Source organism: Nyctereutes procyonoides, unplaced genomic scaffold, assembly GCF_905146905.1.
Source record: "Nyctereutes procyonoides isolate TBG_1078 unplaced genomic scaffold, NYPRO_anot_genome, whole genome shotgun sequence".
Lineage (NCBI taxonomy): Eukaryota > Metazoa > Chordata > Mammalia > Carnivora > Canidae > Nyctereutes > Nyctereutes procyonoides.
In genome coordinates, this window is record NW_026575029.1 from 4,139,620 (window position 1) to 4,210,602 (window position 70,983).

Genomic DNA, 70,983 nt, shown 5'->3' on the forward strand with positions numbered 1-70,983 from the left:
AATTCTGCTCCTCCCCCCACAAAAAAACTTGAAAAGAGCAAAAGACCCAAAGATTGCACCTGATGTTCTGTGAATGACCAGTGTGTCATATGAAAGATGACATTAAAGAGGTTATCTGACAGTATCTATAGGGTCAGTGAAATGCCCTTGAAAGATGGGAAAGAAGCTGTCAGTCAGCATATTTATTGAGCACCTACTGAATGCTAGACACTTTTCTAAGTGCTGCAGACCCAGTGGTAAGGCAGAGAGATTCTTCTCCTCTTATATAGTGGGAGTAGGACAATGAAGATGTAAGTAAATGATTCACTATCATACAATATAGTGAATCAGTTAGATCATGAACTACACCATTTCCTAGTGTGACCTTTATTAAGGTACTTGACCTGTGTCTCTGTTCTATATCTGTAAATGGGGATTAGTGATTATATTTGTCTAGTTGTGTTGTTCTGAGGATATAACTGGTAAGTGTATGTAAAAGGTTCAGATAGGTGCCTAACACATAAAAGTGCTACATATAAATGTTGTTATTATCAGACACTATTAGGTACTAGATGAGAGAGGGGATAAGAGCAAAAAATGCATAGAAAAGAGAATAGTGGTTATGAGCATAATGGCAGCCATGAGATAGGGAGCAGGAGGGCTGCTGAGCAGCATCGCTGACATGGGAAAGAGCCAGAGGTCCCGGGGAGAGGGCAGAGAACAGCCACCTGCCCCTCCAGAATGGTGGCAGGTTTCAGGGACAAGGTAAGTGACACTGAAGAAAGCACAGTCATGGCCTGGTTAATGATAAATAGGAGACTGAGTTTTTAATGAAAATCAATAACTTTCAGCATTAAGGACCAAACAAATGGAAAAGATGCTTAATAGAAGTATAATCATAGTACCTAAAATCTCAGGCTCTGGAATCAGACTGGCGCAAGTTCAAATCCAGCTCTGCATGTAAATGCTATTACCTGACCTGGGGCTTAACCTTGTTGATGACCAGTTCCCCCTTTTGGAAAATGGAAATAATCATACCTACCTCAAGGATTATTTTGAGTGTGAAATGAAATCATCTATGGTAATTGCTTAGCACAACGCCTAGAACATTCTAAGGCATCTAACCAGCATGCATTGCCATTGCTTATGGCTGTTGTAAAAAGAGGGAATGAATACCTATGTATGACCTGAAAAGAGTGAGCGCGGTAAGATTTTTTTTTTTTTTTTTTTTTGCTTTAGTTGCTCTGTGTGATGTCAGGGTTTAAAAAGGACAATATTTAAATTTCTTAGCCAACCCCAAATCATCCTAGGGAGCAGCTATCCTATGATGCCCTCATCAAACCAGAACATCTGCTCATTTTCTGCATAAGCAGTTACCAACAAAAAGATCTCTAAGCACTCAATGGAAAAACAAAATATTGTAATGATAAAATTCAGGACTCAATCTGTGTTTATTTCTGAATGATTATTTTGACATTTCAGGCTTGAAATTTCAGCTGAAGAACAGTACTTAGAAAAATTACTGAGGAAAATTTATTGAATTCCTATGCAGAGGGGCACCTGGGTAGCTCAGTCAGTTAAGTACCTGCCTTCTGCACAGGTCATGATCTCTGGGTCCTGAGATTGAGCCCCTGCTCAGCAGGGAGTCAGCTTTTCCCTCTCCCTCTGCCTGCTACTCCCCTTGTTGTAGTCTCTTTCTCTGTCAAAAAATAAAAAATAAAATCTTTCCAAAAAATTCCTATTCAGAACAGGCATATATTAAATTGGGATGTGCCACAAACCAATTAGAACTTTAACATATGAACATGAATTATGGGATTCAGAAGTTGAAAATCCATCTTAAGGAATACATAACTTTATGAGACTTTGAATTATAACCTTTACTGGTTTTAGGTTGACTTTCCTTTATTTTCAGGTAAGTCCAAGAAGTTTATGAGGGAAGAAATTATTTTGAAATTTTTATTCTTGAGGTAGTTGGGCATTTAGCATTAAAATGCCTACAACTGGGCAGCCCTGGTAGCTCAGCGGTTTAGCACCGCCTTCAGCCCAGGGCGTGATGCTGGAGACCCAGGATCGAGTCCCATGTCGGGCTCCCTGCATGGAGCCTGCTTCTCCCTCTGCCTGTGTCTCTGCCTCTCTCTCTCTCTCTCTCTCTCTCTCTCTCTCTCTCTCTCTGTCTCTCATGAATAAATAAATAAAATCTTGAACAAAAAATGCCTACAACTTTTGCAAAACTGTGGAGAATAAATTAACAATGCCTGACAAAGTGGAAAAGTCTTCTGTAATGTTCCTTTTCTCTTTGAGAGCTTAATAGTTGATTTACCATCGGGGTACTAATCTGTTACATTTTAGGAACTAAGAACAACTGAATATGTAAAACAAAATCTGTATTTAAGGGCATTTCTGGGGCTGCGGGGTGGCTCAGTTCAGTTGTTTGAGTGTCTATCTGCCTTTGGCTCAGGTCATGATCTCAGGGTCCTGTTCACTGGGGAGCCTGTTTTTCTGCCAACCCACCCCCCTCACTTGTGCTTGAGTGTGCTCTCTTTCTCTCTCAAATTAATAAATGAAATATATATTTTTTTAAATAGAGATATTTCCTTTGGTTTTTCTTTTCTTTCTTTTTTTCTGTTTTTCTTCCCCCCCCCCCCTCTGGGGAAAGCTTACCTTTTTATAGTTAAAAAGCCATGTCTAATTCACCTTGAGAGGCAGCTATATATTCTGAAAAGCAGTGTTTCCAGAGTCAGATCATTTGTGTAGTGTCCCTTGCTGATCTAGTAGCGAGCCTCCCTCAGGGGACTTTGGCTGTCATATATATCTCTTTTGCAAAGTAGGCAGGCCTTTCTCCTTAAGGAAGACTCACTGGTGTGAGGTTGCTGGCTTCAATATGTGTGGCTTCTTGTCTGAGTCCCCCACGCTGAGTTCTTGTATGCTCTTCCTCCAAAGGTCATGCCTGACACAGTGTCCCCACTGTGCTGGGTCAGCAGGAACACAGGATGACCATTTTCGTTCATCATTATTTGCCTAAACTTAGAGAAAATAACACCCCTATTGATTTTATCCTCTGCTTTCCCCTACAAACTGTCGCTGTACTTACAGAGTAATTATTTGTTTTCATGCCAGAGGCATGTGTAAGAGGTGAAGATGGATTCTCTGCTTTTCAGTTTGGGCAGGACATTATTGGATAATGGACATGGTGCAAAGAATGGCTGATAAAATCTCCTTATTTCTTCCACTAGTCACATTGAGACTATTTCAAGCATGTACAAGATCAAGCATCCCCTAGACCTTTTTTTAATTTTTTTGTGACTTCTGTGGGTTTCCATAGAACTCCAGAAGTGCTGTGCCCTCTTTTAAAAATTAAATTAACTAAAAAGGGAAAGGAAAAGAGCCTGCATTTTCTGAGGTTTCCCCACAGGCTTTTTATCTGTTTAAACTAACAGGGATTTTTCGCATATTGACATAAGCATTCATTTGCTAATTTCTTGGACATTAAACTGCATGGAGGCTTCCCCAGGATCTTGAATGGAGCCGAAATTCTTGGGTCCTCAGGGCTGCTCAAGTCCTACATCATTCCCTGCACACATACGGTTTTTCCTCCTCTATCTCCTTAGATAAAAGTCAGTGCTGATCGCCTTAAGGAAAGAATGAGTTAAATGGACCAATATTCTAGGCCTGGATCTAAAAACCCAGCCTTTTCAGAGGCTCCTGAGCACCTGCAGCAGCAAGGTCATTTGCACATACATAAATAAATAAATTAACAATGAATAAATAATTTAATCCCGGCCACACAATGCCACCTTGCAGATTTGATCCTTTGCAGCTCCCAGTGAATCTGTCCATTTCTAATTCTTTTTGATAAAGTCCTCAGATACTTGCTGACTGTCAGGCTCATTTTCTTATTGTTTTCGCTTGATTAGTTCTGTATGACCTAAGGTTGCCCTTAAGGTCCACATCTCTCGTGAAGACCCTGAAAGTCCTTCTGTTTAGCACTCCCCCCAACAAGGACGGAAAGCCCCTGCCCATTCCCCACACAAACCTTGGAAGGCATTCTGTCCCTAGCTTCCTTGACCCAAGTGCAAAAGCCACTCATTAGGGGTACCATGTTTTTGTGGCTTCTCTCCTCGTGCACTTGGGTTTGCCCATGTCTGGTCCCCTAGGGCCCCTGGCCAGGCTAAGCACCCTGTCAGAGACAGGTGCTGCTGCCTCTCCCCAGCCACTCCCTTGCCCGGGCTGTTTGTTCCAGGGACTTTGGGGAAACAAGCTGGCCTTCACTGGGGAGGTGGGGGACAGGGTGGCTTTTTTTTCTTTTTCAACTGGCCAGGAGTTTGCTGCCCAGTACCTCAGATTCAGGCTATCCATTCAGCTTTAGGCTTTGGGTCCAGAGGTAGGAGTCCTGTCTAATTCACAAATCTCTGTGAGCCCCACGGCTATGCTGGGCCTCCTCACCTGAGGGCAGGACTGCTCACACACCGCTGGTCATTCTCTCCCCTCCCAAAGGGGCAAATAATAGCCTTTAATTAATGGGGGCCAAATTCTGATTTATTGAAAAATTCAGACTCTTTAAGTCAACGGTTTCAGTATCCTTCAACATTTCTGAAAAAGTTTTCCATGATTTTTGACTGTCAAGACTGGGATTTTCAAGAAGATTTTCTTTGTGTTTTTTTGTTTTTGTTTTTGTATTTTTTAAGATTTTAGGTAGTCTCTGTACCCAGTGTGGGGCTCGAACTCATAATCCCAGGATCAAGAGTTGCATGCTCTACTGACTGAGTCAGCCAGGCGCCCCTCTTTGTAATTTTTTTCTCCTTTCTTCTTCTGAACCATGGAGTAAAAACTCACTGTATTATGTGGAGTCTTTATAATGGTTACTTTTTAGTGATGGTGAGTCTCTTGAGTACTTAAGAGAGATGTTAATGAAAATTGTACTACTATATGAAAATTTGAAAATGTATCCTCCACAAGTCACATGGAAATCTGTACAAGTTTTATAATCTCATTATATATTTCCTTTTATGTGGTACAATTTTAAGATTGGGTTTAGTATGCTTGGGTGCATTTCTCAGTCTTCCAGAAGGGCAGATTACCTAGGCTGAACCATCAGAGCCCTTCAAGAATTCAGTTCCATCATCTGAATCTTAAAAAGGTGAATAATCTTGGCTCCAGATGAAGTCAGGATACCTTGTCAGTGAAACCCCTTATTAGCTCAGAAAGCTCTGGAAGAGCACACTGGAATGCATAACACACAGGAGGAAGAACACTGACCACAGTGATGTTTTGTGTGTTGACAGTATTCCAGAGCCACCAGTAGCTTTATAATTGTGCTTCTGAATTGGCTTTCTGACAATGAATTTGTTGACAGTATTCCAACTCAAATGAACCTTCAGGTGGGCAGGCACCAAAGTCATAAGTTTATATCAGTCTGTGTCATCTCTGAACTATTTTTTTAAAAAAATTTCAGCCTCTAAAATATCCATCATCTGGGGATATTAACAGCGAAGAGAAAATACGACTTGAGATGCTTGTATCACGAGATTGTGTTCAGTGTTTATTGCTTTCTCACAGTTAATGTTGGGGACATTGGGGCAGTCAGCATTGTATATTCCTAAGGAGAAAGGGTTGTATCTTTTTTTTCAGGGGAGTGTATCTAGTCTTTTTTTTTTAATTTTTATTTTTTTATGATAGTCACAGAGAGAGAGAGAGAGATTGAGAGAGAGGCAGAGACATAGGCAGAGGGAGAAGCGGGCTCCTTGCACCGGGAGCCCGAAGTGGGATTTGATCCTGGGTCTCCAGGATCGCGCCCTGGGCCAAAGGCAGGCGCCAAACCGCTGGGCCACCCAGGGATCCCCAGTATCTAGTCTTTTTGATGAGAAATCTCTAGTGGATGTTTCTGAGCTTTGTGAAGAGCAATTTTTGAAAAACTGGAAGAGTCCACACTCCCCAGTGAGAAGACTGCAGCAAACAGACACCCCCAGGAATGGCAAAACTGCTACAAACACATCACACACTAAGCCATAATAGCAATTTTAGCTCTTTCTTATGTGGGAACTTATAAAACATTTCAAATTTATGGCATATGGCAGAAAATGCTAGAGCAAACACTTGTTTATTTACTCTCCAGTCTCAACAAATGATAACGATTTGCCCTGTTTGCTTTAGCTCCTTTCTTCAATAACATTTTCAAATGTGACCAAAGCCACCTTTGTCTCCCTCCCTGAGCACATCCCCTTCTGAGTCTTCCCAAGATAACTCTGAAGATAACTACAATTTTTAAGGAAACTTTGATTCCATTCTGTTTCCATAATTTACTGATAGAATGGAAGTATCATCCCAGTTTGGTAAATATGCTGTACACATATACAAACACACTCATATACACAGAGAGATCAGAGGGTGAAGAATGTTCATGAAAAGGTAGCAGCTGGTTTTCATAAAATTTGGGATGTTGCTTCCTTGTACTTTTACGAATTTTCACACATTCTCATTGAACATGTACTATGTAATGATAAAGTAATAATGATAAAAATGTTATGAAGTAATATATTTTACCATTTTCAAAAACAAAAATATTATATTGTAAGGAAAAGTATGCCAAGGGTCTTTCTAAGTCCTCCAAGACTATGGGAAGCCTACCTATTTCTTCTCTTAACTTCTTGGTAGCTTCCTCTGCCAGAGGGTGTAAATCAGTAAGAAAACAACCAGGCATTGATATCAGCAGTCAAATGGATATCATATTAGTTCCCAGGAGATGAACATCATTATTGAGATTCTATTAACCTGTTACATCAGCAAATACGATGAGTCGATAAACCTGCATCTGATGATAAATAGCAGTATCTAGACATTTTTAAGAAGAGGGCTAAGATGAGAAATTCTCAGAAAAATGTTCAGGAACTGGAAGATATTAATAAGAAAAAAATTGCCAAGCTCTTGTATCTCCAATGACAGTTTCCTGGGCTGTTCTAGGTGCATTAAGAGGACAGTCTTTGGTAAATGTCAATACTTAATGGTAAAATGGATGCCTCTTGCACTGAAGCAGGAGAGGAGGCCTGTCCCACAGAGCTGCTAGCCTAAGGTCACCTTTATGAAGTTAAAAAGGCTGTCCCCTCTCCTCTGGGTGGGCATAGCTCCATGCCAAGGACACAGCATTTAGAGTGCAGGCTGGTTTTCAGCCCCCACTTACTCCTTTTGCCTGGTGTCTTGTGCAGTGCCAGTGTGTACCACTGTACCCAGCAGTCTTCAAGTCCAGCCTCTTTTATACTCTCATCAGTGTCATTCCCTCTTTTCTCTGCTTCCTTGGAAATGGCCCCATGTGTTCTGACTTTGTACTTCAGAATACAAACCTGGCACTTGGGTATGAGCCCTTACAAAAGCAGGTTGGCCTGTTTTCACAATCTACTTTGGTTCTGGTGTTTACACCCATCAAGCTTGGTGATAGGAAATTCTTCAAGTTCAGTCTTGCTCACTCAAGCTCTGCTTCATAGTTAGGATATAATCTTTTGCTCGTTGGGAGTGTTTATTTGTTGTATCTCATTATCTTTGTCTACTTCTCCCTCAGAATCCCTTGAAAATGGGGGGCCTGAAGCAGGGGTAGGATATTTTAATTTCTCATAGCATTCTTTAGTCATATCCCAACGCCTCAACGTTTGTCACAGTCAGTGAACACCCATTCGGACAAAATTTACAGAAGAAACTCAACAGAAGGAATATCTCATTCACTCTTAGAGCAAACAATAAAATGTCCTTGGCCTTGTGGGGTGGGGTAAAAAGCAATGTCCTGACCCATCCATATTGTGGAACAGAGTGGGAAGATGAGTGGGAAAGATGCCACGCTCCTTCTAGAGGCCAACTTCACCTCCATTCTCATCTGAACTTGCAGGTCCTCTTCTGGATCTCATTTCCCTAATGACAAGGGGGTAGGAAGCATGTCATGGACCAAAATCCTGCCTGACCAGTAGAGGACCACTCTATAGAGGCTTCCCAAGTATGTATAGAGTAGTCAGCAGGAAGGGAAGAATGACTGGGATGATCATTGGGTTTGTGATTCAGCTGGTGGTTGGAATAGCCATTACTTAGTATTTGAGAAAAGGTGGCCAAAGGCCATCTTTATCAGATATATTGCCAGTCACTGAGCTACATGGCAGGAGACAGCTGTCTACCCGGTAAGTGTGGAGCTTATTAAACTTATAAATTCAAGGACTGCTATTCCTTCTTGTGAGTTTACTACTTATTTTATTGATCTTGTACTTGATGCTCGTAAGTGAATTTCTGTCACCACGGGACTTTTTGTGGTATTTCTCTGTGATTCCTCAAGATAACTGTAATTGGAAGTTTCTGGTGAATTTTAATGTTTTATATAACCTAAATAAAAGTTGGAATTTAGTTCTGAGTTTCCTCTTGTGGTTGAATTAAATTAATATTTAGAAAACAAAGCTTCCTGTATTATTTTTTCTTTCAAAAGTTGTTTAAGATAATTAAAAACTGGATTTCCAACCACTATCATAGAAAAAGGATTTGAAGATTAGATGAAGCTAACCTCAGACGCCTCATGCGGTAAAACATACATTCTTCAAAAGAGGTGAGAAGCCTTATTATATTGTTTGAAGAGGCTCTTGTTTTAAGGTCACTTTGTTGCACTGTCCTTTTTTCCATTCATTTCTTTTCTGAACGTATATTTTCACCCAAGAATAAATTATAGTCTAGTTTTGGAGAAAAATTGATAATCTTTTTAAGAAAATTAAATGGTCATATTTCATAATTATGCCTGATTTATGCATGCTTTCATTTGATGGAGTTTATTGAAAGTGTCCGCTTTATTATAAGCAACTTGCTTTTCTGTAAGCTCTAGAAATAGTGTGAAGACATAGAAAAGTCAAAAGTCAGCTGGGCTGTATTTCTACACATATATTTATCCTAGTTGCTTTCAAAATTAGATCTCTCATTGTTCCAGTACAATTACAACTCACAATATTTTGTTTAAAGGTTTGATATTCATCGTGAAATAACATGAGGAGAGATCCATACTCTTTGGGAAACATCACAAACCAAGACAGTAAAAAAAGAGAAAATTTAAGCATAATTGTTTTTAAGCCTTTTACCTTAGTAACTTAATTTTGATACATGAGAAATATGCTTAAGGGTTTGAGGCAGTAATGAGGTCTTGGGCACTTGGGGTACATTGGCTTATTAGGGCAAGGATGATTGGATTTGTTGGCCTAGATTAAGCACTAGTTTGTATCAGTCTTTTATTATGAAATTGATTTTGGCCATTTTTACTTATCATTAGAATTTTATTTTTGTTTCTTCCCTTTCTCCTTCTTCGGGTTTGACCTTGGTACTGTTTTGTTTATACTTGACATGATGATTTTTTTTTTTGGAGGGGGGCAGTGGTTGGTAATAGCTGACTTAAAAACCTCATGAGCTCCCCCTGCTGTTCCACAGCTGACAATGCAAGCCCCCTTCAGTTTTAAATCCCAGAGGCAAATAAATGAAAGAATTGAATGAACCCTTTCAAGGTGTGCTTGATCTACTAAGTAAGAGCCAGAAGAGTGGTCTTTAACTTTCTCATGAAAGTTTACAAAATCAGAAAGGTTTAGAATCTTATCCGGACTACCTCTTAGGCTCGGAAGCTGGTCTATACACCTTTGGAAAGCTGCCAATGAAGAATGAAGAAATATATAGCACGTCACCTCATGTCTGAAGTGGATGGACTAAACCTGGGGATACGTTTTTAGTAATTTCCTTTTTGATCTGTAAAGGTTTGGGGGGAAATGTTTTTAAAATAAGCCACTGATATAATTTCTGTTGTGTTTAATTTTACCCTCCAACACTTCTTAAAACTTGTGGTTTGATTTCAATGTATGCACCTTCCTTTAGTGTGACTTTTCAAGCTCAAGATAATTAAATAGCACACAGAAATCACATTTGTCAATCAATATTTTTCATATATATGTACAGGTTAATAGGGTACCATATTATACCACAGATTAAAAACATCAGAAGATATGCATTCATCAGACTACAAGTACATATATTGGAACACCTGCTAGCCCTCAATAGGATGGTGAACTAAATAGGTTTCTGCCTTGGTGTGCTGTATAGTCTCTTGGGGTAGGAATTCATGAAATAAAAATTCAGATAAAGAGGTGCCTGGGCGGCTCAGTTGGTTAAGTGCAGTGCTGCCTCCTGCTCAGGTCATGATCCCTAGGGTCCTGGGATCAAGCCCCGCATCGGGCTCCCTGCTCAGCAGGGGTGCTTGTTTCTCCCTCTCTCTGCTGTTCCCTCTGTTTGTGTTCAATCTCTCTCTCTCTGTTAAATAAGTAAATTATGGTTTTTAATAACTCAGATAAGGAATGCCTGGGTGGCACAGTGGGTAAGCATCTGCATTCAGCTCAGGACTTGACCCTGGAGTCCCAGGATCGAGTCCCACATCGGGCTCCCTGCATGGAGCCTGCATCTCCCTTTGCCTGTGTCTCTGCCTCTCTTCTGTGTGTGTGTGTGTGTGTGTGTGTCTCATGAATAAATAAATAAAATAATAAATAAATAAATAAAAACTCAGATAAAAAGCCTAACCAAAAATTATGAGTGATTTGTTGGATATGATACCCAGAGCAAAGCAACAAAAGAAAAATAGATAATTTGGACTTTATCAAAATTTAATGATTTTGTGCCTGAAAGGATACTATCAACAGAGTAAAAAGACAATCTAAGAATGGGAGAAAATACTTGCAAATGATATATCTGATAAAAGGGTAATATCCAGGATATATAAGTAACTCCTAACTCAACAACAAAAAAGCAACCTAATTTAAACATAGGCAAAGAACTTGAATAGACTTTCTCCAAAGATATGCAAATGGACAATAAACTTATGAAAAGATAATGAACATTTATCATTAGAGAAATGCACATCAAAACCACAAATGAAATGCCACTTCATACCCTTTAGAATGGTGGTGATAAAAAACAAACTAGAAAATAACAAGTGTTGGTAAGGATATGCAGGAACTGGAAACTTTGTGCACAGCTGGTGGGACTCTAACATAGTGCAGTCACTATGGAAGACGGTGTGTGGTTCCTTATCAAATTAGCCATAGAATTACTATATGATCCAGCAAGTCCCCTTCTCGTATATACCCAGAACTGAAAGCAGGGCTTGAACAGATATTTGTACACCCATGTTCACAGCAGCATTTTTCACAGTAACCAAAAAGTGGGAGCGACCAATTATCCCTCGACAGATGAATGAATAAACAACATGTGATCCATAAGTAGAATGGAATAGTATTCAGCCTTAAAGAGGAAGGAAATTCTGACACACGAGAAAACATAGATGAACCTTGAAGAGATTATTGGTTAAGTTAAATAAGCCAGACACCAAAGGACAAGTGTCAGCTGATTCCACTTGTGTGAATCACCTATAGCAGTCAAATTCAGAGACAGTAGGATGGTGGTTGCCAGGCAGTAGGGGAGGGTGGGATGGGGAGTTGTTGTTTGAAGGGTACAGAGTTTCCGTAAGGGAAGATGAAAGGTTCTGCAGGTGGATGGTTGGTGATAGTTGCCCAGCCACGTGAATGTACAGAATGCCACAGAACTCTACCCATAAAAAGCGTTAAATTGATAAATTTTGTGTTACACATATTGACCACAATTTAAAACAATCATGATAAGTAATTTGAAGGGGAAAAAAGCAACAGGTTTCTTCCACTGGATTTTTAGTGGATAAGTGAGGAGCAATCGAATTTAGTAGATGGTCCAGGAAGGCATTGCTGACACCAACAGGGAAGAGAGAGTGAGCGGGGACACTGTGTGAAGGCCCCATGCTGAGAAAGACAGCCTTGCTGAGGGACAGGGAGACCCACGGGGAGGGCAGGAGTTGGGAATGCACCATACCTACGGGCTGTGGTGAGGCCTTTGGACTCCACTGCAGCAGGGAGAGGTTATTGGTGTAGGAGGGAGGAAAGGAAAACATGATCTAAACTCCATGTAAACATGCCAGTCAGACTGCTGTGTGGAAAACAGATTTTGAGGAGCTGTAAGTATAGCTGTAAGTATAGCTTACAGGCAGTCCAGGTAGGCTGTGCATTGTTGAGGGTGGGAAATAGTGGCTTGGACTGTATCAGTAAGGAGGGATGTGTGTGCAAGTGGAAAGATGTAAGATTTGGTGAAGGATTGTCCAAGTGGGGGGGAAGTGCCAAGGATGACATCCTACTTAAACGGTATATCATTGCCTTGTGAGGCGTAAATGACATGTGACGCAGTGTGATCAGAAAAATAGGGGGATCCCTGGGAGGCTCAGCGGTTTAGTGCCTGCCTTTGGCCCGGGGCATGGTCCTGGAGTCCTGGGATCGAGTCCCACATCCGGCTCCCTACATGGGGCCTCCTTCTCCCTCTGCCTGTGTCTCTGCCTCTCTCTCTCTCTCTGTGTGTCTCTCATGAATAAATAAATAAAATCTTTTAAAAAAAAAGAAAAATAGGGTCCATTTATTCTTCTTCAGAAAAAAATGAATTACGAAGGTACCTTTAATTCTTCTAGGAACAGTGCTCCATAAATTTTGGTTATTAGCATGACCATTCTAAGCCATCCGTTACCAAGATCAAACTTAATTTTTTTTTAAGATTTTCTTAATTTGAGAAGGTGTATATGCACATGGGGTGTGAGGGAGGGCAGAGGGAGAAGCAGACTCCTCACTGAGCAGGGAGCCAAAGGTGGGACTGGATCCCAGGACCTGGAGGTCATGACCTGAGCTGAAGGCAGATGCTTAGCTTAACCGACTGAGCCCCCCAGGTGTCCCAAGATCAAACTTAATTTCTGACCAACTGAATCCTAAGAAATGACAATGACAGTGACGGGTAACCATTGTGTTGTTTTAAATGCCTCTGGGCCAAAAGTGCATTCAGAAGATAAAAGGTGACATAAAACTACATTTCAGAATTTTCACTGAGGTCACCGAAACAGTTTAAAACTTTAAATAAAGTCATTTTTTCCGCTTCACTATGATTGCAAGTAATATTTGGGAAACAAGTGGGGAAGAGACACTGTCCCCATCACCTGGAGCTGAGTAGGTGTGCTCATAGGCCGGCCCAGCCTCTGTCTCTAAAGCAATGAGAGACCAGTCACTTTCCTCGGTGTCAGAAGAGCGGGTCAGTCCAGTGAACTCTTTTTTTTATTATTAATTTTTTAAAATTAAATTCAATTTGCCAACATATAACACCCAGCGCAGTGAACTCTTAGGGCCCAAAGGGGGGTGTGCAGGGACACAGGGAGCTGCTCCATCACTGACAGCTGAGGGCAGGATGCAGCAGAGGGCAGAGCAGACCGGCTTTGCTGGGAGCAACTCTGAAGGAGCCCCAAGTGCAGTGGGAGGCTTACTAATAATAGTTCATCCAGTTTCATGAAAATGAAGTGCTTCGTTTTATTCTAGCCTCTGGATCTAGCTGCAGGATATGAAAGAGGAACGTGTTGAGTTGCCCATGAATTGACCCCCAGCAAACTCCAGCCTCTGAGAGACCCAACAGGGCAAAGAGCTTGGGCTTTCCAATAGATAAATTGTAAGGAATTGAACAGGATGGAGGAGAGAATCTATAGATTGAAAAAAGAGTTAAAAGGCATATAAAATATTTTTAGATGAGCAAGACAAAAACTAACCTGTATTATTGTCCAGGGATGCACATGTGGGTGATAAAGCTATTTTTAAACATCCAGGTGGGGGTGCCTGGGTGGCTCAGTGGCTAAACACCTGCCTTTGGCTCAGGTCATGATGTCAGGGTCCTGGGATCGAGTGCCACATTGTCAGGCTCCCTCCTCAGCGGGGAGTCTCCTTCTCCCTTTCCTCCCTGCTTGTGCTGCCACCATCTCTGTCTCTGTCCCAAATAAATAAAATCTTTAAACATCCAAGCAAGTGATTGCTGTAAAAGTCAGGACAGCGGTTACGTGGTTGGGAAGGGAGGGCTTGGAACTGGTGGAAGGCGACATGGAGATGCAGAGTTCTGTTTCTCGACCTACATGGTAGTTAAGGGTGTGCACCTTAAAATACAGCGTTAAACCAGTCATCTTTTTATGAGGTTTTCTTCATCTTTATTTAATTTTATAATAAAAAGATTTTAAAAGGTGTTTAGTTCTTACTAAGCATTTTATCACCTTTAGTCTCTTCCCTAACATTCAAGATGCTCTCAGCATCACCACAGTGCAATTCAGCCGTGTTTCCCTCGGGAGTTTTATTATTGTGCACAGATAATTTACATTCCTGAAACCACTATTATTTGTTTCTGTGTTGTTGTCGGAAGGATCTGTTTCAGTGGCTGCTTGTGGCTCAGTCTTTGGGTTGCTTCCACTATTGTAGGTAATGCTTGTCGCTTATCCACTTTGGAAATTGGGGTTGGTTTACTAAACATAATATTGTTTTGTTTTGTTTTAAAGATTTTAATTTATTTATTTGACAGAGAGAGAGCAAGGGGGCACAAGCAGGGGTAGGGGTAGAGGCCGAGAGAGAGGCAGTCTCCCTGCTGAGCTGGGAGCCCCAGATAGGACACCAGGGTGGGGCTCCATCTCAGGACCCTGGGATCATGACCTGAGCTGAAGGCAGACATTTAACGGACTGAGCCATCCAGGCGCCCCAAGGTAATAGTATTTTAATTTAACAGTGTATTTTAATAGGAACAGTCAGAGACTCTATGTTGTGTTGCTTTCTTTATTCAATATAAGAAGAGACGAGCTGAATCTTTGAGCTTGATCTACTCTGAGGATGGACTACCATTTGTCCTTCATAGACATTTCTTGAGCCCTTACTCTGTGCTAACCTCTGCCAGATTCTGGTGCTAAGAGAGGAATGTAATCTATTGCCCTCCTTTTATTTACTTATTTACTTATTATTTAATCTAGTGCCCTTTTAAAAAGGTTCAGAAACAATCATCAAAAATAATGCAGAATTATAAGACTCAAATAAACTGTTATTGGGCTTCAACTCTGTAAAGAGAAATCCCGTGTAAATGCAAAAACACTGGTCCCTCTATCTCCGTTCTTGCACCAAAGACTCAGTGTACACAGAAATCACAGTGATCTTTTTTATTTATTTTAAAAATTCTTTTTATTGAAGTGTAGTTGACACACAATGTTACATCAGTTTCAGGTATACAACATAGTGATTCAATGACTGAGCCTGTTCACACAGGGTATTCTTTCTATCTGAAACCCTCTTCCTTTACTTGCCCAGCTCACTTCCTATACTTCTTCTGGCATCTGCTGGTATGTCCCTTTCTCTGTCCCATTTGGACCAGTTGGGAGCTTCTGCTCTGGACACTGCCCTCCCCCATCACCACCCCAGCAACCCTGAATGTTCCTTTTTAGCATTTATCGCACTTTAATAGTTGCTTATCTAATTTCTTCCCCATTAAGCTGTGTAAGTGCTCTCAGGCTCTGCCTCACTCGACATTTCCTCAGTCCCTGGCCTAGGCACTTAACAGGTATCATGACCTGAAAGATGGGGGTTGGGGCAGTTGCTTTTAGGCTTCTTCCTCTACACCTCCCCCCGCTTGTGATCTTGCTCACTTGCTCTCAAATAAATAAATAAAATATTTTTTAAAAAATGCCTAATGATAGTGGGAGGTAGGGAGGTGGGATATCACAGAGAGCTCTCCAGAAGATCTGGTGATGCCATCTCAAATGGGAGGATAGAGGGTGCCAGGTAAAGAAGGGAACTGAGGAGGGTGGGATGGCGGTGGAGCAGTTTTCTAGAAGAAAGGGCCAAGGGCGTGTGCAAAGGCAAGAGAGGTCTTGACAAGTTCAGGATGCTCCAAGTAGTTCGGAAGACAGATGGATGGAATAGGCAAGTTGTTCAGACTCTGTGACCCTTCCTGCTTAGATAGGCTTGGTTTACCAGAAGGACATTGTACAAAGAGCAGTGCTAGAACATTACACATCCTGGCACATGCGCACCCCCGCTGGAGAGACTCTCCACATGACAGGGTTTGTGGTTCCTGTCTTTCTTAGGTGCAGTATTTCCTGCATGATCTCAGAAAGAAGTTTCAAGAATTTGATCCCTCTCACACTGGATTTACCAGGAAGGCAGATTTTAAGGTGATTTTGACTGGCCTGTGCAACCACCTGAATGAGTGTGAAATGCTGAGAAGGAGATGTGACACTAAAGGGGATGGAGAGTCAGGTGTAGAGAGAACGAAACACTGCATTTGTATTTACTCATAAAGGAATGTAGCATTTTGGGGTGCTCAGGTGGCTCAGTTGGTTAAGCATCCGACTCTTGATCATAATTCATGTTATGATCTCAGGGTCTTGGGATCGAAGCCTAAGTTGTCAGGCTCTGTGCTTAGTGCTTGAAAATTTATCCCTTCCCTCTGCCCCTACCCATGCCTCAAATAAATCTTTTTTTTTTTTAAAGGATCACTTTTGAAATAAAGAGAATTGCAAAATAACTCAGTTTATGTGTATGCATGGGTAATCTTTTAAAGGATATATAAAAAGCTGATAATAGTGATTGCTTCCCAGGAGAAGCACTGGTTGGTTGGGGGCAGAGTGGGGAGGGAGACTGACTTTTCACTGTTTACGCTTTTGTACTTTTAACATTTTATATCATATAAATGTATCAGCTAAAATTTATTTTAAAATTAGTGTGTGCAGGGGTGGCGCCCAGTGGTGGACCCAGTGGTGTCCCTGGGTGGCGCAGCGGTTTAGCGCCTGCCTTTGGCCCAAGGCGCGATCCTGGAGACCTGGGATCGAATCCCACGTCGGGCTCCCGGTGCATGGAGCCTGCTTCTCCCTCTGCCTATGTCTCGGCCTCTCCTCTCTCTCTCTCTCTCTCTGTGTGTGTGTGTGACTATCATAAAAATAAATAAATAAATAAATAAATAAATAAATAAATAAATAAATAAAAATTAGTGTGTGCATAGTGAGGTTTTAAGGAAACATCGAAAATGTTAGTGCTTATAACTGGATGATGGGATTATCGGAGTTTGTATTTTCTTTATACTTTCGAATATGTTTACAGCTTTCTGCAATGAGAACGTATTGCTTTTGTAATTAGTCTTTTAATGTTATATTATTTTCTTAAACCTGCATTTTAGAGATTGTACATTGGGACATCCAACTGCCAATTTCGAACTCCTGGAGGACCACAACTTTACCCAAGAAGAGTATTCTTAAGCTTAGATCCAAACCCTGCTATTGTAAGCAAGTGCAAAAATAGTCCTGACTGTGGCAGCTGCAGCACAGAAGAAAGGGCACTGGGCTGGGAAGCAAACATTATAGTTCAAATCCCAGCTCTGCCACAAAGAGACTTTGTGTGACTTAGGACAGACTCTGAGTTAGCCCTCATCTAGAACTTGAGGGTGACGTTACCTACCACAGAAGTTACTGTGGAGATGAAATGGGGCAATGGCATGGGACAGCACCCAGCGCTGTGCCAGGTCAAGGAAGACAGCAAGGAGTGCCTTTGGAGGATGGAGCTCTCAATTTTCAGCAGCTCAGCTAAGGCCACCCGCAAATGGTGTGTTGTGTTCGTAGCTTCAAGACACACCCCCTAGCCCTACTCTATTCCCAAGCTGCTCTGAACTCTAGAAGTTCTAGACCTGCCTCTGTGCCTGATACCCAGCAAGTCCTAACAAAAGGTCCCTTCCTTTCTTCTATTATTGATGTCTTCTCTATGCAAAGAGGAAAACACTAACATTAAGACTGGTTCAAGAAAAAAGAGGCGAGTTGACAAGATCAACTGTTTAAAAAAAAATCAGTATTATTAATAGGTCATCAGTTTCAAAGGAAACTGTTTTAATCTATGTAACAATCTCATGCAGTTTTCAGCCATAACAGCTAAGCTACTGGGTACAGGCCATCAGCCAGGCACTGCTCCATTAACTGTTCTTCCACCCTCCCAATGGGGTAGGCACTGTCGTTCCATTTAACTAGGGCACTGAAGCACAGAGCTGTTAAATAATTCATTCAAGGTCATACAGTGGAAAATGGTGAAGCCAGGGCTCCAACCCAAGCAGTTTAGCTCCAGAACCCATGTTCTTAATCACCATGCCTCTTAGTGATAATATTTAATGTCTCAGATAATTAATAGATAAATAATGCTATTTGACTTAGTTTAAAAGTCCAGGAAAAACATATAGACCAGAGTATAACTTTCATATCATTTTGTCAATGTTTCTGAAGCCATTTCTGAGATAGATTTGTACGCTTGGGCACAGCGTTACCACAAGTAGGCATTCCCCGCTTCAACGGAGGAGAGTCAAGATCAACATCCTATTAGATAAAATAATAATAATAAAAAATAATAATAATAAAAATAAAATAAAAACAAAACAAAAACATCCCATTAGAGAAAAGTAGGCAGATCTGAGTGTGCTGATCAGTCGCCTAGGGGAAAAGGTACTTTCAACTTTTCTTTGCCTCTGAGATGTGGTGTTCACTGACCCTAGCCTGGCATGAAAGCGAGCTCTGTACTCCTGAGCAATGAAGGAAGTCAGCGCGCCTGATGTTGAGTTTGGGGTGGTAGGGAGGCATTGAATAGTGCTAAACAGGGAAGTTTGGACTTTGTGTTTTAGAAAGAAATCACTCTGGCTGCTATGTTGACATTGAATTAGGAGCAAACATGGAAGCTGAAGGAGGGACATTGGCAGGCTGGTCTCTGGCCGTGGCAGGGGAGACAGAAATGAACAGATTCAAGAGGTAGGAGGTAAAATCAACCAGGCGTGACGACTGTTTGGATGTGGAGTTCAGGGGAAGGGAGAGGGACAGACCAAGTGACAGACCAAGGGACAGTGGTGGATGTGGGGGAGACACATTGTGAGTCTGCCTGGAGGTAAGGAGATCTGAAAAGAAAACGGAAGCACCTTCCCTTCTGTTGCATAGGATACCTTTGCCTGCGTTAAGAAACTCCAAAGAAACCCTCAGGATAAGTGGATCCTACCTCATAAAAGAAAAAGTTGGTGATCAGGACAGGAGGAGATGGGTAGAGAAAGAAGGGGTGATAGGAAGGGAGGAAACATTTGTGTTTTGATAGATTTATATATTTCAGGAAAAGGTTGTTTGTCTATTGATTTTTCTCTCCTGTAGCTCCAGGGTGACTGGAAGACTCTCCGGAGTGCTTTTTGAGAAGCTGGGTGTTGATAGTTTGCCTCTCAGAAGTCAGGTCAGTACTCCGACTCTGCAACTGCCTCCTTTTTTTTTTTTAATCTTTTTTTTTAATTTTTATTTATTTATGATAGTCAGAGAGAGAGAGAGAGAGAGGCAGAGACACAGGCAGAGGGAGAAGCAGGCTCCATGCACCGGGAGCCCGATGTGGGATTCGATCCCGGGTCTCCAGGATCGCGCCCTGGGCCAAAGGCAGGCGCCAAACCGCTGTGCCACCCAGGGATCCCTGCAACTTCCTCCTTAATGAAGATGAGGTTCATCGTGGCCTGTCAGTGTATGACCAGACATTAGATGTAAAAGGAGACCACAATTCTTTTTTGGAAGAAGCTTGCAAACCACAGCAAACACCCCATGTCCAAAACCACTATCAGGTGCAACATAAATTCATCATATACTCTCTTTCTCCGCATCCCTTTGTTATTACCCACAGGACTGTCCTCGTGGGAAGTCACTTTTTTTTTTTCGTGGGAAGTCACTTGATGCTTCTTGGGACTCACTGTTTCCTAAAATCCATCATCCTCCAAAGCATATTAAGCCTTCCTGGTGTCTGTCTCTATAATTCATAATTGAACAGATTCAAAAATGTTGTCTCACTGATAAATGTTCTTTTCATACCAAGAAAGCAGATATCACAGTTCTACTTTCAGGAGTTTTAGAACTTCCAAAAGTTTCTCTTTCAGTTTTTAATTGCATTCTAAGAAATGTTTGAACAAACAGCATTGAAATGCCTCCCCCTATAGCCTCCCCTCAGCACATATGTTTGGGCCATCATCAGCCCGGGGCTCAGGGTCAGAACAGATATAATTCAGCTCTAATCTGATAGTACCCCTGTTGCTCTTGTCCTTTTGACTGAGTTGTAATATAACTCAGGGGAGGTTCCATTGTGTTCATGTCTACCTCTTTACTGGATGTCAGAGGAGGAAGAGCTTGTGAGATCAGGGACTCTTCACGCTTTCACAGATTTATTGTTTGTGGCTTGTGGCCAGAATATACATTTGCAAACGACCCTCCCTCCAATTTGACTTTTTCCAGAACAACTTCTCTAGGTGTCCAGAATTGGCTCCCTTACTCCTCCCTCAAGCTTTGCTGAGGCTGTATGGGTTGCAGTCACGGCTGTGCCACCTAAGTGGGGAAGAACACGTCCTAAGAACCCAAGGCTGCGTCGTGCCTTGTAGTCCTAAGGCTTGTATGTATTCTCCCCGTCGCTACCTTCTAGAATTCTTTTTTCTTCACTAAGTACACTTTAGGTTGTATTTAGAGCAACGGGGCTAGGTCACAGTTTTATATTCTGATATAAATGTAAAATAGGAATCATGTTTATGTAAAAAATGAAGTCCTGGTGTTTAGTGAGTAGAAATAAAACTCTTTTATTGTGGAAGACCTCTACTGATGGACCTATAACAAAACGGTGATAGAGGGGATGGACGTTCATTTTGTCAAACCTTGCGAAAGGTCTCCTAGAAATATGTATTTATGTATAAATATGTGTTTGAAGAGTTTCATCATATTTATAAAGTTTAACTTACATATTTTTATCGACTCTTGCTTTTTTTTTTAAAAAAAGATTTTATTTATTTATTCATGAGAGACACACAGAGAGAGACACACACACACACACACACACAAGCAGAGCGAGAAGCAGGCTCCATGCAGGGAGCCCAATGTGGGACTCCATCCCAGGACTCCAGGATCACACCCTGGGCTGAAGGCAGCACTAAACCGCTGAGCCACCCGGGCTGCCCTTGACTCTTGCTTTTAAGGTACACATTATACATGAGGCTGGTCAGGAATACAGAAATTAAAAAGTGTTCCGGTTCCCAGTTCCCTTGGGGTCTTTTTGCTTCCTAGCTCAGCCCAGAGTTCCTGTTCCATCTCCCACCCCCGTATCCTCTGGCTTCTGTGACTTTCCTGCTCTCTCCCATGCCCTCAATTCGGCATCACACTGCCTACCACCTCTCTTCTGCTCTGCTTCAGCTCTTCCCACTGTATGGAGGGGTTGTCAAAGGTTATAATGGGGCAGATTTGCAGACCTTCATCATAGCTGCTGCTATTCTTCCAAGCCAACCAGACATAGCTGGGTCCCTCAAGTTCTAACCTAGCCATTCTCTTCAGTAGGCAGCTCTTTTCCCTGGCCCTGGGGTGCCTGTCCATATGCACACTTATGTACCCTTGCAGACATCCTATGCACACACGTGCAGGTGCCCCTGGGCCTGTGCTGCTGGATGCACAGGTGTGATTCCCGGCTGCACACATATCGGCCCCCAGGTCCTGGGGCTTCCAGGTATCTGATAAATCAGTCATTTGTTCTCCTCCTCTCTCTGCTCATAATCATTTGAGATGTAGATGTGGGTGTCAGGTGGAGATAAAAATGTCTATTTTGCTACTGATCAGAGGATGTGCCTCCTGCGGGTAGAGAGGGGCGCTTGCAACACTTGACCTTAAAATTAAGCTTATCCAGAAGAGATAAAGGAAGAGCTAGGAATCTGCCAACCAGCCTAGTAGGGATGGTTGCCTCCCAGGGGCACGCTGGCAGCCAAAGAGAGAAAGGGTTTCTGTGGGCTGCTGCGTGCCTGGGCCGGCTCCTGAGCTCCGCCCTTGATAGCTGCAGAACAGGAAGCAACCACCAGCAGGGTCAGAAGGATTCCTCCAGGAATACCCCCTTGCACGGGGGAAACACGCACAGATACATTCTTACACCAGGCCACCGACCCATAGAGAAGCCGATCGCAGGAGCCAAGCAACCAGAATGAGTACTGAAGGCCAAGTGAGCAAGGGAGTGAGCACTGAGGACAGAGTTCCTTCCGGGCATCAAGGCTTGAGTCTGGAGCCAGCAATGGAGCAGACGGGTGATGAAGGGGACAGGTGAAAGGCTTGCAAGGGAAAAGTGCAGGGCAAGGGGATGCTGGGAAGAACATAAGGCTGCCATAAAGTGTGCTTAAGGAATATTAAATTCGTTTATTCATTTACCCCATGTTCCAGAAAAAGAATTTGCAACAGCCAAGATTTGTATGTTAACGGGCATTGCTGTGTAATTGGAGAAGAATGTGGGAACGCAGGTGTAAGAGCTGTTGCAGGATACCATAAGGCCAGCTTTCCTTGTAGGGAAGTGTGAGAGATGACACTCAAGGTTATCACGGGGCTCTTATCGGTCATCACCTGGAGAAGGGCTCACAGTCCCCAAATTGACCATGCACTGGAATTAGAGCTCCTTAGCCCCACTTGCCCTAAATGGAGAATATTGCCTTGTTCTAGAACAAACCTTGGGTTTTAAGACTTTGTGGGGGGGGGCAGAGGTTAATATTTTGTTTAATGATTGCTTTGACATTTTACTTTTTACTTTGAGGTAGCCCCAAGGATCTGACTCCTTGGGAGAAAGGAGGGAGTACTAGATAATTATTGTTATAGTAGCTAACATCTGTTGAACATTCGCTGTGGGCCAGTGTCTAGAGGGCTCTGAATGTACCAACTCACTTAATCCTCATGGCGACCCATCTGAGGTATATGCACTTTTAATAGCTCTATTTTACAGATGATGCAACAGACACAGAGAGGCTTAGCAATTCGTCCAAAGGCACACAGCTGGTGCACAGCAGAGCTGGAATGCAAATCTGGGTAGTAGTGGTACAGAAAAGAGAGTAGAATCTGGCTCATCCCAGTCTTGAATCTTTCTCATGTGAAAGGAGCAGAACCCCCATCAGGCTAGTTCTGAATTCGAATCCTGGATTTCGGGTCTACATTTAGCTGAGAACTCAGTAGGCGTTAACTGCCTTAACCAAGCAGGCCACACATTGTCTCCTGCTGCCAGACCACCAGGTGGAATTTCTAGGCAAAGGCAGAGCCATTGCTATGCCTGACAATTGTCAGAATGTATGTAGGTTACATCACATATTTCCGGTTGTGTATACCAGTACTTTCTGGTCTCTGCTGAAGTAGGTAGGGGCCTGGGGTTCCAGAAATGAGAGGTCTAGGGGAGATGCAGAATTCCAAGAGGGTCAGCACCGTCAGGCAGTTCATTTAGTTATTTGACAAATGTTTATTGAGCACCTACTAAATGCCGCATGTCACCTTTCCGATGTGTTTCCGAATGCACAGGCCCATTGCCAGGTTCCTAGGAATCCCATACCTCCGTAGGGTCAGTGAAGCTCTTTCATAGCTTCTCCTCCAGCTTTCTTGCCTGGTATCTAGCAGCCCAGACTGGAGGGCCCCCACTGGTACAAGGACTGTGTGTGTTCAATAACGCTTGGAAGCACAAGTGAGCTCTGTATTACCACCCTTTCGGTGGGGGCGGCTGGAAGCTCCTGGTTCTACCCTACAGAGCCACAGGGACCGACCCAAAGCACCAGCCCTCAGCTTTGTTCCTCAAGCCTCTGGAGAAAACCTTTGATTTCATGGGGATGATTATTTTTATTCTTGCCCACTCAAGGATGAAGCCCAAGAAACAAGAGGTTGCCCCTTTCAGAGGCATCACAATGGGTCACCTCCAGCCAAACCCACTGTTTTTTGTTTTTTGTTATTTCTGGGTTTGGTTGAGCCTCTCTTGGAAACCATTACTATACAACTTACTTAAAAGAAAGAGTGGAGGGATTGGGCATAAGAGACTCAGACTGAGGGGGGAGAAGGGGAGGGTTGGGGACAGGGAGGCTGGGAGTAATGTGTTGTCAGAGAAAGTGCAGGAAAGAACACTTTAAAGTCACAATCTGATTTGAATCAATTCCATTTTGTAGTGACATTTTTAATCTTTTGCAAAGTCAGACTATTCCAAGTTTGACTTTTGGCCAAGCCTGGAGAATTGGAACTTTGGATGAAGGTTTCAGAAAAAGACACAACACACACAGACACACACACACACAAACAGAAAGGGGGAGGAAGAGAAAGGGGAGGGAGACTTTTATCCTAAAGTCATTGTAAATCCAAAGCAGGGTTTTATTCTCCACAGTTAAATGAGAAAGAAAAAAAAAATCAAGAATACCAACATTTGAGGTACAAAGACTGTCATGGGCCAGTGGAAGTTTGCAAAATTATATGTAAATGACCAAAGTTTTTACTGTGGTGGCCCTGTGCATTCCCAAAGCTAATCCCAAAGAGAAAATCTACTTAGTAAAAGAAAGTTTTGTCTAATTTGGTTAACAGTTGAGAAGTGACAAAAATGCTGAATATATTAATAATTTATATTTCCAGGGTAACACTATATCTTTAATGCTTCACTGCCAAAGGGAATTCAGATTGGCTTAATGCTCAGAGTAAAAAAGCCTGAAAGGCCTTCTTCATATTCTGTATCCAGCGCTGATGAAAATGGGTGTAAGACATGTGTTCCAATAATAGGCACCATGCATTCTCCCATTTCTGCATAATTCGCCTCCATCCCATACTACGCAATGTATATTTGTGAATCGGAAGGCCTCCTGGCCTGACATTTGCTTTCAGGCTCCAGCTATGTCAGTTCATGAGGGGAGGAGGTATTTGCCTCTCACATTTTATAGATAAGTATTGTAGTGACGTGAGGTATATGTTAGGGCAAGAACTCCTTATTTGCAAGACCTTTCCTAAACTTTATAGATTTTCCCCTGCCCCCTCAATGCACATTTAGATTTCACTTTATGGGTGATGTAATGAAGAGGGTTTATTTTTTGCTTGGTGGTGGTGGTTGTCCGTGTGTGTGTGTGTGTGTGTGTGTGTGTGTGTGTGTGTTTTGGCTTAATCAATTGTGCAAGCCTGCATAATCAAGTTTGATGGTTTACAAATTGCAGGTCATCCTATTCCTTGACCTCAGTAAATAGTCTAGGTCAGAGCTCCCTTAAACCCTGTCCACAGAAATGGAATAAGTTAATATATTGTCCTCCAGCTAATCCAGGAGAAGACACATCATTACCGTTAAGTTAAACCGGTCTCTGGAAACAGGAAAATCTGCTACATGATTTCATATTATTTATTTAAAGAGCACCAAAGCTAGGAAAAAGGAAATATAGGAAGAAAGAGGGGGGAAAAATCAATGAAGGAGAAAACTGTAAATCTCCAACAAACACTTTAGCCGGCTGGATACCTTGTTCATTTTACCTGTTTACATAAAACAATAGCAGGCTCTTTTTGTTGTTTGCGTCTTAGAAAAACATGATTTTGGTTTGCTATTAAATGTACCGCTGTGTCGTGGGGAGGGCGCGGGTCCGGTAGGACTCGAACACCCTCATCTCCTAAAGATCACTGACCAAGTGTCCCCTGGACGCTGAAAACTTTTCCTCCCGACGTTCTGGGTGGAGAAGGTTAAAGTCCACCCTGGCTCCCCCCGGGGAAGGGGGAGAGGGAGGCTTTCTCTCGGCGGGCCTGGGCACCCGGACCCCGCGCCAGCGTTGGGCGGGGGCGTCCGCAGGGGGAGCGGCCCCTGGGGAGCGCGTGTCCCCACCCGGCGGCCTAGCGTCCCCGACGCGGAGCCCAGGTGCGCGCAGGAGGCAAGGCCAGCTTCCCCGAGCCCCCCGGCGGCGCCGAGTCCTGTCATCCTCCAGTAGCAAACCTCGTCGGACGTCGCCTTGAGCCACACCTCGGGGGGCCCTTCCTCTCCCTCCTTCCTCCGGAGACGTGTTCAGGCTGGGAACCGAGTCCCGCAGCCCGCGGGCCCGAGGGGCGCGGCTCTCCAGGCCGCCGGTGCGCGGGGCGCGCGCGACCCCCGGCTCCTCTCGGCGGCAGGCGGGGCGCCCCGGGCCCATGCGGCCGGGGTCCGCTCGGGCCCGCTGGGGGCGGGTCCTCGATTTGCATTTTCGGAGGTGCGGGGCCCGGGTCTCCGCGCGCTCCGGGCTCAGGGGCAAATGCCCAAGGTGCGCCCGGGTCGGGCGAGGGTCTGCTCCTCCGGGAGCCACGACACCCCGCTCCATCCCGGGGTCCCTCCCTCCTCCTCCGCACACCCCGCAGCGCCCCCCTCGTCCCCGCGCCCCCGGGCCCTGAAGGTCGTCACCTGGGCCCTTTCCGGCTTGCTGCGCCCTCGGCACCTGCAGGGGTGGTTGTGGAGGAGCGGAAGGTAACAAAGAAATCCAGCTCTTGGGGCTTTATCAGAAAACGTTTATTGCCGGGGGTCGGGGGGTGGGGGGTGGGGGGTGGGATTGCGGGAGACCAATTTGCTCTTGGCCCTCTCCCACCCAGCCGTTTTGTCGGCGCCGTATTTACACCTGTACAGTATGCAGTATTTCCCGTAGGCAGCGCCCGACGCTCGGAGAGATCCGGCGGGCGAGGAGGCGTCAGAGCACCGGGGGGTGCTGGGGCGGGTGCAGGTTGAGGGCGTTGGGGTGGGCGTGGCCGATCAGGTTCAGGTAGTGGCGGTCCAGCCCCTGCACGGGCGCCAGGAAGGGGCTGTGCGGCTGCGCGGGGCTCGGGAGCGGCACGGGCGCGCTGGGCAGGTAGGGCAGCGCGGGGCTGCGGGCCGGGCCGTGCGGCCAGGGGAAGGGCCCGGGGGCGGCGCCCTGCGGGAACACGGACGCCTCCCTGGGGCTGTGGGCCGCGAGCTCGGGCCCCGCCGGGTGCAGCTGATGGGAGAAATCCGGCTCCGGGAGCGAACCCAGCGGCTGGAAGGCGGGCTCGGCGCCCAAGCGGGCCTTGGACTGCAGGAAGGCGAGGATGCGCGCGTACTTGGTGTCCTTGGTCTCCATCCGCTCCACGGTGGTGAGGTAGTGCACCAGGTTCTTCATGCACTCGTGGTAGCCGTAGTGGAAGTAGTTGGCGAACTCCGCTAGCAGCTCTGCTGGGGGGCGAGGGAACCCGCGGCGGGGAGGCGAGAACCGTGAGCAGCCCCTTCTCCACCGGGGCCCCCAGGCGGGTGCCGCCCATCACGCTCCCGGGCCAAAGCCCCCGCTCGAGGCCTGTGCTCTCTTACCCGGAGACGGGAAAAGCGCAAGCAGGCGACCCCCTTTTCCTTAAGAGCCTGGCGCCACCCCCTTCCCCACCTGAGGAGGCGACGCAGCCAGCACCCCCACGACCTGCCCTCCAGCGCCCCCACCCCCACGGCCCGCCCCCGCCTCCGGCCGTATCCCGGGAAGGCCTTCGCTCCCACCCCCCACCCCCACCCCACCCCAAGCCTCTCCCTGCCCGGGTTCCCCGTTGCCCACCTTTTTCCCTTCCCCGGGGAAAATCGGCGGAGTGCAGGGCTCTCAGGTACTGGACGGTCATCTCGAGGATCTCCGCCTTCTCCAGCTTCCCGGAACTCTGCAAGAAGGAGCAGGGGCTCCTCGCAGCGACCCTCCGGGCGCGAGCCGAGCCGGGCAGGCCGGGGGCGCGGTTGTGCGCGGAGCGGCGGGCAGGGCGCTGCCGAGGCCCGCGCCAGGCGCCAGGGGCCCGGGCCCCGGGGACGCGAGCCCGCAGGGGAGGCGCTCGCCGTCTCCGCGCTCCCTGCACCCCTGCGGGGGTGGCAGCCGAGGAGCCCCGCGCCCGGGCCTGCGGGCGCGGCCTCTGACGTTACCTGCTTCGCCAGGGCCATGGGCACCGTCTTGCCCAGCTCGTTCAAGCAGCGGTTGATCCGGTCCCTCCTCCGCTTTTCTATGACTTTGTGGGAAACAGGGGTTCTCTGCGAACAGAGGTTCGTACGTTTAGGATAGTTTTGCCCAGGGCGTCGTCAAAGGCACGGCCGTGGCTGCGTGTCCACCGTCGTCCCAGCCCCCCACGCCGCCCGGGGCCGGCCCCTCCCCGCGAGGGTCCCAGGGGCCCCGGCCTCCCACGCCCCGGCCGGTGCGCTCCTCTTCCAGCCCCTCGGCCCGCTCGGGCCGGGCCGTCCAGCCGAGCGCCAGGCCGCCGGGGAGGTGGCGGAGCAGCCTCGGGCGTGGGCTCCCCCGCGTGGAGGAGCCTCGCGTCTCTCCAGCCGCTTTCCCTCCCCCCAGCCCCTCGAGATTCCTCCGCACGACAGTCCCGTGTGCCGCGTCCCCGACGTCGGGCCCGCCAGGGGGCGGCTCGGGGAGTCGGACGCCCCCCGCGGTCGGGGCGCAAGGGCCGCCTGGGCTCAGCGGACTCACTTTGCGTTCCTTGAGCCTGTCTGACATCCTGGTCAGGACGCGCCCTCGGGGGAGGCGGTGGCGCGAGGCACCCGTGCCCTTTCCGCCTCGTGTGCCTCCTCGGGCGTCCCAGGTAGACTGCAGCCTCCCAACTCCGAGGGGCCGCCTTATAAAGCGGTCATCTAGGGCTGCAAGTGCATTCACGAGTTGAATTATTCCATAGGATTAGGGGAGCTGCGTTTGGGGGATGTATGCATTCAAGATCAGTTTTAAAGAAGTTTAAGAGAAAAAAAAAATTAGCAGCCGAGGGGGGCGAGCTGGGGGCAGATCAGCTTTGTTAATCCACGTGGCCCTTCAAAGGACACGTGATCGGCGGGGGGAGTAGCATTTGCATGGCAACAGCCCCGGCGGGAAAAGGAGGCGGTAAACCGGGGCCGGCGGGCGTGCGGGCGCCTGCAGCAGGCGCAGGGCGCCGGGGCGCAGCGGCCGCGGGCACCGGGGGGCGAGGACCCGCACAAAACAGTGTCGCCTCCTTTAGTCCCACCGCTGAGTCTCACACGATTGCCTGTTTACAAATCCCAGCAAGCCCGCAGTCCCAGCGCCGAGTGCGTTTTAAAGCCTGTCCAGAGTCATTAAAGTAATTAAGTAAGCCTTTAATAGGCTGTTCCGCCGGGCTCAAGGGAGAGCTCTTGGAGACGGAGGCGCCCCGTTTGTTCCCAGGCTTTTCTCACACGACTTGGTGACACGTCCATCTCCCCCCTTTTTGTTTACACCGCTTTATTTGTCCGGACATCCCGGCAGGTGTGGGGCTGCGGCTGGCACACGAGGCTCCCGCCTCGCCTCGCCCCTCCCGCGGGTCTTTGGCACGCGACGCTCCCCCCTTGCTCCCTGACCACGTCGCTGTGGCTTTCTTTTCTCCCCCCTCCTCGGGCTCTCTCCTCGCGGGGGGAAGAGGCTCAATTTGTAGCCTATTATCCTATACGAAAATGTCCATTGAAAAGTATGAATAGTTTCATTGGGGCTAAATTTTAATAATGCCAGAGGGTGGGGGAGGAGAGACAGGCAGGCGTGTGTGTATGTGTGTGTGTGTGTGTGTGTGCGTGTGCATGTGTGTGTGTGTGAAGGGGGGGGTCGGAGGATTGGGGGGGTGAACACGGAGAGGAGTGGGCCGAAAAGAAAAGGGGGAATGCAGCTGGCCCAGGCGAGCATTATACGACGTCACCTGCGAGAGGGGGCGCCTACAGACCCCTATTCATTTGCCTAATTTTGGTCAATTTAACAAACTTCAGGAGAAATTATTGTGGCTTTGTCAGGGAGGGTGAAGCCTTCTGATCGAATTAACAGCATGTTTTGATCCGGTAAATGTCATTAGAAAGGGAGAAACAATCGCGCTTAGAGTGCTCTGAGTAATGCGCCCAAGTGGAGACGCCAAAGCGCACGGCTCACAAAGGGAGCAAGTAGCTGCCACAGGGAACTTTTGTACCCGCCCATCGCCCAAGTTTTGACACAAAAAGGCATTATTTCATACTTGAATACGTTTAATCCAACGATTGTCTATTTTCTGCAAACATATTTTCACAGCATTGTTAACTTTTTATGTCCCCCTTTCGCGGGCGCCTTTTCTTAACGTTTGGGGGCGGGAGAGCGCAGACACTTTGGGCATCAATATTTGTCACTGAAAAGGGCTCCGTGAAGTTAGGGAAGTTGATCTCTTTTTTATGGTTTTAGAGAGCGAATATATCGGGGGAGGAGGAGGGAGGGAAGGCACGAACAGAAACCGGGGAAGAGGTTTGCTGGACGGGCCCGAGGGGAAGGAGGGGGGCGGCGGCGGCTGGGAACTCTCTCGGCCTCCTGCGCCCCTGCGGGCAGCCGGGCCCGGGTCGGGGGGCCTCCTCCCCCGCCCGCGGGGCTCCGCTCGCGGTTGCAGCCTCCCACCCGCGCTCGGGGGGCTCCGGGCGTGCGGGGTTCGGCTGGGGCCTGAGCTCTCTTGCAGATGGAAGCTATAAAAATGGTTTTTGTTTTACGACCTGCCCTGGGAGCCACCGAGCTCTCCCCTTTTTTTCTGATCTGTTCCATCTGAGAACCACCGGGACATCCCTTTGGATATTTGCCCCTCCCTTTTGCACCCCGCCTTTTGCACCTCAACTCTCCACCTCGCTCGGCCGTGGCAGGGCCCGGACTCTCCCTCTGGGTGTCGGGAGTCCTCGCCAGGGGTGGCTAGGGAGGGGCCCCGCCGGCTTGTGGGACCCAGGGGGCTCCTAGGGCGCAGAGGCAGGCCTGGGGTGCGGGGCCTCGGGGAAGACAGCGGCCCACCCGCCGCGGCCTGGGAGGTGTGGGGCTTGCAGGGCACCACGCACCCCTAGGGTGTCCCTCTCCGTCTGCCTTTCAGTCTCCTCGGGACGTTTCTTTTCTGCTTCACGCCAGATTGGACACGACCCGCACTCTCCCGCAGGTCGCTCTGCCAGCCCGGGTGCCCTCTCAGGGGTTGTCGATTTCAGTATATTCACTCGCACACAAAGGGATTAAACACCAACCCTTATCATCCAAATTAACTAACGTGAATGGGTAAAAGGGAGCGCGCACACTTCTCACCCCACCCCCCCTTTTAAGCCCGGGGACTCGGCGTTGATCCTCTTACTGCTGGTGTTAACCACCAGCTGCAGGCACCTTCCATGGGCCAAATCTCATCCTGTGCAAACTGTTTAATTTCTCGTGTTTGCTCGCAGAGCTGGGCTCCAGGGCTTGCCCAGGGCGGTAAGTACCCGCATGTGGCTAGGCGGGGGGTCCAAGTGAAGGTGGGTAGGTGGCTGGAGGTGGGGTACAGGCGCCTTCCTCACCAAGCCCTCCAGCCGCAGCAGCTCTTTCTGGGAGAGGGGGACCACGCCTCACCCGATTCAGGTGAGGCAGACTTGTACTCCGACCCAGCCTGGAGGCTCCAATCACACTCCCAGAAAGTGGGGGCACCCCGGGGCCCTCATGGCCATCTTTTCCTGAATCCTTCTCTGCAGGATGGCGGTCAGGTGTGCCCGGATCTTGACCTAGTTTCCACATAGAACCAAGCAGAGTCTTGAGCTGTGGATGCTGGAGCCCAAGGGTCATTCACATCTCAGCTCCACCCCTACCAGCTGGGCCAGACTCTGGACTGGGCCTCAGTGTCCTCTTCTGTAAAATGGGAATAATTAATGTATTTACAAGGTCACAAGGTGGCCACTGAAATAAAGTAAATAAATATAAACAAGGCACCTAAAATAAGACAGGGACTCAATTAATGACTTCATTTTGCCCAGAAGTCTCTTTTGCAGTGGACTTCATGCAGTGTTCTGTGGGGTTTGTGCTGTTGTGTGATATTTTCATTCATTCCATATTTTCTTTCTCATCTCTAGGAAAGCTTTAACTCTCCTGAAAAGGCCACAGTACTTCCTCCTGAGAGCTTTGTTAAGTTGACCCAAACTGGACAAATGACTGGGGCCTTAGATGCCCCCTCTTGCAGGTGTGACATTATCCGGTGCTTGCTGGCCAGCTGGGTCCTCTCTGTGTGGGAGACTGAAGAAGGCCCTCTTTTTTTTCTTTTTAAGACTATTCATGAGAGACACAGTCAGAGGGATAAGCAGGCTCCATGCAGGGAGCCCAATGTGGGGACTCGATCCGGGACTCCAGGATCACCTACAGGATCACGCCAGACACTTAACCGCTGAGCCAGCCAGGCGTCCCACGTGCAGAAGCCTCTTAACATCAGAGTCATTTCAAATGATTCAACAACCAGCATCAAAGCAAAACTAGGAAGACTCAGAAATTAGACAATTCTAATTAAATATTGATCTGCACTTAGACTCCTGGTATCTAAAGACCTTTGTTGGAGAATACCGCAATCACCAACAGAATACCTATGTTATTGTTGCAAATATTGCTTTCTCTCTTTTTCTTTTTCTTTTTTCCTTTATAGAAGTGACCTGTAGCTTCCAAACACTGAAAAAGATGGATTTTGGGGGTGGGAGCGTTTCTTTGCAATTCCAGAAACTGAGGATTTATGGATTTATAAAGGGGAAGGGGAAGAAGAAGTAATTGAAAAAGAAAAATGTAGTGAATATTTGGTAATCTCAGCTGAATTGCTCTAAGACAAAGTGTTCTGGGTGACTTCAGAGCTCTCCCTCCAGCTGTCACCTTGAATACCCAGAGCAGGTTTTCCTAGTTGCACTAATGGGACTGGGAATTTAATCAAGTGGGAAAACCTGAGTCTTGTCAGAGGGTGGAGGAAACAGCTCTGGCTGACCCCCTGCACTTCTCTGGTACCAGCAGGACAAGGTATGGAGGGAGTTGAATTCCTAGGCTCTATTTCTGAAGCGAGGAGCGTCACAGAATGTGGGATGGCAGTCGGCTTCCTCTGAAAGGAGCCTAAAAGACCATCAAGTCCACACATCATTTTACTCTGGGACAATCAGAAGCAAGGAGGAGACCTGACATTGCCTAGTAGTGCACAGCAAGCTGCTGTCACACTGTGATCCTACTTCTTGATTTACTCTGTGACCTCCAGGGCCAACTGCTTCAGCTTGCTCTGTCATTTTGCAGAAGAGCCTAGTCAGGGACACTGATGTGGCGCCAGCAAGCATTTTGTGGGGTATCCTGTTGCCTTGGGCTGGTGTGATTGTTGTCAGAGGCCTCAGCTGCGTTTGTGAGCCTCCTTTACGGGCTCCTGCTTCTCACGAGTCCCGTGATAATAGCATGTTGTGAGCACTGCTAGGAGCCAGAAGCTGGACATCCCAGGCAGAAAAGGACGTGGCCCAAGGGCTTGTACTCTAAGAAAGAAGAGAGTATCCTACTGATGGCTCCAGTCCACTAGCCTCAATGCAACCGTCACTATCACAGCCTCTTCTAGCAGACGTGTACCAGGCATCGTATCGGGCTGGCAATTTCTCTGGACTTTTCCTTCCTCGGCATCCCTGATTCCTCACCCACTCTGATCACCAACAGTATTCTCAACTCAATGATGAGGTCAACAGGAAGTGTGTGGCAGGGATGGTCCCTGTTGGTGCAGCCGGGTGAAGATGAGGAGGTCCAGGGGCACCTGGGTGGCTCAGTGGTTGAGTGTCTGCCTTCAGCTCAGGGCCTGATCCCGGGGTCCTGGGATTGAGTCCCACATTGGGCTTTCTGTTTTTAGATATAGTACCTGACAGCCTTTGCTGAACAGGGCAGCAGCTCTGAAACCACACTTGCTTTAATAAGCACCACCCTTTATCCAAATGCTTTTCAGCTTCTCTGCCCTCACGGAAACCTTGACACCTCACACTCCTGCTACTAGAATCTGATGCCTTCAGAAGTTGGTTTGTTTTTGTTTTAAGTGGGGGGCAAAAAGTGCTCTAATGTCTTGCTACTCACCTGTGCTTCTCACCCCAGCAGTGTCCTCACCACCTGGGAGCTCCTTAAGAAATGCGGAACCTCAGGCTCTGCCTCTTATCTAATTAATCCGGATCTGCATTTGAACAAGATCCTCAGTGGACTCCAGTGTACATCAGAGTTCCAGAAACACTGCTCTAGCAGAAGTTGGAGGCCACCATTTGGTGTTTAACAACTGATGGTTATCTGATGGGCGAATAAATCCCAGGTAGGAATGCCACCCCAGTTGGCAGCAGGAGGGCAAAGGCAGAGGGGACTTCCAGGCTCTCCTAGGTGGTACTAATTAATTGCATAGATTGAAAGGTTTCCTAGGAACTGAGGGGGCTTTGTGGCTCTGCTTGTTCACATATTCTATAGGGTATTTGCAGTACTTCCCTTAAGTACTGTCTCCTATATGCGATGATTTATTTCCTACTTGTCTCTGTAGTACTTGAAAGTAGTAGATGACTTCAGATGTGGGTTTTCAACATTGTTTTGTTGAATGAAGCAAAACTGGGAGAGGAGCCCTGGGGATTATTCTGGCATCAATGCTAGAGCTGATTCTATAGGCAGTCTCTCACGGGACCCCATATTGTCTTATTTTACCGGTTATTTTCAGACTTAAAAGACCTACAAGAACTCAGAGAAGTATAAATATAATTATGGAGGATAATACTTTTGGGGAGATTGCAGGATAGATGAGGCTGCTGTTTTCCCTTTTTTAATGTTAACATGGCTTAGAAAAGTATATTGGAGATGCTGTGAATGGTGTCCAGTATGGGCTTTGCTTTTTCTAGGCAACTGGCTTTCTTTTGGGTTGATAATTATAGCTTTTTGCTCCTGGTTAACTTGAGTGGCCTTCCCGAAGTTATGACTGAGGAACTTTGGCTCATAACCTTGACTCTTTCTTTAGCATAAAGATTTCAGCTGCTCTTCAGGCTAAATTTGCACAGAAAACTAGAGATACACATTACTGAAAATAGGAAATTATTGTAAATTATAATACATGACAGAACATGGGGGAAAGACTCCAGGTGGGGAGAAAAGGAAATTACAAGGAATAACACTTCCCTATGGGCTGTAATCAAATAGCAGAGGTCTGATGAATGGGTCACCGGATCTGTGCCTGCAGGTGACAGCCCAGTTCCTCCCCTTGCTCCCTGTCCTCTTCATTCATTCACCACCAGATCTGGCATTCACTGCATGCTACGCACTGGATGGGGTGACATCGGAGTCCCTTGGAACAAATGTAGGGTTCTTTGAAGAATCTATAGGTTCCCACGTGTGAAAAGAGCTGTCCTTCTTAGGGACAGACCCTCATTTGTAATTTGCCTGTTCAGCAGGGCCACACTCCCCCTGGAGGGCCTAGAGCAGAACTTGTTTCTTGGCCTTCCAGCCTCCTGGCTCCAGCACTCCTTGGCTTGTGTCTGCATTTCTCCAATGTGCCTCTGGGGTCACACCGCCTTCTCTTCTCCCTCCAGCCCCTCACTCCGAAAGATCCTGGTGCTTGTGTTTCAGACCACCTGGTCAATCTCCCTTTCTTAGGATCCTTAGCTTAATCAAATATACAAAGTCCTTTTTGTGTGTGATATTCCCAGGCTCCAGGAATTAGACGTGATGTCTTGGGCCGGGGGGGGGGTGGTGGTGGTGGCAGGATGTCAGTTAGCCTCAGGTCGGTACCTGGTGCAGTGCCATAGTGGGAGCTCAGACCCACTAGGCACTGATGCCCTGAGAACAAGGCCACCAGCGGGGGCAGAGGCGTGGCCCACAGGAAGTGGGGTGGAAGGTGAGGGAAAAGCATGCTCTGTTTCCAAACTTAGCAGAGCGATCCCTTCTCCTTCCTGTCTTTCTTCCCTGTTCCCTCTTCATCTTTTCTTAGCCCTTTCTCATCACCAAACTCCTGGCTCAGGATTAAAGCTGCTGTGATACATTTAGGCCACATTATGAGTTAAGCCATCTTTAGTTTCTAACCTAAGCCTTTGTTATCATACTTGCTGGTGTGCACACACAATGGCTCTGTCTCAAACCTAGCTAATTAAGGCTCAATCTTTCTCCCCCCCCCCCCGACTTCTCCAGCATCCTTCGCCTAGTTGGCCGCAGGTCTTTTGGGAATGCTGTACCCCTGCACAGTAGGACCTGTGATCTGAGGAGATCTTGGATGTACATCCTAACTCTGCTTATGTGAAGGTCTTGGGCAAGTTGCTGCACCCCGGTGTCTGCATCCATGAAACAGAGTTGATACCCGCTTCCTAGGCTTATTGAGATGACTCAGCGAGGTAATGTTTGTGAAGTTCCTGCCGCAATGCCCAGGCCCTAGGGGGTGTGCATGGGCTGACATCCTCATGGGTTGGTCTGGTGGGGCACCTGCTGTCTTCCTGGAACAGTGCTGAGCCCTCTTATGACAATGGGGATCAGCTCCCGGTTGCTGCCTTTCAGGAGTTTATTGAGTGAGACAGACCCAGGAAGGGAATCTGATGCAAGCTGGCAGGAGGCAGGTGGTGGTAAGAAGAGCTCAGAGAGGACTTTCTGAAGGAGATGATTAGTGAACTGAGTTCTGAATGATGAGTTGGGTGTGTTGTTTCCTAGGGCTGCCACAAACGTGGTAACTTGAAACAATGGAAATTAATTTTCCTAAGTTTTGGAAGCTAGAAGTCCAAAATTGAGGTGTCATCAGGGCCATGGGCCCCCTGAGGACTCTAGAGGAGATTTTGTTCCTTGTCTCTTCCATCTCCGGGTGGAACAGGTGCTCCTTTGTTTGGGGCAACATAACTTGGGTCTTTGCCTCTGTCTTCATGTGGCTGTCCACATGACTCTCCTCGTCTTATTAGGACATTTGTCATTGGATTTAGGGGCCACACCTGGATAATCCAGGATAATCTCATCTCAAGATCCTTAATTATATGTGCAAAGACCCTTTTGCCAAATAATGTAATAACCGCAAATCTGGTTGGGCATTAACTTTTGAGAAGTTCAACCCACTGCAGCGAGTAGGAGGTAGCCGGGCAAAGTCAGGTGGGAAGGCTGCCCTTAGTAAAAGGGGTGGCACAGAGAAGGGCACGGAGGCATGGAATGGCTTTCTGGTTTTGGGAAACACAATGTAGTCTTACTAGCTCATGCACTGCGAGGAGGGCTGAGGTAGGAAATGAGTGGAGAGGCAGTCCTTGGTGGGGGGCAGACTGGGCACAAAGTAGTAGAATGTTTGTCAGAGGCTGAAGTAAAGATGCTGAGGTTCCGCATGAGAGTTAGAGGTGGCTGAAGATGTTTGAGAGAGCAGATCCAGCAGGACCTGGAGAAGGATGCAACATGGCAGGAGAAGAATGGGGAAGATCATTGCTGGGTTTCTGGTTTGGGGAATTCACTACACGGAGACTCCACTGATAGTAGCAATAAGAGAAGAATGTAAGGGAGCCATGGATACAGGGCAGGTGGCTAGGAGAAGATGGCTGATTAATTTGGGGCATATAAATCCTAAAGCTCATATAAACACCTGTAACTGGGTGCCTGGAAGATAAGATAGGAAACTGCAGGTTAGAGATGAAGAAGGTCAGTGTCAGTGTACAAGGACCCACAGACAGTTACAGTGGATGAAATCACTTAAGAGCTTAAAGGAGAAGGGGAGGGGGCCAAGGACAGAATCCTGGGGGATGCTCATGGGCACAGAGAGGGAGAAGGCCACCAACCAGGAAGGGGTCATTGGAAAGGAAGAAGAGCTCAGAAAGTGCTAGGATTCCTAGGAGCCAAGGTGCAGATGGTTCCAGAAGGAAATACTCCAAAAAGGAGCATTGTGAGGATATCCGGTGATGAATTCAGACCACATACCTGTAAAGACAGTCCTCATAAACTACGGGGGCTGGAGGGAGTGGGGGCATGAGGTGTATCTGTGTAGCACAGACCCACGCAGAGCCCAGGCCACTGGCACCCTGCAGAGGGCAGTGGTGGGTGGTGTCCTGCTTTTCTTTCTCCTAGGCTAATAATAATAATGGTCACCTCTTAGCCAGCATCCCTCTCCTTCCTTGCACTAAGCGCTATGCAGATCTTTGCTCATTTAATCCCCACAATGCAATGAGTAGCATGTTTATTTGCCGAGGTGTGGGGATTTCAAGGACACTTGACCCAGGGGCTTAGAACCATTAAATGGTAGAGCTGAATACATAACCACCACCATTGCCTTGAGCCCATTGAGCTCAGAAGTCACAGAAGAAGACTTCTCAGCTAAGAAACTCACCCCCACCCTCCAACAGCCAAATGTAGCTGCTACTTCACCAAGCTGGAAGGCAGTTCTTCTCAACATGCCCAGAGACCTTGTAGATTTATTCTCCCTCTTACATCCCCCAAAGGTACAAGTTACCCATAATCCTCAGATACTTCAATTCGTTTTCTCTCTCACTCTTAATCTCCACATTTCTGATACTCCAGTTATACAGCAATGTTCCTGAGCTCTTTTATACACCAAAAGCTTTTTGACAAGGCACAGCCTGAGGTCCATGAGAGAGACTATCTGGGGTGCCTGGGTAGCTCAGTTAGTTAGGTGTCCGACTCTTGATCTCAGCTCAGGTCTTAATCTCAGGGTCGAGTTCAAGTTCCACGTTGGACTCCATGTTGGATGTGAGTCTACTCAAAAAAAAAAATTTGTTTCCCCCCATGGTTTGGTTTTCAAACACCATGTGTTTGGATCTGTCTCTTTGATTTTTGATGCCCTGGTCCATAATCTGGCCTTTATTTGGATACCGTTGCTGTACAATGGCTTGTCAATAATGTGAGGTTATGATGTTGTGGTTATCAGATGCTTAGGATAATGAGCATCTTTTTTTTTTTTTAAGATTTTATTTCTTTATTCATGAGAGACCCAGAGAGAGAGGTAGAGACACAGGCAGAGGGAGAAGCAGTCCCCATGCAGGGAGCCTGATGCAGGATTCGATACCAGGACTCCAGGATCATGCCCTGGGCGGAAGGCAGACGCTCAACCACTGAGCCACCCAGGTGTCCCATGAGCATAGGTTTTAAAAAAATCCTTTGTCATAGGTTCTGATGTATTTCTCAATTAGTCAATGTGTGGCCTTTTTTCTTTCTATTAGGATAGTTGATTCCCTCTCCCCTTACCTCCTTATTGGCTCAAGAATAAAGTCTGTGTGATCAGTTTAAAGTTTACTTGATTTGCAAGACTCATTTTGAAAAAAGATAAACGGTATTAGTATTAGGGACCTGGGAGCTTAGTGACCCAGAGCTGGGCAAGTTTGGACAGTTCGGGGGTTAGCTGGTGCCCTCTAGTGGTCAGAACTATTCAACAGCTTCTAAGAGGAGGGTTGACCTTTGTGGGCTGCAGGCTTAGAAAGAAATGAGTCTGTCTGCCTTGGACTTGCTGTTTGGGTACAGGCTATGTCTTGCCAGGGTGCCTCATCTCTCTGGCTACAGTATTTTTCTGTATGAGTTGGGGTGAACAGTAGTGAACAGTCAGCACGTACAATAGGCTGCCCAGGGAGACCGGTTGGGTGTGAAGGGAAGGCAAGAGGGCAGGTTTGCCCCCGCAAGGAGCCCTGTCATAGCCTCACCATGCTGCTGCATGTGAGCTCTCCGAGGCCGGGACCCTGCCTTCTTCATCTTTACGTTCCTAACATCTGACCCAGGGCCTGGCATGGAGAAAGTATTCAAATAAATATTGAAAGAAGGGAGGCCAAAAGGAAGGAAGGTGTGTTGGTGAACTTGTTTATATTTGCTCAGGAGCTGGAAGGTCAAGATGAAGTCTGCAATGTGGAGCTTAGCGTGGCACCCCTCACACCAGAAACACGACCCAGAGGTGATGATGGTACAGCTGCTGGAGGTCTCATGCTGCCTGGAGGAAGAGTAGGCACCTGGATCCTGGCACTACAGCTTGGAATGCTTCTGAATTCTTTGCCTTCTAGCAGAAAGGGAGTTTATTTTTTTCTTTCTTTTTTTTAAGATTTTATTTATTTATTCATGAGAGACCTAGAGAGAGAGGCAGAGACACAGGCAGAGGGAGAAGCAGGCTCCATGCAGGGGGCCTGATGCGGGACCCGATGCTCGAACTCCAGGATCGCGCCCAACCCCTGAACCACCCAGGCGTCCCATAAGTGGGGTTTCTCTGCCTGCTAGAGTGGGACGTGGCTTCTCTGAAGTGCAGCTTGCAGAGAAGTCAGTTCTCCCACAAGGGGCCTTGTATGACTTCTCAGCCAGTCCTCATTGGAGTGTTTTTGGCACAGCTGTTGGCAGAGCTCTCCTGCCAGGTGACCTGGGTTCTGGTCCTGGCTCTCCACTTTGTAGAGTTGGGACTTGTCGACCATGATTGCATGGGCCAATTCCTTAAAAATCTTTCTCTGTCTCTTTCTCCCTTGTACACACACATACATACACACCCTCTTGGTCCTGTTTCTCTGAATCCTGATCAGTACTCCCAGAATCGTGTTAGCTGCTGGGTAGAGCGATCAACAGACCCAAGAGACTCAGCCAGGTCCCTGAGAGAATCCCTTGCAGTGAAGGATTGGAGGTCTGATGGTACCTAGTGATGGCGGACAGTGGACACACAAGGGGGGGGGTTGGAGAGCAGAGTGTGGTCAGGAGAGACCCCCAAGGAGGACGTGGGTTTGGGTTGACCAAGGATGAGTGGAGCACCTGGAGAACCAGGCTGTGGGGCAGTCGAGGCTGAGGGAGCGTATGAAGCAGGGCATGGAGGTATTGAGGAGCCATGGGGAGAGGGGGCAAGTCTCCTCACCCCTCCTCTCTGGTTGGCTGTCACTTCCAAGGGAAGCCTTTCTGGCTTCTGTATTTGGGTGAAGCCCTTAATATGTAGTCCCAGCATCCTGTACTTGTGACACATAATCCCATTGTTGTGTAATTGCATTTTTTGACTGATTATTCGATAAATAATCTGTAATCTGAGTGTAAAGTGACTCGGAGAAGCTTGTTACTGGTGATGGGGAACAGAGTGAGGGGTTCTTACTGAAATCCATGAGACAAGTGACAGAGTGACGAAGGCAGTGGCTGTGGGGATGCCGGGGTGGGCGGAGACAGACGTTAAGGAGAAGGGGCTGTTTGCCGCAGGGCTCTAGATTGTCTCTTTCTGGTTTATTACAATCTCCCCAGAATTTAGTGTGGCATTTGGCACACATAGGGACTCTGTCACGTTGGTTATGGAATAAAGGAATGCCTAGTAGACACGTGCCTGGCACACAGTGGTGCTTCCTGAATATTTTGCCCAGCACCTGAACATTTTGTTGCACCTCAATGTTGTGTACTTTACTGAGAGTCCTAGCTGCCAGGGTCCTGCTTCAAGTGTTGAGACATCTGGCTGCCTCCCATATCTTGCAGTAAGTCCTGAAGACTGTTGTGTGAGCCACCAGGTTGTGTGCACACCAAGGGGGAGTCCCTCTGTTTGTGACAGGTTGGGGTGAGTCCTCCTTTCCCTTCCCACCAAACAGAAAGCCCCATTCTCTTTGGGAATGCAGGCCAAGAGTATGCCCTTCCCCAGACTCGGGCAGTGAATCCTTGTCTGGTATGTTGTATGTGCCAGGAATGGTATTAGGAGCTTTACACATATTGTTTGATTTGCTATTTTCAGTTCTTTGAAGTGTTATAATCTTCATTTTCTGGAGGAGGAAACTAAGGATGGGTCACCTGGCTGGTAGGGGTAGAGAGGGGAGGGCCATCCTGCAGGCTCTGTACCCTCCTCTCTGTGCCAGGAGGTCTCAAGCCTGGCTGCCGGTTGTAACCCAGGCTTGGTATTCCATCAGAAGCTCCAGGCCCAGGGCCCAGGCATCAGTATTTTTCAGAGCTTTCCAAATGTTGGCAGTGTGCACCCAAGGTTGAGAAGCACTGTTTCTCAGGCCTCCCCTGGGGCATCTCTCTGGCTTCCAGATTCTTGTTCCATCACTCCTTGGCTGTCCCAAACTTGTGATACTCAAAACAACACTCTGCCCTCTTCCCCTAAATTTGCTTCTCATAACCTTGCTTTAGAATTCCTTCACCCAAGGAACATGGGAATGTGGGGTCGTCTGTGAGTCTAGCTTTGCTCCCACAGCCTCTGAGTCCTGCTGATTTCATCTTGACACCTCTCCAGTCCCTCTCAGGATCCCCACAGCTACTATCATTACTGCCTCATGGGTTTTCCTCTTGGGTTTTGGCAATAGCCTCGTGACATTTTGCTTGCCGCCAGCAAGCTCCCCCAGTGCGTTCTATGTCTACTGGTGCTAGGTCCGTCTTTCTAAAATGCAAAAATCCTTCAGTTGCCTCCCATTGGCTTTGAGAAAAGCATCCCAACTCCTCAATATGTCCTATCCTGCTCTAAGGTACCAGTCTTCTGCTGCATTATTTCAGGCAGCCTACAGTCCTGTGTTAAAGCACCCGCAGTGTTTCCTCAGAGCGCTAAGCGCCCCTGTGCCTGCCTCTCCCTGCGGTCTCTTGTGTTTCCAGCACCCCCCTTTTCCTGGGTAAATTCAGTTTATCTTTCATGACCCTGTTCAGGAGCCTCTTCCAGGAGCCTCCCTAAATGACCTCTGACCACAGAGCTGGTTTGGGTATTTCTCCCATGTGCTGTAGTGAGAGCACCTTGAATTATGTTGTATTTTCCTACGTGGTTGACTGTTTCTCCACTAGATTGAGAGGCTCTGAGAATTAGGCATTATTTTACTCATACTTGAATCCCTGAAGCCAAGCAAATTGCCTAGCATGGCACACAGCACACATGTAGTCACACAGCGTGTGTTTGCTGAATGAGGAAGTACCATGAGATGATACAAAGCTTGGACCCTGAAGGTAGGCCACCAATGCATAATGTTGGAATTGAGAATGGACGGGATATAGGATAGTGGGGAGAAAGGAAAAGGAAAAGGCAGAGAGCCATCAGAAGATTCTAGTATCTGGGGTAGGAAGACATAAGCCTAGTGTAGAGCTTCAGATACAGAAACAAGGAGCAAGAAGGGAAAGGCCAAACTTAGGATCACATTATTTTTTATAAAGATAGGAACATTTTTAGAAAACATCTTGGATGCATTCAAAAAGCAACTACATCCAACATGGTGTCAGGGGAATACTTGATTCTAGATTCTTGAACTATTTTAATTAGGAGTGAATGTCTATCTGTACGTTTCTTCTGTGACCCTGCTGCAAAAGGCACTTACCATATTTGTGGCAAATAAGGCCTTTCCTATGTGGGGGGAATCTCTGCATTAGGACTTCTTTGCCTGGAGGTAGAAACCAGAACTCAGTGTCCCAGTTTCCCTTGAAGTCTGGGCACAAAAACTGACCTAGAATCTGCCAGTCAGACTTTTATTTGGAAGAAGACAATCTAAGAAAAGAAAGCTGACTGGAGTGTCTTTCTGGAAAGGGGGGCTTGTGGTGGTGGATGGACACACAGCGTTCAGAATAGCAGTGTCAGAGGCCCCGATAGGGTCCTCCAGTGTTCACTGTCGTGGTGGGACCTGCACCTTCCCTCAGTGGCTGCGAGGTGTGAGAGAAGGCCTGTGGGGTGAGTGGCTGTGGTTCCCGGCTGCAGACTCCCCCCCCCCCCAATTCTCTGCTGCTCCTGGAAACACTGTAAGCTACCTTCTATCCTTTGACAATTTTTTTTTATGATAGTCACACACACACACAGAGAGAGAGAGAGAGAGAGAGAGAGAGAGAGAGAGGCAGAGACACAGGCAGAGGGAGAAGCAGGCTCCATGCACCAGGAGCCCGACATGGGATTCGATCCCGGGTCTCCAGGATCGCGCCCTGGGCCAAAGGCAGGCGTCAAACCGCTGCGCCACCCAGGGATCCCGACAAATTTTTTTTAAATAAATATTTTATTTGTTTATTCATGGGAGACACAGAGAGAGGCAGAGACACAGGCAGAAGGAGAAGCCGGCTCCCTGCGGGGAGCCCCATGCGGACTCGATCCCAGGACCCCGGGATTGTGACCTGAGTCAAAGACAGACGCTCAACCACTGAGCCCCCCGGGCGTCCCAACAAGTTTATTTTCTGTTTAAACACTCCAGTGGATTCTATTGCTTGCAACCAAGAACCTTGACTGATAGGACTGCTTAGGCCTAATAGGATAAGGTGTAAGGTGTTTGGGAGAACCTTGTGATCAAATCTGAAAACCGAAGATAGGCTATGGTGTAACAAGCAAAGACAAAAGAAAGTAGAGAGCTTAGTCTTAGTATCCAACAGGATGGGATTCAGGTCCTCCCCCTTCCCGACAGGCACTGTGTAATACTAACAGGTACAAGGAGATAAAATAGCAAGGGGGATTCACAAACTGAGTCTTACAGCACCTCCATCCGTAAAGTGGGAATTATAAGCAATATAAAGAGAAGTCTACATTTCCTACTTCTAGTCTGTGACATTGAGTGAGGAAGAGCTGTTGAGGGAGATCGAATTCATATCTTGGGAACAGAAAATGGACCTTCTTCCTAAGTGTCTGGGTAATATTTGTCAATTACAGATTTTCCAAGAATATAAACAGTACAGAAAACATTCAATGATCATCACATAATAAAATCAGACATTAATAAAGCCAGAAACAAAATGTCTCTTCCAGTAGGAGATTAAAAATCTATTTACATATTGAAATACTTAAAGAGGAAATGATAAGATGTCTGGGATTGGGTTAAGATGAGCCAAGATTGGTCAGATACTGATTGCTGTTGAAGCTGGGTGGTGAGTATATAGGAATTCATTATACTATTCTCTCTACTTCTGGGTATGTTTGGAATTTTCCACTAAAGAATTTTAAAAGCACTTTATTAAATGTTCTTGGTATAAAAAGAAGGCATGGAAATCAAATTGTAAAATTTCTAGGAACCAACAATAATGAAACCTATAGAATATAGATAAAGCAGAGCTCATGAGAAAACTTATAGTCTAACTACTTAATCAAAAATAGAAAGAACTAAATATTCAACTCAAAAAACTGAACAATAGAGAATAAGAAAAGAAGCCAAAGAAAAGCAGAAGTAAGAAATGAAACACAGATAAAAAGCAGAAATTCATAAATTGGTAAATGGGAAAAGGTGGTGCTGAATCCAAAAGCTGGTTCTTTGGTTTAAAAAAAAAATCCTTAGCATCAATCTAGAAGTAATGAAAATAACTTGCAATTAGAATAAAAAAATAATCCTGAGAATAAAACGCTTACAACGAACTGGGTCACAGGCTTATCGCAAATCATGCTATGATGCTCACCTTTTTACCCAGATGTTTGCAGAGATTGACCAGTTGGACCATAAACTTGATTATGTGCTAATAGCAAAGGTGGACCTGATGCAGAACACTCGTGTGGAAGGAAAAGTATTTGCAGAGGAATTTTGAAAAGAAGCAATTGTGCCATAACTGATTTTCAGTGAATTTCTCCCTAAAATTGAGATGTGCCCATGAACAGAATATTTCCTTTCACGGTGATCACTTTGGCCTGGGTGGCCGCTCCCGTGGCTTGCTCCTGGTTTGAGCAAACACTCCCTCCAGCCGGCACCAGAGCCAGATGCAAGCAGCTGGTACAGCCTCCCCCATCAATCTCAGCACTCAAATCCTCTCTGGACAGAGCTGTGGTCAGAAATGTGAGCTGAGTTCATTTTGGCCGGTCATCCCCCTCCTCTCCAACCTCCTCCACCCCTTTGTTCTCTCTTCTCTCTTCTGCTCTATGCCTCCCAGGTAGGTCACCGTGGCTCTGATGACTTTCCCACCAACATTTTCCATTCTGCCCTTGTCCACCACAAGTCACACTTTTGCTCTTGTCTGCAGAGACCACCTCCTGTTGAGTTGCTCATTCTCTCCTGTCCCTGACTGTCATGTCGCGGCACCCTGAGGGGACCACCTCTAAGCTCTGCAATTCCATAACTGAGGCCCAGAGGCTCCCGCGCACGTGTGTGTTCACCTCTTCACCTCTGGTTCTCGGTCCCTACTCTACTTTGGCCACTCTGCCTTGGGTCCAGTTATCCCTGGGGAATATTCACCTGGGAGATTGTCCAAATGCCTTTCTAACCATAATCCAGTGTCTCCCAGAGCTTCTGGCTCTGTCATTACACATCCCACAAAGATTTCATTAGCACCTGCTATGCCCTAGGGACCATGCAAGGCACTGAGATGCGGTCGTGGGCCAGAGACACGGTCTCTTCTTGCTCAGAACCTGTTCCAACTGGAGGAGAACAATAATCAAATAAGGACCTCATTGTTAACTGAGGCAAATGCAGGGAAGAAAAGCCCTGCTACCCATCCTGTTCTGATCACTGTTGCGGTCTCCTCTACATTCTTCAGGCGCCAGGAGGCCCTGCTCACCCCCACTTGTTTTCCATACTACTCTCCCCCCCCCCCAGCTCCCTCTCCCCTTTCCTTTGGCAGACTCACAAGCACAGAGTCAACTCTGCTTTACCTCTTCCTTCCATGAAACTGGGCTCCTGAGTTATGCTGATCCTCACAAAGCAGCATGAATGGGTGTCCACCCCCCCCCACTTTGAAAACATCCAGCCCTAAATGCACCCTCAGGGCTGCTTAGCAATGCTCACACACACGTCCTGGTCTCCTCAGTTATCATTCCAGACTCACTCACCTTTGCCCCTGCATGATCTTACACCCTCTTCTCTGGAGATGTCTTGGTGTCTTCACAAAGAGAGTGGTTACTGCTAAGGAGAGCTCTTTGCCCCCCACTCTCTCCCCATACACCCACCTGGGTTATATTCCTTCTTACCTCTTCCCCAACCCCCCCCCCCATAAGGAGCCCTTTCTCTCAGGGGCTCATTTCTCCTCTCCTGCCTCTCACCTGGCCCCTGTTTTCTGAATCCCATTAACTTCCTACCTCTAAGAACTTGCTCCATGGGGTCACCCCTTCTTTTCCTACATGATCCAGCTTTCTCCATTCCCTAGCTCCTTCCCCTTAACACAAACCTATTCAATATGTCCACGTCCTGAAGCAAACAACAGTAAAAACTCTCTTACCTCTGATTTTCTTTCTAGCTCTTTTTTCCAGTTTTTAGCCAAGCATCTAGCAAGAATGGGCTCCACTCATGGTCTCTTTTTCCTTTTCACTTGTAAACCCCACCCACTGAAATCCAGCTTCCGTGTTCACTGCCCCAGTAAAATTGTCTCATGCATCTTTGTGCTCAAATCCAATGGACATTTGACTTCTATTGGCATTTGGTGTAGGTGACACCATCCTTCTCAAAGCTTCTTCCTCACTTGGTTTTTATGACACTGCTTTCCTGGTCTTCCTGTTATTTCTGAACTCTTCTCAATCTGGATTTTTTTTTTAAATCTCTGCGAGTCCTTTATTTTTTTATTTTTTAAAAGATTTTATTTATTCATGAGAGACCAAGAGGAAGAGACACAGGCAGAGGGAGAAGCAGGCCCCATGCAGGGAGCCTGATGTGGGACTCAATTCCGGGGCTCCAGGATCACACCCTGGGCAGAAGGTAGTGCTAAACCACTGAGCCACCCAGGCTGCCCTTTACGAGTCCTTTAAATATCCAGTTCCAGTTCCCTGGATTCTGTCCCCTGCTATGTGCATTTTTTCTCTTACTCTTCCTACTCTACTTGAGTGATTTCACTCACAATCATGTTTTCAAATGTACCCACAGGTTCATTAAGCTAAAAATCTCTTTTTCTTTCTCTAGAGACTTTTCTCCTGACCCCAGATGTGTATCTCCACCTAGATGTCCCTTAGATTAGTTACACACAGCATTTCAGGACTGGAGCCATCATCTTTCTCAACATGCGTGGATGCATTCCAGTATTCCTGTCCTCTGCTTCATGTGCCAGGGAACTGTAAACACATGCAGCTGTCCAAACAATTAAGAATATCGTTGAAGAGCTTCCTTTCCCCACTTTCCAAGCACTGTTCATGATTTTTCTTAAATATATTCACCCCTGCCCTTTAACCACCCCTCGCCACCCCACTCCTGGCATCCCACTGCCAAAACCTTGTTTCAGATGCAATGGCCTTACGTTAAGCATTTCTGCTTCTATTGTCTCTCTCTCTAAAAAGGATCTAGAGAGATCTTTTTAGAAAAAAATTATTCTTGGGCAGCCCGAGTGGCTCACTGGTTTAGCACCGCCTTCAGCCCAGGGCGTGGTCCTGGAGTCCCAGGATCGAGTCCCATGTCGGGCTCCCTGCATGGAGCCTGCTTCTCCCTCTGCCTGTGTCTCTGCCTCTCTCTCTCTCTCTCTCTCTCTCTCTCTTTCTCTCTCTCTCTAATGAATAAATAAAATCTTAAAAAAAGACAAATTCTTAAAAATTATTCTTGAAATAATTGACATAAAATGGGTCACTAGTTTCAGGTGTACAACATAGTGATTTGGCAATTATATACATAACTTGGTGCTGACCATGGTAAGTGTAGTCACCATACAACGTTATTACAGTATTATTAACTATATTCCCTATGCTCACTTCTTGTCTCTGTAATTTTATTTTATAACTGGAAGTTTGTACCTCTTAATCCCTTTCAACTATTTTACCCATCCTCCTACCTACTTCCCCTCTGGCAACTGCCAGTTTATTCTCTGATTTTGAGTCTGTTTATTTTTGGGGTGCCTATGGCTCAGTGGTTGAGCATCTACCTTTGTTTGGCTCAGGTCATGATCCCGGGGTCCTGGGATTGAGTCCTGCATCAGGCTCCCTATAGGGAGCCTGTTTCTACCTCTCTCTGTGTCTCTCTCATAAATAAATAAAATCTTAGAAAAACAAAAGTCAATTTATTTTTGTTTTTCAGATTCCGCCATGTTCCAAAACATGATACTTATCTCTCTCTGTCTTATTTCACTTAGCATAATACCCTCCGGGTTCATCCATGTTGTTGCAAATGGCAAGATTTCATTTTTTGTATGACTGATATTCCATTGTGTGTCTGCGCGAGCGTGCGCGCATATATATACCACCAACAGTGCGTGAGGGCTCCTTTCTCTCTACATCCTCACAAATACTGGTTTCTTCTCTTTTTGATACTAGCCATTCTGAATAAGTAAAGTGATAGCTCATGTGGATTTGATTTGCATTTCTCTGATGATTAGTAATGTTGAGTATCTTTTCATGTATCTGTAGGCTCTATGTCGTCTTTGCAAAAATGCCTATTTGGGTTCTCTGCTCAGTTTTAAATTGGATTGTTGTGTTTCTTTGGTGTTGGATTGTATGAGTTCTTTACATATTTTGAAGATTAACCTCTTATCAGATCTGTTATTTGTAAATATCTTCTCCCATTCAGTGAGTTGCCTTTTAGTTTTGCAGATAGTTTTCTTTGCTATGCAAAAGCTTTTTATTTTGGTATAGTCCCAATAGTTTATTTTTGTTTTTGTTTCCCTTGCATAAGGAGACCTACCCATAAATCTGTTGCTAAGGCCAGTGTTCAAGAGATTATACTGCCTCTGTTTTCTTTTAGTAATTTTTGGTTTCATGTCTCACGTTTAGGTTGCTAATCCATTTTGAGTTTATTTTTGTCTGTGGTGTGAGAAAGTGGTCATTCTTTTGCATGTAGCTGTTCAGTTTTTCCAGCACCATTCACTGAACAGACTGTGTTTTTCCCATTTTATGTTCTTGCCTCCTTTATCATAGATTAATTGACATTTATGCATAGGTTTATTTCTGGGCTCTCTATCCTGATCCCTTGAGCTATATGTCTGCTTTTACCTCAGTACCATATTGTTTTGATTATACATTGTTGTTGTTTGTCTTGAAATTTGGGATTGTGATTCCTCCAGCTTTGTTCTCTCTCAAGAACATCATAGTGAATTGGCAATTCTACACATGACTATGATGAATGTAGTCACCACCTATCACCATACAGTTTTGGCTCTTTAGGGTCTTTTGTGGTTCCATACAAATTTTAGTATTATTTTTCCAGTTCTGTGAAAAATGCTATTGGTATCAGTATTTTTATGGGAACTGCATTGAATCTATAGATTGCTTTGGGTATTTTTGACATTTTTACAATATGAATTCTTCCAATCCATGAATATGGTATATCTTTTTATTTGTATCATCTTCAGTTTCTTTCATCGATGTCTTATAATTTTCAGAGCATAGATCTTTCATATCCTCTTTAAACTTACTCCTAGGTATTTTTTAATTTTTGGTCCATTGTAAGTGGGGTTATTTTCCTAGTTTCTCTTTATGCTACTTCATTATTAGTGTATAGAAATGCTACCAATTTCTAGGCATTAATTTTGTATCCTGCAACTCTACTGAGTTCATTTATCAGTTCTAATAGTTTTTTTTATGGAGCCTTTAGGATTTTTGATATATAATATGTCCTCAGCAAATAGAGACAGTTCTACTTTTTCCTTACCAATTGGATGCCTTTTATTTCTATTTCTTGTCTCATTATTATGGCTAGGATATCAATACTGTGTTGAATAAAAGTGGTGATAATGGACATCCTTTTTTTAAAATTTTTATTTATTTATGATAGTCACACAGAGAGAAAGAGAGGCAGAGACACAGGCAGGCAGAGGGAGAAGCAGGCTCCATGCACCGGGAGCCCGATGTGGGATTCGATCCCGGGTCTCCAGGATCACGCCCTGGGCCAAAGGCAGGCGCTAAACTGCTGCACCACCCAGGGTTCCCGATAGTGGACATCCTTGTCGTGTTCCTTATTTTAGTGGAAAAGCCTTTTCACCATTATGATGTTAACTGTGGGTTTTTCATATATGGCCTTTTTGTTATGTTGAGGTATGTTCCCTCTAAATCTACAGTGTTGAGAGTTTACCATGAATTGATGTTGTATTTCATCAAATGCTTTTTCTGAATCTATTGAGATGATCATATAATTTTTACTTGCTGATGTGATATATCATATTGACCAGTTTGCAAATATTGAACCATCCTTGTGTCCTTGGAATAAATCCCTCTTGATTCATGGTGAATGATCCTTTAAAAAAAGTTTTTATTTTTTATTTTTGAGAGAGAGAGAGAGAGAGAGAGAGAGAACAAGTTGGGAGGAGGTGAGGAGCAAAGGGACAGGGAGAGAGAGACTCTTAAGCAGGCTCCATGTCCAGTGTGAAGCCTGACACAGAGCTTGATTCATGACCCTGAGATCATGGCCTGAGCCAAAATCAAGAGTTGGACACTTAGGGCAGCCCGGGTGGCTCACTGGTTTAGCACCGCCTTCAGCCCAGGGCGTGATCCTGGAGACCCAGGGTTGAGTCCCGCATCAGGCTCCTTGTATGGAGCCTGCTTCTCCCTCTGCCTGTGTCTCTGCCCGCCACCCCCCCCCCCGTGTCTCATGAATAAATAAATCTTAAAAGAGTTGGACACTTAACTGACTGAGTCACCCAGGTGCCAAGTGAATGATTCTTTTAATGTATTGCTAGATTTGGTTTGTTAATAATTTGTTGAGGATTTTTGCATCTGTGTTCATCAGCAATGTTAACCTATAGTTTTCTGTTTTTGTGGTGTCTTTGTCTGGTTTTGGTATGAGAGTAATACTGCCCTTGGAGAATGAATTTGGAGGTTTTCCCAGAAAGATCTTTCTGTCCCATAAATCAGGTAATGTTTTTCTCTCCAGAATTTACCAGTGGCTCCCAACTGGCTCCAGGACAAAGCCTAAAATCCCTCCCATGGTGCCCAAGACCTTCACAGAGGCCCTGCCCTGCTGAGCTGCTCTCAATCTCATAGTCTATGTTCCAGCAACACTGACCTGATTGCCATCTACTGAGAACACCCCTCCCTTCTCTTTCCCTTTAGCAGATGCTTTTTATTCCATAAAAACTGCTCAGACATGCCTTCTGAGAGGCACCAAGGAGATATGTAGCATACTTCTCCCACTTCCTTTCATCATACCTCCAATATAGTAATTATAGTATCACCACTTGTAAGTCTGATAAGCTCCAGATACTACACCTGCTTCTATTCATATCCTGAGTTTCTAACACAGTTCTTGGTATCTTGCTAGTGCTCAGTAGATATTTGCTTGGATTATCTTGACCTCAAACTCCTTGGTAGCTGTTCCTTCTTTTTCTGTTACAAATATAGGGACCCAAAATGGCTGTTTCATATCATTGATCTAGTTTTCTCCCTCTTCCTTCCTTTGCCACTTAGATTTCTTTCCTCCAGTCTTTCTTTTGAGAGAAAGCTCTCTTCTCTCATGGCATATCTTGAATTTTTCTTCATTCTGTATCCTCTTGAGACCTAGCTTGTCCTGTGAAAATAGATTCTGAAACACTCTGGCCAGGCCCCAGCTTTTGTGGTGGATCAGAAGACTAACCTGCCACTAGGATTGTGCACAATTTCTGGCCTGGCTTTGTCCTTCTTACTGGCTTCTTCTCAGCTGATAGGCCTTTTGTTTGCCAGTGTTAACTCTTGTGCTATTTGCTTTTCTAGTCTTTGTTTCAAGTTCTTTCTTCGGACACTTAACTACCAGGAAGAAGAGGAGGGACATTTTCCACTAAGAACTAAATTATAAATGGTGTCCTTCCTGTCAGTGGTATGGCACCTGCAGGGTGCATCTAAGGTATGCACCTTAGATGTTCCACATCTAATGGAACACCCTGGCTTTCACCCTAATGTCCTGGACTTTTCTCCAGAAGTCAGTGCTCTCATACATACCCTCCTGCCCTAGTTGTACTTTTTTTTTTTTTTTTAATTAGCGACTCCTGGGTGGCTCAGTGGTTGAGCATTTGTCTTTGGCTCAGGGCTTAATCCTGGAGTTCTAGGATCGAGTCTCACATTGGGCTCCCTGCGGGGAGCCTGCTTCTCCCTCTGCCTGTGTCTTTGCCTCTCTCTCTGTATTTCTCATGAGCAAGTAAATAAAAATCTTTTAAAAAATAAACAATAAATTTAGTTAATTAATTAATTCATTAATTTTAGAGAAAGAGAGCATGTGAGTGGGGGGAGTAGCAGAGCAAAAGGAAGGGGGAGCGAATCCCAAGCAGACTCCATGATGAGCTCAGAGCCTGATGCAGACCTCAGTCTCACCACCCTGAGATCACAACCTAAGCAGAAACCAAAATCAGATGCTTGACTGACTCTGTCACCCAGGTGCCCCAGACTCTTACTTTTTAACCTTCAACAGTTGGTGAGAAATTTTCTGATCTTCAAATTGGGACTTTAGATTTTTTTTGTGTGAATTTATTTGCTCAATAAGCCTTAAGAAACATGACCATTATGTTTCTTTTAAGTAATCATTATGCCAATTTTACTAAAAAAGACTAAAATGACACCAAATTGGAATTGTTCTGATAAAGGGCGTGAGAGAGATTGCTTGCAACAATGGTCATTGGCCATCAGTGTTTGGGAAGTGAGGGCAAAAGTGGTGTTAGAGGTTGAATTGTGTCCTCCAAAAACATTTGTTGAAGTCCTAACCCTTCATTCCTAATGTTATTTGGAAATAGGGTCATTGCAGATGTGATTAGTTAAGATGGAGCCCTTAACCCAATATGACTGTTGTCTTATAAGATGATGGGAACACCTAGGGGGCTCAGTCAGTTAAGTGGCCAACTCTTGATTTTGGTTCAGGTCATGATCTCAGGGTTCTTTCATGTTCATGATTTTTTTTTTTATTTATGATAGTCACAGAGAGAGAGAGAGAGAGGCAGAGACACAGGCAGAGGGAGAAGCAGGCTCCATGCACCGGGAGCCCGATGTGGGATTCGATCCCGGGTCTCCAGGATCGCGCCCTGGGCCAAAGGCAGGCGCCAAACCGCTGTGCCACCCAGGGATCCCTGATCTCAGGGTTCTAAGATTGAGTCCTTTGTCTGGCTCCCGGCTCAGTGGGGAGTCTGCTTGCAGATTCTTTCTCCCTCTCCTTCTGCCCTTCCCCCTGCTCATGTGCTCTCTCTCTCTCTCTGCGATAAATATATACATACATATGTATATATAAAGAAGATGATATAAGGACACAGAGAGGACATCATCTAACACAGAGATTAGAGTTATGCAGCCTCGAGCCAAGGAAGGCCAAGGACTGCCAGCAGGATTAGAAGCCAAGAGAAAGGCGTGGGATAGATTAGAGCCCAGCCCTGCTGGCTGGCAACTTGACCTTGGACTTCTAGCCTCTAGAACTGTGAAAGAATACATTTCTATTGTCTTACCCAGGTTATGGTAATTCATTACACCAGTCCTAGGAAGCTAATAAAGGCAGGTAGTATTCGAGGCTACATGCATCTTCTAATAAGAGTGACACATGGGTTCATTTTTGGCCTCATTGGCAGTAGTGTCATGTTCACATTTCTGCAGATTCAGCTACAGCCCCCATTCCTTTGAAGGAGGCATTTATAATAACTAATGCAGGAGAGCTCAAGGCTGCAAGAGGAACAAATTAATTGTTTGTAAATTATGGTCGGTTCATATAAAACATGATTGGTCTTTTGCCAAGTGCCCCATGGTGATCAGGTATCTTTCCTTTGTGAAAGGATGGAGTGGATGTTGGTGGATTTTAGGTAAATGCATTGAAAGTTGATTTGCCAAAATTTTATTTTGTGGAAATAAAACTTGCCTAATGATGAATTCATTGGATTTACCACATTTGCTGATTTAGTAAATTTGTCATTCGTACTGAATGACTTTAATAGCCAACAGTGTTCTGGAAAGATTTAGCTAACTGGTTTTCAGTTTTGTCAGGTCTGTCTAGCAGTATTGAAGTAAGATTCAATTTCCAGAAAGCTAACAATCCTAGATCAGTATAGCCTCATTATGAATAAATATACTTGGGATCTGATAAAGCATATTTTATGACTAGGAACCCCGATTTCAGGGTTTTATACGGAAACTTTTCTGTTAGATTTTAGTTTGACTGACTTTATTCACACAGTTTTAGGACCGTTCTACAAATTTCTTTATTTTTTATTTTTATTTTTTTTTTACAAATTTCTTTTTTTTTTTTTTACAAATTTCTTAAATACTCTGTAAACTTCATTGGTAATTTCTAGCCAGTAGGAGCCAAATTTTAGTATATGATACAGTTTTTCCTATTGTTTCCTGCCTTATTTTATATTCTACCCATATTTCAACTTTTAAAAAATTATTTTGCTATTTTATTTCTTCATTCACATTTTAATACTCATGGTGTGAATATATATATCCATTTTTAGACCTTCATCAAACAGACCGTCTTTTGTAGTAATATCTTTGGGCATCACCACTCTGAAAGGTGTTACCCATTCACAGTGAAGCTTTCTGCGGAAACCATGACCAAATCTGTATATCCCTATTGCTCCCTGTTAGAAACAAGAAGGTAGCATTTTTAAAAATTTAAGCATTTGTAAAGATACAATAAATCTAATGGTTTATAAAGTCAAGAAAAAGTTGTGTTTTTGCTGGTTTCACCAGTTTTTTAGTCTCTTTGATAGTGTTGGTGATAATTAAGAACTTTTGTTGTAATTTAAGAAGTAGATGTTTTACACCAGCTACTTTGTAGCCTGCTCACTGGATGTCAATTTCTTGCATGTTTCACACTTTAGATTCTGAGCATCTTTTTCTTTGGCATAAAATAGAAGCCAGCTATTCATTTGATGACATACTTTAACAAGTCCTTGAATCTGGTGATATCAAAAGGTGATAGATTAAACTGAAAATATGTTCTTGCAAGAGAGAAAAACTACCTTGTCATTTATAAAATCCTAGACCCTTGAGAAAGCATCAATGTTTGTAATTTGAAATATATAGGGGCTTCTCCTTACCCAGAGCATATCCTGTACCCAGAAATCCCTGGAATATATTGAGCTTTGAGTGGGCCATGGCTAGGGAGAAACTAAAACTCAACTAGAAACCAAAACCAAATTCAGATGTAGTGGGGGAGGGGGTGGGATTTTTTGAAGGCAATGTAATCCTGTCCTATAAATCTGATGAAGGGTGCTAGGAAGTGCTAGCTGTTAACTTGCCAGCTCCCCTTGCAGGAGGGTATATAGGCTGAGTTCTGGTCAAAGGACTGTGGTCACTTGAGAGGTCCCACCTGTAGGCCTGGCCCCATGAAACTTCCCCTGCCACTCTTTCCATGGCCCCCTTTGACTGGTGCAGTGGAGACAAGGCCCAGCTCAACCTTAGAGCCACAGTGGAGGATGTGGGGTCACTCAATGGAAGGAAGCTCGGTCCCGGAGGGTGCCCCTTGGAGAGCTGCCTGTGGAGCAAGGATACATGCTTCAGATTTGCCCAGAGCAGGAAGTAAGGTTCAGCTGTGTAAAATCAACAAAATATGGCTATCGTCTGTTACAATAGCTAGCCTTTTTGATCGTAATATAAAGATTATAGAAACTATCAATTTTGAAACTTGGTCATTCAGGGAATGACCTTTTATGCAACTGCTTTGCTCATCATCAAGAATACAGTAATAGCCACCTTTATTGCATGTCTTTTCCAGGAGCTGTTGGGACATTGACACATACTCACCTGTCTCATGGTCACCACAGCCCTTTGAGGTAGGTAGTGTTTTTTGGTTTTTTTTTTTTCACCCTTTTTTCACAGAAGTGGAAACTGAGGCAGAGATGTTTAAGTATTTACGGTCACACAGCTAGTAAATGGTGGAGCTGGAATTCAAACCCAGGCAGCCTGGCTCTGTAATGTTCTCTGTTCATTGCCCTCGAGGGACTAAAAATGTCACATGAGACTCCAGCAGATCTGTTTGACAGGAAGATCACTCCAGTGCTTCAGAAACCAGGTCTCAGGCTCTTGGGTTAAAGACGTCCTTAAGTAAATGTTACCCAAATCCCTGTTTTCCATGAACAAAAGAACAGCTGAGCCAGAGATGCTTCCTTTAGCTGCCTTGATCTGTAAGAAGTTCGTTTTGGGGGATCCCTGGGTGACTCAGTGGTTTAGCGCCTGCCTTTGGCCCAGGGCATGATCCTAGAGACCCGGGATCGAGTCCCACGCGGGGCTCCCTGCATGGAGCCTGCTTCTCCCTCCACCTGTGTCTCTGCCTCTCTCTCTCTCTGTCTCTCATGAATAAATAAATAAAATCTTAAAAAAAAATGAAGTTCATTCCGACCCACGTGGTGTTTTGATGGTTGCAGCTGAAATAGACTTCCTAGGCCTCAGATGTGATTTGGGGGCTGCTCCATAATGAAGCACCAGTGCCTGCTCTGCAGGAGTGATAATGACACCAAAAAGTATTCCAGAGCATGTGGGAGCAAATACACCCTGGAAATGTTGAAATGCTTTGTAAGCAAGTGTATCCAGTCCCAGGCAGACCTAACTTGCTAAACTTGCATTTTGCCCGACGGCTAAACTGTGATCCTGCCAAGAAAAACCACCACTGAAGGCCGCACAGGGAAGGAGTGGTGTCACAGATCCACACTATCTCCTTCTTGCAAGAGGGACAAATTACCAACTCCACGGGAGGCCACGGATGTTCTTATCTCCGCACAGGGAAACTCCTCGCCTTCCACCTTCCATGTGAAGCTGTGTCAGGGGGCAATGCTCGGAGGAGAACTCTGGGTGGCTGCCAGCAGCGTGGGGTGACTGAGCTGCGCACCTGACTTGTCACACCCCCCGGAGGGCAGCCACCAGCGCTCCTGTGGGTGGCGCAACCTTCCCACAGCGAGCCAGGACGTTCTCATCCAGCTGGATGGGTTCATTTTCTCTTGCCGCTCTAGTAAGCCACACAAACGTAGTTTCTTAAAACAACACAGCTTTGTTTTCTTGTAGTTCTAGGGACCAGAAGGCTAAAATCAGTTTTGCTGGCCTATGTGAGACGTGGACAGGTCTGCTTCCTTCCGGATGCTCCAGGGGAGGAATCCTTGCCTCTTCCAGCTTCTAGAGGCCGCTTCCACCCCTTGACTTTGGGGCTTCTTCCTCTATCTTTACCATTAGCACAGAGCCTTTCCCCCTCTGGAGCCAATTCCCTCTGTCTTCCTCTGGTCGGGACCCTTGTGATCGCATACCCGGCTCAGGATGATCTCCGCAAATCAAAACCACACTGAGATCCCACCTCACACCAGTGAGAATGGGGACAAGTAACAAGACGGGAAACCACAAATGTTGGAGAGGATGTGGAGAAAGGGGAGCCCTCTTGCACTGTTGGTGGGAATGTGAACTGGTGCAGCCACTCTGGAAAACTGTGTGGAGGTTCCTCAAAGAGTTAAAAATAGACCTGCCCTAGGACCCAGCAATTGCACTGCTTGGGATTTACCCCAAAGATACAGATGCAATGAAACACCGGGACACCTGCACCCCGATGTTTCTAGCAGCCATGTCCACAATAGCCAAACTGAGGAAGGAGCCTCGGTGCCCATCGAAAGATGAATGGATAAAGAAGATTCGGTTTATGCATACAATGGAATATTAGTCATTAGAAACGACAAATACCCACCATTTGCTTCAACGTGAATGGAATTGGAGGGTATTATGCTGAGTGAAGTCAATCGGAGAAGGACAAACATATGGTCTCATTCATTTGGAGAATATAAAAAATAGTGACAGGGAATAAAGGGGAAAGGAGAAAAAATGTAGTGGGAAATATCAGAAAGGGAGACAGAACATGAGAGACTCCTAACTCTGGGAAACAAACTAGGGGTGGTGGAAGGGGAGGTGGTGGGGGGTGGGGGTGACTGGGTGATGGGCACCGAGGGGGGCACTTGATGGGATGAGCACTGGGTGTTATGCTATATGTTGGCAAATTGAACTCCAATTTAAAAAAAATGAACAAAACAAAACAAAAAACCCTTGACCTAAATGCCTGCAAAGTCCCCTTTGCTACATGAAGTGACGTGGCCAAGGCTATCTTTGGGGGGCCATTCAGGGGGTTGGGGTCTGCTGCCCACGGCGGACACGGACTTGGCTCGTGATGAACTGTTCCCAAGAACATGTGGGGGCAGGAGAAGGCGAGGGCTGGGGTTTTCGGGACCGTTCAACCCCTTGGGGCGAGAGTAGATCTCTCTGTGCTGCTGCCGTCATGCCTACAACCAAGACACTCATGTGTGCATCTTTCCTTCATCTCTGGAAAGTCTGTCTCAATGGTTACACTCCATGCCAGTTTATTTTGCTGAGTGGAAGTAGCAGGAGCTCTCCCTAGAGCTGGGCTGAGGCAAAGGCCTTCACAGCCTCAATGCCGCATAGAGGGAACAGCGCAGAAGACCCCCCAGGACACTGGTTTCTGGCCCTGGTTGTGCCACTCGCCAGCTGCTGATCTTGGTCGAGCCAGTGAATCTGTCTGGGCTCAGCAGTTTGGCTTCATATAAGGAAGTTTGTAGCTGATTTTACCCCAAAATGGGATCTGTAGGATACTAGTTGCAAGAACTGCTGTGTGGGGGAAAAAGTAAATGGGGAAAACATTTTAGCACGTGTACACCTCCATTCATCTAGGAGAGCCACAATGTCTTGAAGCATTATCAAGGCTTTGAATAGTCCTATAGTCCTGCATAAATGCAGTTGGATAACCCTTAAACCCAGTGTTTTATGAATTATGTTGAGATCACAGAGCACCCCTGCTTTTTTTTTTGTTTTGATATCAAAAAACACACTTAAGGAAATACTCCATTGGTCTCTAATGAAATCATGAGTCATGCCCCTTTAAGATGCCTTTTGAAACAGGTACTTTGCTAATGAACTGGCCCCTGAGAAGAATGGAATATGCCCCATGTTGCCTCACCTAACCTCCTGGAGGCTTTGCTCATTTTCATCTTCAGTTTTAGTGGAGACATCAGGCTAGGGAGCTAGAACCTGTGAGTCAGCCTTGGCAGTGAGGTGGAGGGTTGCAGGGTTCCCTGCCACCACCCCTTCATGTATTTATTTTAAAGACTTTGTTTATTTGAGAGAGAGAGTGTGCAAGTAAGTATGAGTGGAGGGGAGGGTCAGAGGGAGAAGCAGGCTCCCTTCTGAGCAAGGAGCCTGACGCTGATGCCTCAGAGCTGGATCCCAGGACCCCGGGATCATGACCTGAGCTGAAGGCAGATGCTTAGCAGAGTAAGCCACCCAGACGCCTCTCACCTCCCCTTTAGATTTGCTTTACCTCCCTAACTATTTCTTCAGTGTCTGCTAGGAGCTTAGCCCTGGAGATGGAGGCAACACAGGAGACTTTGAGAAATGTAATTTTTTGAAATTACTTGTCCTCAGAAGCCAGCAAAAGGGAAAGAAATAACCAGGCACTAGTCTCACACTAGTGAGGGTCCGTGCTCCCCCATCTTGGTTAATCTTTTGGAACATCCTGTAAGGCAGATAGTCCCCTTGAGGAATGAGAAGCCCAAGACAGAGAGACACGGGGCTATGGGAAGAGCCCTGGGCTGGGAGTCCACAAAAGATCCAAGTTCAAGTCCTGGCTCTGTGACTTGGGACAATTCATGCAACCTTTCCACTTCCTCAGACGAAAAGCAGGCAACTGGAGACTATCCTGTTTGCTTGACCGATGAACCTCTTCCAGTTGGGAGTGGGCCCTGAGCAGGTCTGGCAGACAGGTTACACTTCGAAGGTGGAAGAAAGCAGAGACAAAAACCAGGAGGCAGGTGAAAGCTTGCATGACCTCAAAGTATTTATGAGACGAGCACTTACTATGTGCTAGACCCGGTCCTAGGCCCCGGGCCTCCAGAGAGAACACGACAGATCAACGCCCTTGCCCTTGGACAGCCTGCACGCTGGAGGGGAGACCGTGACAGTATGGGTATTGGAGGTGGTGTGAGTTCTACCAAAAAGTCGAGCAAGTGAGGGAGCCAGGAGCGGGACGGCCCCCTGATTAGAGGGTGCTCAGGGAAGGCCTCCTGCAAAGACGACATTTGAGCAAACTTGAAGAAGGTGGGGAGTGAGTCAGGTGGATCTGGGGAGCAGCCTGTGCACGGGTGCTGAGGCAGGAAGGCCAAGGCTCGGCTCAGCGACCAGCAAGGGCCAGCAGTGAGGTTGCAGAGTAGGGCATCAGGGAGCAGGGCCGTAAAAAGACATGAGGCCAGGAAAGTTGACCTTTCTTCAGTGTGCCAAAACTCCGGGAGAAAATCCAGTGGTGTTGTGATTCTTTGTGTTCAATAACGCCATTTGAAAAATCTTAAATGGAACGTTTTGTCATTTGGCCCAGATTCAGGAAGACAGGGCCTCCATCCTCGGTCAGGCTCTGTATGGGGGAAATAAATAGCCTCCCCAGGGTTGTCTTTCCCCTTGCCTGGGCACCGGCTCTCTCTTCTCTCTCGAGGACATCTGAGGTCTGCTTGTGACTAATGCGTGCACAGAGCAATGACTTTTAACATTTGTCACAGTTTTGTGTTGTCTTCTCTGCCTTTTGTGAACACCGACATGGAAAGCCGTCTCCTACCACTGGATGGGGTGGGTCATGAATACCATGACTTTCTTTGCTCTCCGTGTGATGTTCTGATTCTGCAACAAGCTGGCTGTGTGACCTGGATCCCGCCCCTGGAATCAACCTTCATGTTGTTTTCTTTGTCTGGAAATGGATGGGCAAAGACTAGATAATCTGTAAAGTCCCTTTTGATCTGAAAAGCCCACGTTCTCCGGTCTCTGGCAAACAACATTCCTTCCCTGAGCTTATCTCCTCTCAGAGGTCAAACCAGCAATTACCCCCGTCCCCTTCTATGCTGTGTGTAAGGCATGAATAATTCATAAATGGGCTTGCAAAATGGGAATGGAGGACCCTTTGGCCAATTCCCCTGTGCCCCACATAACTAGTGCTCACATACCAGGAAGGTTACCAGGATAGATTCCAATTTTCTGCCACCCTTAGCCTCGTAAGTCCCCAAGAGGTCTAAATGATAGCCCATTGCATCTTGTATATTTGTACAGTTTTACAGCTGGAAAGAATCTTCAAGATCCTGTAGTTCATCTTCGTTGGTTCCCTCAGAGGTGACTTGCTTGATGGCGTGTGTTCAGTGGGGCAGAGCAGGGACCAGAATCTCATCCCGCACCTGCTGGCGGAGGCTCTCCCCCACCCACGCTCTTGTTGCCTCTATTTTGCCCTAAATGCTAACCCTACCCCTCCAATTCAGAGGTGCTTGAAAATCCTTTTGGGGATGATGATAAGGAACTTTGAAAGTAAGAGCTTTGTTTTTAGATACAGACTCGTGGACCCAATGCAGTCGAAAGGGGGAGCGAGGCCAATTTCCCTAGAAATCCCAGATTAAAAAAAATGTAGGGCAGCTCCCACATACAGCATCCTACCTTAAACGATCCGATTTGCAAACCCCCGAAAATAAATGAAGACGAACAAGAGACTCAAAAGGACATTCCTAACCTCAGAGGGTACAGAGCTATCCTTTCGCAAGATGAGTAAGTTCTGGAGATCTAATGTACAGCAAGGGGACGATAGGTAACAGTGCCGTTTTGTATATTTGATATTTGCTAAGAGAGCAGATCCTGCATTAAGTCTTCTCACCACACACACACACACACACACACAGAAAAATTAGCTATATGGAGACAGTGGGTATGTTAGTCAGCTTGATTTCAGTGATCATTTCACAGTTTGTACATATCAAAATATCAGGTTGTAAACCTTAAATGTATACAGTGGTTGTATGTCCGTCCTACTTCCATAAAGCTGCTGAAAAAAAAAAAGAAATTTCTCAACCTTTTTGTTGTATTTCACCCTTCTCACCACTAGGTGTCCCCCCGGGGAGCCACAGCCGCCAGCATGGGGCTTCCCTGCACATCTTTGTGGAGCGACAGTGGGGGAAAGGCAGGAGTCAGCAACAAATCCCATGATTTCCTGCAAAAAAAGAGGGTGAGGGAGGGGCTTCTCAAGGGGCCTTGCGTCCTGGCAAAACCATCCGTTTAATTCAGGAAGAGTCCTCACCGAGCTGAAGAGCCTGGCTGTAATTAGAATGAACAGATTAAATGTGAAAGGAACACTGTCAAAACCTAATTTCCACCACGGGAAATGAGCGTGGCCCAGAATAGATCCGGAGCATGATTAAACTGCAGGAGGGGCCTCTGGAGAGAGGGCGGGTTGGCACACACCCAGCTAGGAGCTGCCCGGCACCCACGTTCGGGTCCCTCGTTGGGCCAGATGGATGGAGGGTCCTTTGCGGATGATGGAGAGTAGCAGCATGGCATGTATTTGGGAGGTGGGTCCCACCTAAACCATCCAAAGCCATTTTTGTCACTTAATACCAAGTGTCTAGGGAAGCTTCTGGCAGCCACAGCCCAGGGCACCCCCACTGTCAACCCCAACTTCATGATTGGTCAATTGGCTGGATCACTAGGGCCCTGGATAGACTCTGTGGGCACTTACAAGGCATCTGGTCACCAAGAGATGAAACCTCAGATGGAAAGAAACTAGGTTCAACCAATCAGAATGCCATTTCAAGTGAAAGCCACGCTCGGAGTGCTCTTGCCCAGCCAGCGTTTTTCTCCTTCTCCTCCCCACCCCTGCTCCCCTTAAACTGTGACAAGTTCCCCAAGGGCACTTGTCCTTGAGCCGAGTCCACACCACCCCTGTTGGATATAAAAGAATGCATTCTAGAACCCTTGCTTTGCCAGCACAATAGCTAAGAGTCCAGGCTTTGGGCCTTGGGCAGGGAACTTGGCTTCTCCGAGGCTCTGTATGCTATAGGACCTGATTTCCTATCAAATGTGATGTAGTACTACTGTCTTCACAGAGTTGTAGGGAGGATCCAGTGAGATGATGGAGGAAGTGTCTGGCACAGAGTCTGACCCCTGGCACAAAAGCTTTGTAAGTGGTATCTTATATTCAGGGGCTCCCTTCTCAGCCACTGTCTCAACCTAGTGGAAGTGGTCAAGTCTGCATGGACAGAATGATTTATTAGGCCAGGCCACAGGTATGGTTTCCACTCTGTGCTAGATGGCATGCCCGGGCATGAGTTCCCTGCCCACCCCCCAGGGGCTCAGAGTCTGGCAGAGGACACACATACCCACACACTTGAAAACAAAACATTATATAAGGGCTCTGAGAGGTGTGGCTGTTGGGGGGAGTTGGGAGAGCTTTGTAGGAGGGCCTCATGGGATGAGTGAGTTTACCAGGTGGCTGTGGGGGGGCAGGGGTATGTGCTAGGTGTGAAGCATGCACGTGACCAGAGCCTGAAGCACAGCTCATTAGGGCTGGCTCATTGAAGGGCATGAGGCCTGGTGGGGGAAGGGATGCCAAGTTAGCATGGAGGTCAGATGCTCAAGGATATTGTCTATTCCTCTCGAGAGCTTGAATTCCATCTTTTTTTTAAAAAAAGATTTTATTTTCTTTATTTGACACAGAGAATGTGCATGCATGCACAAGCAGAGGAGCAGCAGAGGGAGAGGGAGAAGCAGACTCCCCACTGAGTAAGGATCTCAGGCCCCTGGGATCTTGACCTGGGCCACCCAGGCATCCCTTGAATCCCGTCTTTTGAAAACCTTTCAACAGATGGTCTCACAGAGGACTCTCATGCAGAGCGGAGGGTGGAAAGGTGGAGTCCGGAGGCAGGGGGCCCAGCTGGTAGGTTGTTGCAGGAAACTGGGTGAGTAGGAGGAAGCCTGGAATAGTCAGGGGTAGCACCTGACTGGTGTTTCTGATCCAGGGGCCCATGGGGCTCTGAGGACTAGTGGGCTAGGAATGAAGGAGAACAAATAGGAGTGACTCTGAGCTTCCCAGCTCGAGGGATGGTACAGAGGCCTCTGATGGAGATCAGAGGCCCGCGGGCAGGTATAGAGCTGGAGATGCACGGGACACCTCGGGGCGGGCGGAGCTCAGCCAGGCTCTGCAGGAAACTAGCCGAAGCTCTCGTGATGCGCTGAATCAGTTCAATCTCTCAGACCTTTGGAAAGATATGTGAGCTATTTCAAGTGTGAACTGCTCATCAGAGACACCTCCGTGCAAGGTGTGACAAAGTGCAATTGAACGATCGCAAGCTCAGTGTTGAGCCATTTGCTTCATGGGGCTGATGACATCCCATGCAACGCGTCTCTAAAATTTCAGCTAAAATCCAAACTTTTCAGCTCGTGGAACCAAATATTGGGCACCAAACATGCTCCTCTTGTACGGAATGGAGATCAATGCGTGTGGTTTCTAGAGTCCGTCCGCAAGGAGTCTGCGCCATCGCCCGGGTCTTCTGCAGCCTGGGGTTGGCACCCTTCGGGGGTCCCCACAGTTCCCCTGGGAAGTCACAGGCCTGACTCAGCAGAGGAAGGCCGAACAACACCCAGGAAAGGTTGACGTTAGCCATCATCTCTTGCCTTCCAGCTTGTGGCAGAGTCATAACCTTTTCTGAGAATCCTCCCAGGCTTCAGTTTTCCCAGATCACAGCCTGCGTGTGATGACCACCGTGGGTCCTCGACTCCATGGGTGCCCTCTGTTCTCCGGCCGGGTTTTAGGACCTGTTACGTACCTAAATAGAAGATGCCACATTTCATTGGCAAAAGAAATATGGTTTGCTTATTAAACATCTTCAGATGGCAACGGGACTCTGGAGAGTATGTAATTGAGTATCATATATATTTAAACACATCTCAGCTCGTCATTCTACCTCCGGAGCTCTGATACTAAATGCTGCGTTGCTAAGGGACAAGGTTGTACTAGATGACAGACGCACAGCATACTTTCGTGGCTGTAATTTAGAAACCCATTTTAAGGGAGCACTAGATTTGCCAGACCATGGTCTCCCCACTGCCCAGTATTTTCTCCACAGCAGGAGAGGCCCAGCTGGGGCCGGGGGAGGGGGCGTCCCGAGGACAGGGGCTGCACGCTCGTTGTCGGGGCAGCGAATGTGTGCGTAAGAGTCCCTCCAGCTGACTTTGCTGTGTGTCCCCTGACCACTTGTGTTCCAAATACATACTTCAGACACGTTGCTTCCTCTAACAACTGTTTGCCATCTTCACCATATTAGCAATGAAATACGTTAACCTTGTGCTCATTGACATTTTTGGAGCCTGTGCTCATGTGGAACAAATGCCTCATCTCCTTTCCTGCCCTTCGGAGGACTTATGTGCCCTGGATACAGAGGAACACGAGGCATCCTGCCTCAATGCTTGCCGGCCCCCGGCACAGGTGATGATCCAAAAGTCAAAACAGAGATGCCACAGTCCAGAGGGACAGGACGGGAGACTCGAGGCAGTGTGAGCGAGCGGTCTCTGCTCACACCCACCCCCAGGGAATGCCATGTGTGTCCTTGTTTTCTGAGAAGACTCAGATCCCCTACGGGGAAGCTGTGGTGTATTGACTTTGGATAGGCAAGAAGGGAACCTCTGCCAACCTCTCCTTAGGATGATGGTTGTGTCCCCAGGAGTTGGGGAACAATGGCCCTGCTGTGTGCAGGCAGGCTGGGAGGTGGGCGCACAGGTGCTTGCAGGGATTTAAGCTGGACGTGAGTCAGGTCTACCTTTTAAACCAGACCATCTGGGAGCATCTGCCGTTATTTCCCTTTGCTCAGTCCTAGCACCCAGCAAAGCCTGGCTTCAGTTGGGATGGAGAAGGTTGTATCTATAGCTGCTCTTTCTTCACATGCGTCCTCTCTGTGCACTCAGCCCTCCAACACACCTGGCATAGGTGGTATTGAGGAGGAGTCCCAAGGGGTGAGGTCAGTTCTCACAGATAAGGGTTGAGGCTTGGAATAAAAGATTCAAGGGGAGAGAGGGTGGATGGGAGGGGTGTGCTGATGCCAGGTGGGTGGGATGTGGTGTCTGGAGCACTGGTGCACAACCTGTGAGGGGGCCAAGGACAGGATTGGTCCCCAGAGGGCTATGTGGGGCAAGATGAGTGCATGGGAGCAAGGACAGAGAACCAGGTGGGGAACTTGAGCGGGTACTGCTGCAGGAAGGGCAAAATAGGAGCCGTGTCCTGATACTGGAGTCAAGAGCCTGTCCTCCAGAGTCAGAGTGCGCCCCACAGTTGAGCTGAGTGGACACTGGTTGACAAATTACCGACCTTTCTGTTTCTCCTGTATTCAGGGACCAGATTTGTTCTAGAGCTGTGCTGTCCTGTATGTTAGACACTGGCCTTGGGTGGATATTTAATTTATTTTTGGGGGGCACCTGGGTGACTCAGTCAGTTAGGCATCTGCCTTCAGCTCAGGTCATGATCTTAGGGTCCTGGGATCGAGTCCATGTCAGGCTCCCTGCTCAGCGAAGGGTCTGCTTCTCCCTCTCCCCCTCCCACTGTATGGTGTCTTTCTCTCTCTCTCTCTCTCAAATAAATAAAATCTTTTTAATAAATAAATTTAATTTGTAAGCAACTAGACTGAACATTTACAGAAAAGTTTGAAATTTGGTCCCTCACTTGCACTAAAGCCACATTTCAAGACCTCAGCTCAGCGTGGCTGGTGGAGGGGACCCTCGGATACAGCACAGTTCCCACGATCACAGGAAGTCCAATGTGACGATGCTGGGGTGGGTGCTGTGTTCTGGCTTCAAGGATGGAAGTTGGCGAGCCAAGATTCTCCTGACACTTTAGATGAAGAGCAGTGGAGTGGTTCTGTGGTTACCTGAGCTGTGTGTATGTGTGTGTGTGTGTGGGGGGGGCATAAAAGGCAGCAACGGTACTGCTCCCCCGACTTCTGTGAAATACTTGCATGTGCTGCCTCCTGGCTCCCGTCGGGTGGCTTCTGTGTGCCAGGCACTGTTTATCTCCAGGTTGGATGCAGACATGGTCCCTTCCCCCTTCTCCTACCACCAGCTGAACCCTGTCTCCACCCCTCGATTCTCCTCTGTGTCTCCTATTTGTGAGCAATTCCTGCATCATACAGCTTTTGCTTCTTTCCTTTGTATTGTATGTCCTTAGGCTGATAGCCCTCCTTCTCCACTTTTCACCCCTGCATGCCTCATTTACGTGCCTCCAGAGAGAGGATCTGCTTGTTGGCTCAGTGAGTTATAGAGGCATCAGGTTGCCCTGACTGTCTCAAGAGACCACCTCAAAGATGATGGCCAGCTCACGGTTGGCTGCCCCTGTGGCAGGTGGACACCTTGGTCCAGCCAGCCTTGGCAGGCACCATGCACACTGCAGGTGAGAATCACCCCAGGAATGGCTGTGATTGTGGCAGGCCCCCCATGACCTAACAGATTGCTGTGTACTGTAATTTCCAAAATTGAGAAATTCTTTATGACGGGCACCCGTTACTTTTAAAATTGGAGGACCGAGGAGCAGAAAATAATAATTTTATTTTATTTTTAAAGATTTTATTTATTTATTCATGAGAGACACAGAGAGAGAGGGGGGCAGAGACACAGGCAGAGGGAGAAGCAGGCTCCCTGCAGGGAGCCTGATGTGGGACTCAATCCTGGACCCTGGGGTCAGGGCCTGAGCCAAGAGTAGATGCTCAACTGCTGAGCCACCCAGGCATCCCAGAAAACAATATAAGAAAGAAAAATAAGTGCCAAGAAGGATAACAAACACTGGTAGGTCCCAGATGATTCTATAAGCAGAAGTTAATTCATCCCCATTGGCTAACCACCAGGGAGCAGAGGACAAGTTCATAGAGAATGGGTCTGCTGGACTCGTTCTGTGGAAAGATAAGAGAGAGACTGACTGACAGACCGGCTGACCTGGAGCCCTGAGATTCTAGGAAGGGCAGAGCTAGGCAGGAAGGTTGTAGAAGGAACTTACTTCTTATGTTTTTTGGCACAAGACAGCCCTGAAGATTTGAACTTGGAAGGGAAAACAGGGTCACACGGTCCCAAACAGAGGCCACAGCAACCAGATTTGCTATTTTTAAAAGCCATTTTCAGTGGAGACTTATAGCTCACACCACCCATATGCACAAAGAACCCTTTCACTTGAAAATGCCAACTGTTTGCCTAACTCTATTATTTTTCCCTCTTATCATTGTCTAAACATGATTTTCCATGGCAGCAATCAATGAATGTGTGTGTCTTTATTCTTTCTATTCATAGACACTTTCCATGTGTTGACACAGTCCACATGTTTATTATTTTCCTGACTCTAAAGTCCTTCGAATGAATGTACATCAATACCCTAAAGGTTGGGCCTTTGGATGGTTTAAAATTTTTTGCTACTATGAGAAGTATAACTGGAAATAATTGAAAATTTGGGCTTGTTCTCTTTTTGTCAATAGTAATTCTGTTTATTGCTAAAAATTTTTTTTGTTTCCTATGAAAGCTAAAACATGTTCATTGTAGAAGTTTTAGAAAGTATAAGCTACTTGGCATGTTTACGACCTACCTACAGGCTCACTTTTTATCTTTCCAGCTAATTGTCTGAGTCCTTGCACACAGCAATTGGGTGACCTTTCTCCTCAGTTGCCTATGTCCTTGTTTTCTTGTTCGCTGTAGCATCATCGCAGAAAAATGGTTTGAATCTTAGAGCACCAGATTCCCAAACAAGTAACAGTGATGCCTACAATCGAAACTTCCAAGGCTACTATTTTTTGTTTTTGTTTCCAATTTAAGCTTATACTCTTAAACTTAGCCTTGCTTCCAAAAAAGTGTGCTAAGTCTGGAAGGGGAACTGCCTGAGCCACACCCCGGGTGTTAGCCATTCCCCATAGAACTATTGGATTCACTTGCTGAGCCCACATAACTAGTCCCGACTCCTTCCCAGGTGAATTGGAGCAGTCCTGATCCATCCAGAATATTCTGCTAATGTTAATCTTTAAAATAGAGCCTCAGTGAGCCCTATACAGATTTTCCTTCTCTCCCACCTGGTACCCTAGAGCTTTATACACCCTCAAACTCACCCTGAAGTTCTCAACTTCCCAGTTGTTCAGCTGGAGCTGGGTTAGGGACCCAGTTCCAATCCATGAGACATTAGAGAAAGTGTTCTGTGGAGATTTCTGGAAAACCCTTTCCTTATAAAGAGAGGCAGAAAATGCAATCCTTCTTTCTGTCTCCTTCTTCCTACCTAAATAAAGAGATGATGTCTGGACCTGCAGTAGCTATTATGTGATCATGAGGGGATGGGCATGAGAGAACAGCAAGAAATTTCCAGAGAGCCAATGACCCAATTAGTAATCACCTACACCCAAACTCCTGGCTAGCATTAAGTGACTTGAAGTTAGGTTTTCTGTTCATTGCTGCTGAACTCATTCCTAAAAGATATTTTTGTTATTAGAAGCAAAGTTCTTTCTTTTTTTTTTTCAGAAGCAAAGTTCTAAACAATAAACAACTAATGGTGAAATCTTTGCACACATTCTTAACTGCTTTTATAGGATAAGTTCACATAAGCAAAGTTGGGACATGTTATGGGCTGAGCTATGCACCCCCTGCCCCCCATTTAAATGTTGAAGTCTTAATCTCTAGTACCTCAAATGTAAACGTGATTGGAGATAAATTCTTTTAGTTTTAAAAGATAAAAACTTTTAAACGAAGTTAAAACAAGGTGTTTAGGGTGAACCATTTACTAATATGACTGGTTATCTTTGTTTTTTTTTTTAATTTTATTTATTTATTTGAGAGTGAGTACAAGCAGGGGGAGAACCAGAGGCATTGGGAGAAGCAGACTCTCCACTGGGCAGGGAGCCTGATGCGGGGCTTGATCTCAGGACCCCAAGGTCATGACCTGAGCTGAAGGCAGACGCTTAACCGACTGAGCCACCCAGGCACCCTGGTGTCCTTTTAAAAGGAAGAAATTGGGACCAAGGTATGTACACACAGAGGAAAGAATATGTGAAGATACAGGAAAAGACAACTATCTCCTAGCGAAGGAGATAGGCCTCAGAAGAAATGAATCCTGCTAACACCTTGATTTCAGACTTCAGCCTCCAGAGCTGTGAGAAATAAATTTCAGTGGTTTAAGCCTCCTGGTCTGCGGTGCTTTGTTATGGCAACTCTAGCTAACTAGTACAGGGAGCCAAAAATACTTTTCTCATCTGTAAAATAAGAATAGTTCTGTTTGTTTATAAAGTGGGTAAGAGGATGAGATGAAATGACACATGTAAAACATTTGGATTGACGTCTGATGTTCAGTAAACATGCAGTAACTGATGGCTGTTATTACCATGAAGCCCAGCAACAGAATTTTTGGGGCAAATATCTCCTGTAGACTGCAGAGAATTAGCCAAAGACCTTTCTGATCTCAAAGAGTGTCCCTGAGCTTAAGGTATGTGTGATGATACTGTGGCAGAGGCAATGCTGTGTGATTTTTCTCCTCCTCCTGGACGCTCAGGAAGGGTGTATTTGCCCTTTACATCTCGGTGGTGTCACGCGACTCTAAGCAGAATTGAAATGTCACTTTCAGTCTGAGATTGTTCAGATAGGGGTGGCTTCTTTGCTTTCTCTATCCCTCCCCCTCAGGAGGAGAGGCATCTGGTGTAGTGAAATCGCAAGAAGGAAGGTGACTGACTCTGAGTCACTTTGTGGAGGCACACCATGCAGGAGAACTACCCCACCTACTAGGGCAAAAGACAAACCTTAATTGTATCAAGTCACTGAGATTTCAGGATTTATCCTTAAGGCAGTTACCTTTGCTTACTCTGACCAATATGACCAAATGTTATCTTCCATTAACACATGACAGCAGCAACGCTATTACTAGTCAACGAGGTATTCCGAGTGAGGGAATGGTGCAAACTGATGATTGGATTTCAGTCAGCTAGCTGGAAATTGATGTGATTTGGGGCCAGTGGGAAGAACAGACCATCCAATTGTTTCTATCGTCACATGTAGAAAGCTTGATGTTTTAAATCCTCTCTTTGGGGCAAAGAACAAGCTTATGATTACATGAAGAAGATGGACAAGATGTTGACACAGTGGTTATCTTTCTGTATGAATCCATGGAAGGCCTGATATGTGATCTGGTTTTTGATGCTGGCATTATTGTA

General features: G+C 46.3%; 1 protein-coding gene and 1 long non-coding RNA gene across 5 annotated transcripts; one reads left to right on the plus strand and one right to left on the minus strand.

The window, feature by feature from the left end:
- Positions 1–26,192: 26,192 nt before the first annotated feature.
- Positions 26,193–28,515, minus strand: HELT (helt bHLH transcription factor). 2 transcript variants are annotated; one of them, XM_055315746.1, is made up of 4 exons: positions 28,102–28,515; positions 27,555–27,659; positions 27,205–27,301; positions 26,193–26,840 (listed from the first exon to the last, which is right to left on the minus strand). In XM_055315746.1, exons 1-4 carry the CDS (start codon positions 28,126–28,128, stop codon positions 26,341–26,343), a joined length of 729 nt encoding a protein of 242 aa, XP_055171721.1. In that variant the 5' UTR covers positions 28,129–28,515; the 3' UTR covers positions 26,193–26,340. The 2 variants fall into 2 exon arrangements, with proteins under 2 accessions (XP_055171721.1, XP_055171723.1); XM_055315748.1 differs by having other exon boundaries at positions 26,193–26,837; positions 28,102–28,502.
- On the plus strand, positions 26,428–57,853 carry LOC129503575 (uncharacterized). 3 transcript variants are annotated; one of them, XR_008663195.1, is made up of 5 exons: positions 26,428–26,499; positions 31,464–33,679; positions 35,527–35,726; positions 55,716–55,773; positions 56,365–57,853. It is a non-coding gene; the product is annotated as an uncharacterized LOC129503575 (long non-coding RNA). The 3 variants fall into 3 exon arrangements; XR_008663196.1 differs by lacking the exon at positions 35,527–35,726; XR_008663197.1 differs by lacking the exons at positions 55,716–55,773; positions 56,365–57,853 and adding an exon at positions 39,169–42,987.
- The last annotated feature ends 13,130 nt before the right edge of the window (positions 57,854–70,983 follow it).

Coding starts and splice junctions, on each gene's coding strand:
- HELT (XM_055315746.1), bottom strand. CDS start 28,128: ATGTCAGACAGGCTCAAGGAACGCAAA. Junction 27,302..27,554: donor CCATGGCCCTGGCGAAGCAG/GTAACGTCAGAG, acceptor TCCTTCTTGCAG/AGTTCCGGGAAGCTGGAGAA. Junction 26,841..27,204: donor TCCCCGGGGAAGGGAAAAAG/GTGGGCAACGGG, acceptor CTCGCCCCCCAG/CAGAGCTGCTAGCGGAGTTC.